Source organism: Mustela putorius, unplaced genomic scaffold (genome assembly GCF_011764305.1).
Source record: "Mustela putorius furo isolate JIRA1106 unplaced genomic scaffold, ASM1176430v1.1 tig00001433_pilon_pilon_pilon, whole genome shotgun sequence".
In the NCBI taxonomy this organism is placed as follows: domain Eukaryota; kingdom Metazoa; phylum Chordata; class Mammalia; order Carnivora; family Mustelidae; genus Mustela; species Mustela putorius.
Window position 1 is genome coordinate 2,054,056 of NW_025421741.1, and position 69,447 is coordinate 2,123,502.

The 69,447-nt window shown below is 49.1% G+C and overlaps 3 protein-coding genes across 9 annotated transcripts; 2 read left to right on the forward strand and 1 right to left on the reverse strand.

Annotated features, from left to right (window-relative positions):
- Nucleotides 1-19,226: 19,226 nt before the first annotated feature.
- Nucleotides 19,227-27,200, reverse strand: LOC106004401 (serine/arginine repetitive matrix protein 3-like). Its single transcript, XM_045087624.1, is given in 4 exon segments — nucleotides 19,227-19,661; nucleotides 19,664-19,682; nucleotides 19,685-20,256; nucleotides 26,678-27,200. Coding segments are annotated over 4 exon segments (1,545 nt in total). The 3' UTR covers nucleotides 19,227-19,230.
- ZNF84 (zinc finger protein 84) lies at nucleotides 21,685-44,625 on the forward strand. 5 transcript variants are annotated; one of them, XM_004779587.3, is made up of 4 exons: nucleotides 21,685-21,794; nucleotides 31,766-31,892; nucleotides 32,525-32,620; nucleotides 38,752-44,625. In XM_004779587.3, exons 2-4 carry the CDS (start codon nucleotides 31,859-31,861, stop codon nucleotides 40,734-40,736), a joined length of 2,115 nt encoding a protein of 704 aa, XP_004779644.2. In that variant the 5' UTR covers nucleotides 21,685-21,794; nucleotides 31,766-31,858; the 3' UTR covers nucleotides 40,737-44,625. The 5 variants fall into 5 exon arrangements, with proteins under 5 accessions (XP_004779644.2, XP_044943627.1, XP_044943628.1 ...); XM_045087692.1 differs by lacking the exon at nucleotides 21,685-21,794 and adding an exon at nucleotides 26,638-27,207; XM_045087693.1 differs by lacking the exon at nucleotides 21,685-21,794 and adding an exon at nucleotides 27,216-27,553.
- Nucleotides 44,626-52,035: 7,410 nt separating this feature from the next.
- ZNF140 (zinc finger protein 140) lies at nucleotides 52,036-63,513 on the forward strand. 3 transcript variants are annotated; one of them, XM_045087725.1, is made up of 4 exons: nucleotides 52,036-52,571; nucleotides 53,359-53,485; nucleotides 54,040-54,135; nucleotides 61,303-63,513. In XM_045087725.1, the coding sequence occupies exons 2-4, from the start codon at nucleotides 53,452-53,454 to the stop codon at nucleotides 62,454-62,456; spliced, it is 1,284 nt and encodes a 427-aa protein (XP_044943660.1). In that variant the 5' UTR covers nucleotides 52,036-52,571; nucleotides 53,359-53,451; the 3' UTR covers nucleotides 62,457-63,513. The 3 variants fall into 3 exon arrangements, with proteins under 3 accessions (XP_044943660.1, XP_012904938.1, XP_044943659.1); XM_045087724.1 differs by lacking the exon at nucleotides 52,036-52,571 and adding an exon at nucleotides 55,387-55,489; XM_013049484.2 differs by lacking the exon at nucleotides 52,036-52,571 and having other exon boundaries at nucleotides 52,704-53,485.
- The last annotated feature ends 5,934 nt before the right edge of the window (nucleotides 63,514-69,447 follow it).

Here is a 69,447-nt window from a genome sequence, read left to right on the forward strand (position 1 = left end):
CTTTTTAAAATATCGAGGTCATGAAAGACTGGTCCAGTTTAAAGGTAACTAAAGAGGGGAGCCCTGTGTGGGGACTAGAGTTTGCCTAAAATTAAAATAAAGTTTTTTAATTTAAGGTTAAGTAAAGATACATGAAATTGGATATTCAATCCAAATTTTTTTTTAAGATTTTATTTATTTATTTGACAGAGAGAGATTACAGGTAGGCAGAGAGGCAGGCAGGCAGAGAGAGAGAGAGAGGGAAGCAGGCTCCCCGCTGAGCAGAGAGCCCGATGCGGGACTCGATCCCAGGACCCTGAGATCATGACCTGAGCCGAAGGCAGCGGCTCAACCCACTGAGCCACCCAGGCATCTCCAGAAGTATGTTCTTTTCTAGGGAAAGCAGACATGGTAAAAATGTTAACATCTGGGGAACATAGGTAAAGTTTATTTAGGAATCTTCCCTCTTCTGTAAATTCTTCAATTCTGTGATTCTGTGATTTTTTTTGACTTTTCATCAGTATCAAAACATTTCTAAATACTTAAATGAAAAAAATGAATTTAGCAAGGTCATCAGATACCAGGTCTATGTATATAAATCAATTCTATTTCTACGTGCCAGCAGAACTTTGCAAAATGGGATTTAATAAAATGAATCAATTTCCAAAAGTATCAAAGTACAAAATGTACCAAAAAAAAAAAAGCCTTGTGCTGTGGGAAAGGGTCAATGTCATGACTGTGGCTGTTGATACATGAACTCACACAGGTGATAACTCTGACTAGAACGTCACACACAAACATGAGTGTAAGTGAAACCAGAGAAATCCGCAGAAGTAGCGTGGACTGTGTTAAGGTCAATATTCTGGCTGTGATGTGCTGTAGTTTTGCAAAATGTTAACACTGGGGCAAAGTATAAGGATCTATTATTTTTTACACTACAGCTGAATTTACAGTTGGCTCAATAGATTAAGTTTCATTTAGAACAGATCTAGGAAAGTTGTAAAAGGATGAATAAACTTATGTAGAGCCAATGGAATGTTATGTACTACTACATAAAGTACAGCTCATCTATGCTATTCTCATTAAAGGCCCAAAGTAAGTGAAATGGAATTATGTATTATTTAGGCAGGCGTGTTTCTGTGATAAAATGATGGAGCACGAAAAGCAAGAGAATGATAACCCAAATATTCAGGATGTCATCTGCTTCTGTGGAGGAGCAGCAAAGAGAGGCTGTGAATTCTTTGTAATCTGGGTGACAGATGCATGAACATTGATGAGAAAGTCCTTGTCAGTGATGTGAGAAGAAAAGGGGACATAAATACACACAATTTAGATTGTTAAAATTATAGGATAAGTTAAGGATATTAATGTACCACTAAATATGAAAGGTTAGATCAAATCTCTTGATTTTCAGGACACCTGGATGGTTCATACATTAAGCGTCTACTCAGGTCACGATCGCAGGGTCTGTGGGATGGTCCTGGGATCGAGCCCCTGCTCAGCGGCAGCCTGCTTCTCCCTCTGCCTCTGCCTGCTCCTTACCCTGCTTGCGTCTCTCTCTGTCAAATAAAATATTTTTTAAAATTCTCTAAAAAAATTCTCAATTTTCTCACAAATCATACATGACCAAAATGGACCAAGCAGAAAAAGCAAGACTGAATAAATCAGTAAGAAATACGGAATTTGAGGGGTGTCTGGGTGGCACCGTGGGTTAAGCCTGTGTCTTCGGCTCAGGTCGTGATCTCAGGGTCCTGGGATCGAGTCCCGCATCGGGCTCTCTGCTGGGGGCGGGGAGCCTGCTGCCCCCTCTCTGCGCCTGCGTCTCCGCCTACTTGTGATCTGTCAAATAAATACATAAAATCTTAAAACGAAATACGGAAACTGAATGGCAGTGAGAAGTTTCCCTCGATGGAATGTAGCCAGCTTGAAGTACCGAGCAGCCACATTTTACCGAAGGTTGAAGGACTGTTCATCGTGACGTCACACAAGCAGTTTGGGGACATTTTAAAGCCCCAATTCGTTTCCCAGCGCTACCACCTCCACGGAATGCGGAGGCCGGCCCGGTAGACGCAGCTTTTCTGGGAAAAACCGAATCCAGGCTTCTTGGCCCACGCGTGTGCATGCGCCCGTGGGGCTGCGCGGTGCGCAGTTACCGAGCCCGGCCCGGGTGACCTCGGTGGGGGACGTCGGCTGCGGGGGGGGGGGCGCCTCTTCGCCTCCTTCACCTCCGCTCCCCGCGGCCGTCCCGCGGCTGCCGCCGAGAGGCCAGTGACTGGCGGCGGCGGAATGCGGTGGCCCTCCCACGCGCGGACGCACGCACATGCACGGACGCACGCGCACACACTCACGGACACGCGGACGCACGCGCACATGCACGGATGCACGCGCACATGCACGGACGCACGCGCACACACTCGCGGACGCACATGCACGGACACACGCGCACACACTCACCGACTCACGCGGACGCACACGCACATGCACGGACGCACGCGCACGCACTCACGGACGCACGCGCACATGCCCGGACGCACACGCACGCACTCACGGACACACGCGCGGACGCACACGCACATGCACGGACACACGCGCACGCACTCACGGACCCACGCGCACGCACTCACGGACGCACGCGCGCGCACATGCACGGACGCACACACGAAAGAGGCCACGCAGCCCCCGCTGTCGCGGCCGGAGCGCTCGCCCGGGAAGTCCCGGCGGCCGTGCGGGGCGGTGCGGCGGGAGCCTCGAGGGTCCGCGCGGAGAGACTGCGGAGGTTCTGCGGCTTCGCGAAGAGAACCCGAGGCCCGCGCACCCCCGCACGCTGCGCCAGACGGACAGACAGCGTCGCGTGCGCCCTCCGGAGGCGCGACTGTGCTGCCAGACCCGCCCCGCGCCCTCCGTCCCGCGCCCCGCGACCGCAGAAGCCGGAGAGCGTCCGGGCTGCGGCGCAGGCTCCGATTGGGGGCGACGTCCAGGCCGCAGCTGCGGTCAGCACAGACGTCTGGCCTGGAAGTGGGGTCCCCCGGCCTCGGCGCGGGGCGGCGAGAGCCTCCTGAAGACCGCAGGGGAGGCTCGGGAAGACCGCAGGGCCCGGAGGCCGTCGGGGAGGCCGTCGGGGAGGCCGTCGGGGCGGCCGTCGGGGCGCACCCGCAGGCGCGCGGGGATGGGGGCTGGCGGGGAAGGGGCCGGGCCCCGCGGAGGGAGAGGCGACGCCCGCGTGAGGCCTGCGGCGGAGGCGCGGGCTTTCCGGCCGCCGAGTCTGTCCGCGCGCCGCCCGCGCTGGGCCGTGACTCTCGTCCCGCCCGAGGCCGGAGCAGCCGAAGCCAGACCCGTCCCCGGAAGACCTGCGGGGCGGCGCGACGGCTGTGCGGGCGGCCCCGGGTCCCCGACGGAGGACAACCGCGGGGGACGCCGGCCTCGCCTCAGCCGACTCGGCCGCGCTGCCGTCGGGCCCCACGTTGCCTCCGGTCCCGCCCGGACGGATCCGCTCGGGCGTCGCCCCGCACCCCCGCCCCCAACAGACAGACTCGATCTTATAAAGAAAAATACTGAAGCGAGTCAGCAAGGCCTCCGAGCGGTGACCGGGCGTCGGCGCGTGAGCTCCCAGGTCCCGCTGCCGGCCGCGGGGAGTCGTTCGGAGACCACGGGTCGCGAGCGGGGCGAGGGCGGAGCAGGGCGCCCGGCGCGGGGCTGCGTCCGGACACGCGCGTCCAGATCCGGGCCCACGGCGGACGCTTCACGGACGGGCCCGCGGGCGCCCCCGGGGACGATCACTTTGAAGAAAACGTCTCGATCCCAAGCACGTTTTCTTGCACCCGAGGCTGCGCACGTGCTCCGAGGGTTCGGGACAAAGAAGGTGCGAGGTCAGTGGGAGGAGCGCGGCCGCAAGGTTCGGTGCGGGAGCGACGGCGCAGACGAAAGCCGGCGGAGGACGCGCACCCGCCGGGCTCCGAGCCGCGGTAGGAGCTCGGGCCGCGGGGGACGCAGCCCTCTGCAGGCGGAGGAGCCGGGGAGGACCCCTGCGACCTCGAATCCCTCGTGGGGGACCGACGGTGACAGATGGCAGGCCCGGGAGCCGGCGGCTGCCCCCGAAGAGCGGGGAAGAGCTCCGAGAGAACAGGACCGTCGGGGGACGCCGATTCAGTGGATTCGGGATTTTCCGGGGACCAGTGACTGTTGCGTGGGGACTCCCGTCGTCCCGCGTGTTAAACAGAACTATCTGGAGCACTTTTCCCGTGTCTGCGCCACTGATGTATTTTGGGTGTATAAGATGGAAATAAGCTCATTTAACCTTAAGTTCCCTAGGTGCTCATCTCCAACTACAGCCACACTGGGGTCAGGATTTCGACAAGACAATCTGGGGAAGGCCGCCGTTGTTCAGTCCATAGCACATTCAGTAGCCAGTAAACAGAATACACCGGGGGAAAAAAGCTCACGTTCCTCATATCAATAGGAATGACAAGCTTCTTAGGAATATATCTGATACAATGTTGAATTTTTTTTAAAGATTTTTTAAAATTGATTTATTTGTCAGAGAGAGAGAGACAGCGAGAAGGCACAAGTAGGCAGAGTGGCGGGCAGAGGGAGAGAGAAAAGCAGGCTTCCTTATGAGCAAGGAGCCCCATGTGGGACTCTATCCCAGGACCCTGGGATCATGACCCCAGCTGAAGGCGGCAGCTCAACTGACTGAGCCACCCAGGCATCCCTCACTGTTGAATTTTTTTAAAAAAAGACTTTATTTATTCGACAGAGCACAAGAAGCAGGGAGGGGCAGAGGGAGAAAGAGAATTTTTTAAAAAATCTTTTATTTATTTGGGGCCCCTGGGTGCTCAGTGGGTTAATCCTCTGCTTTCAGGTCAGATCATGATCTCAGGGTCCTGGGATTGAGTCCTACCTCAGACTCTTTGCTCAGCGGGGAGACTGCTTCCCCTCCCTGCCTCTCTGCCTACTTGTGATCTCTGTCTGACAAATAAATAAATAAATAAAATCTTTCTTAAAATTTTTTAATTTCTTTGTCAGAGAAAAAGCACAAGCAGGGAGAGGCAGAGAGAAGCAGGCTCCCCGCTGAATGAGAAGCCCGATGTGGGACTCAGTCTGAAGACCCTGACATCATGACCTGAGCTAAAGGCAGCAGCTTCCTCCTCTCTGCCTGCTTGTGATCTGTAAAAATAAAATATATTTTTAAAAGATTTTATTTATTTATTTGACAGACAGAGATCACAAGTAGGCAGAGAGGCAAACAGAGAGAGAGAGAGAGGAGGAAGCATGCTTCCTGCGGAGCAGAGAGCCCGATGCGGGGCTCGATCCCAGGACCCTGAGATCATGACCCGACCGAAGGCAGCAGCCCAAACCACTGAGCCACCCAGGCGCCCCAAAAATAAAATATTTTTATTTTTATTTTTATTTTTTTAAGATTTTTATTTATTTATTTGACAGAGGTCACAAGTAGGCAGAGAGGCAGGCAGAGAGAGAGAGAGAGGAGGAAGCAGGCTCCCCGCTGAGCAGAGAGCCCGATGCGGGACTCGATCCCAGGACCCTGAGATCACGACCCGAGCTGAAGGCAGAGGCTTAACCCACTGAGCCACCCAGGCGCCCCAAAAATAAAATATTTTTAAAAAAGATTTTATTTATTTGACAGAGATCACAAGCAGCCAGAGAGGCAGGCAGAGAGAGAGAGAGAGAGGAGGAAGCAGGCTCCCTGCTGAGCGGAGAGCCCAATGCAGGACTCGATCCCAGGACCCTGAGGTCATGACCTGAGTCAAAGGTGGAGGCTTAATCCACTGAGCCACCCAGGTGCCCGAATAATGTGACTCTTGATCTTGGGGTTGTAAGTTCAAGCCTTATGTTGGCTGTAGAGAGAAGTTAAAAATAAAATCTTAGGGGTGCCTGCATGGCTTAGTTGGTTGAGATCTGTTTTCTGCTCAGGTCATGATCTGGGGATCCTGGGATCCAGTCCCACATTGGGCTCCCTGCTTGTGCCCATTCTCTCTCTTTCTCAAAATAAATCTTAAGTTTTTATTTAAAAAAATGTTCTAAGGGTTAAACATTTCTTTTTAGATTTTATTTATTTATTTGACAGACAGATTACAAGTAGGCAGAGAGAGAGAAGGGGAAGCAGGCTCCCCGAAGAGCAGAGAGCCCCATGCGGACTCTAGGATCATGACCTGAGCTGAAGGCAGAGGCTTTAACCCACTGAGAGACCCAAGCGCCCCAGGGTTAGACAATTTTTAAAAAGATTTTATTTATTCATTAGACAGCACAAGCAGGGGCAGAAGCAGACTCCCTGCTGAGCAGCCCCCCCAAATGTATTTTTACTTTTATTTTATTGTTTTTATTTATTTATTTATTTATTTATTTTTTAAAAAGATTTATTTATTTATTTATTTGACACAGAGAGATCACAAGTAGGCAGAGAGGCAGGCAGACAGAGAGAGAGAGAGGGAAGCAGGCTCCCTGCCGAGCAGAGAGCCCGATGCGGGACTCGACCCCAGGACCCTGAGATCATGACCTGAGCCGAAGGCAGCGGCTTAACCCACTGAGCCACCCAGGCGCCCTTATTGTTTTTTTTTAAAGATTTTATTTATTTATTTGACAGAGAGAAATCACAAGTAGATGGAGAGGCAGGCAGAGAGAGAGAGGGAAGCAGTCTCTCTGCTGAGCAGAGAGCCTGATGCGGGACTCGATTCCAGGACTCTGAGATCATAACCTGAGCCGAAGGCAGCGGCTTAACCCACTGAGCCACCCAGGTGCCACACCGAATGTATTTTTAAATTTAAAAATTTCATTTCATTTTATTGAGGTGATTATATTTTCCTTTCGACTTATTGATATGGTAATATTAATGAATATATCAATTTTCCTGTATTTCCACTCCGTTATAATATATTTTTCTAAGGTATTGCCAGCTTCTCTCTGTTGATAATTTCTCAGGGTAGTCATAATTTTTGCACTGGTAATCATAATCCCGTTTCGTCTGAGCTCCTTTCTCAAACCATATATTTGTCAATTTTGGTGTCTTTTTGGTGATTAATCAATAGAAAAATTCCTTCTATTTCCTCTGAAAATTGTACCTGTAAGAATTCTCTGATTACTGGATGTTTAAAAGAATTCCCCAGAAACTCAGTGATGCTTTTTGGCACAGGATCTCTGAAACTGTCTTCATCTTTACTCATGAAGTGGTTTCTCCTTTCTTGAGTCAAATCTGACACATTCATTCCTGGAGAATCATTTGTTTCACCAAGAATTCCGAATTTCTTAGTATACATAGCATTCTCATTGGACTTTCTACATGTCTGCGGTTATTCTTGTTTTATCATCCTACCCCTCTGTCTGTGTAAGGTGATAGGTCCCCCAATAATGGGTCTGTGATCAGCGGAGTGACACTAATACAAAGTGAAGGTCAAGCAAAGCTTTATTTTACGCCAAGCATTGAGAATCAAACCGACCAGTTGGGGGGTCTCTTACAAAGAGGCGACCCCTCCCAGCCTCACAGACTAACTTACAGAGGTGGTTGAGCCTGGCCACACAGAGGTGGCCCATGAGATGGCAACACACAGAGAAAATTGCACAGTCTTGCTAGGTCACATACAGGCGGCCAATTGAATTTCAATTTATCCTAGTAGATATTTGAACTGGCCCATCACCTTGGTCAGAATTGGCACAAGGCGGGGTAGCTTGGTCTCCTTGGAGACAGTATGTGCGTCCCATTGGTTGGACGTCTCCACCTGGCCTGACCCGCCCTTGTATCTGGGCTTTGCAACCTGGGACTGGTTTCCCGGACTAGCTTTTAAGTAAGTTCCTCTGGGAGGGCGCAGGGTCAATCTACGTTGACTGCATAAACAACAGAATGGCTCCCTCTGGCTAAGTAGGCTCTTACATTCCCCCTTTTTCTTTGGAGATTTAATCAAATCCTTGACTTTTCAGCCAGTTCTATATTCTCCTGTTGTAAGGGGTTATATTGAGCACGTAAGACTAACATTTTTATCGCTCTAATTTTCTTTTGTACAAACGACATTAGGGCGTTTATAATGCAGGGGCCAAAAAGTAACATTAGTGCACAGTCGGCTGATGAGTTAGCCATTCACCGCTTTGTATAACCTTTTCTATTTTTCCTAATTCCATTCGTCTAATTTCCCACCTGTACTTTTTTGTCTTATGAGGTGACTCAGAAGCTCTTACACAGACAGGTAACAATACGAGCAGCAATGAACTCATAGTCTTTTGAGTCTCAGCTTTAGTCCACGGTCAGCGCGGTCCATCGCCTGCGGCTTCCATCTCTGGGGGACGTCCTCATCCTCGGCTCGTTTGACGTGACCTGCGTGAATCCGGGCCCTGATGCCTTCTACTTTTATTGCCATCAGGATGACAGTAAATGGTCCATTCCAGTGAGGCTCCAAGTTTCCCACTTGATAGCGACATATACAAACTAAGTTCCCGGGTTTGTAGGGATGTGGTTCCACCTCCGTTTCCATCTCAGTGTGGGCAGTTCGGATCCCTGTGTGGGCTCTTTTTAAGACAGACTGTAATCCCTGCAGTAACTCGAGTACAGACTGATCTGTCATTTCTGCTAGGGCAACCTCTTGTAGCCTAGGGCAGAGCGGGGGGGGGGCGTTGATGTCTCCCGAACATTATTTCAAATGGGGTCGCCTTGTTTAAGTAGGGTGTACACCGTGCCCTAAGGAGGGCGAAAGGAAGGAGATCCCCCCATCCGCTGCCCGTCTCCAGAATTAGCTTTGTCAGGGTCTCTTGAAGAGTCCGGTTCATTCTGTCAACTTGCCTGGAACTCTGGGGCCAGTAGGCACAATGTAGTTTCCCATTAGTGCCCACAGCCTTGGCCAATGCCTGTGAGGCTGAGCTCACAAATGCAAGGGCCATTGTCTGACCTGATCGCGAGAGGCAGCCCAAACCTAGGAATTATTTCTTCTCGTAGCTTTTTGGCTACCACTCCTGCTTGTGCCCATATCTCCCGGGTTTCATCTCTGTAGAATCTATTTCCCAATAAGTCCCTGGTTCCTTACCTCTTTCCTTCTCCCTCTTCCCATTCCAGTTCCTCCCGCATTAACTGCCTGGCATTGAGCACATCTGTCAACTACCTCCTGAACCACACGCCCTAATTTAGAGACTAGGAACTGCTAGCCTATAAGCTCCTTGAGTTTCCCTGTCCCCAGATGAGTGCCCTGATGTATCTGGTCTACTAACTTCTTACCTAGTCTTCGAGGAAGAATTAAATTTCCTCTTTTAGTTTTAGCCCAGTCCCCTTCATAGTCCAATTTAGCCCATTTTTGTAAATACTCTTGGCGGTTTTACCTTTGGCCATCTGCAGTGCCTCGGTGAGGGCCATCAGCTCTGCTTTTGGCGCGGAGGTTCCGTGTAGCAGGGCTGCCGTCCAGAGTTCCTGCTCAGGGGAAACCACTGCAGCCCCCTGCACACCTTTCTATCGACCATGTAGCTACTCCCGTCTGTGAACAGAGTTGTCTCTGCATCTGGGAGGGGAATGTCTCTGAGGTCCGGCCTTATTCCTGTGAATTGCTGCCCGTCAAAAAGGCCGAGACTGGGGAGTACCGACCCGTTCAGGACTTGCGGGAAATTAATAAATGGGTTGAAGACATCCACCCAACGGGGCCTAACCCCTATACCTTGCGTTAGGACCTCCCGCAGTCGTGTGGGTGGTCAGCCAGCTCCTCCGGCAGCAGCGTGGCTGGATTTAGCACCGCCGGGGGCCGGAAGGTCACTCTTGGTTCGTTGAGGAGGAGGGCCTGATACCCCATCACTCGGACGTTCATCATGCAGCAGTCTGGTGGAGTCTGGAGAAGGCCCTCGATAGTGTGGGTGGTGGTTAAGGTGAGATTTTGACCCAAAGTCAATTTACTTGCATCCTTGACCAGGAGGGCTGTGGCAGCAATTATGCGGAGGCAAGGGGGGAACCCAGCTGCCACTGGATCTAGCTTCTTGCTAAGATCGGCTACTGGCCTTTGCCAAGGCCCCAGAGTCTGAGTCAAAACTCCTTTGGCCACCCCTGCCTTTTCATCCACATACAAGGAGAAGGGCTTGGTACCATCTGGGGTGGCCAGTGCTGGGGCACTCAGTAAGGCTGTCTGTAATTCCCGAGATGCTCCTTCTGCCTCAGCTGTCCACTCTGTCATAGCGAGCCCTCTTTTGCCAGTTCGTAGAGAGGTCGGGCAACCTCCGCAAATCGCGGTATCCACAGCCTACAGTAGCCCGCCGTCCCAAGAAACTCCCTCACTTGTCGGGACGTGGTGGGGTGGGGGTATCGGCTGATCACCTGTTCCCTGGACTCAGACAGTGAACGCATGCCCTCGTGGAGATCAAAGCCTAGATAACTGACATGGCTCTGACAGAGCTGCGCTTTCTTCACTGACGCCCAATACCCTTTTTCCTGCAGAGTCTGTAAGAGAGCTCTCGTCCCCCGCAAATATGACTCATAGTCCTCAGCGGCTATTAGCAAGTCATCAACACACTGTAACAGAGTGCCTCCAGGTTGGAGGTTCTGTACTCACGCAAATCCTCATGTAGGGCCTCGTCGAAGATAGTGGGTGAATCCTTGAATTCCTGGGGAAGTCTTGTCCAGGTGAGCTGGCCTTGGAATCCTTCCTGTGGGTCGGACCACTCAAAAGCAAAGAGGGGCTGAGACTCCCTTTGCTAAAGACATGTAGAAAAATGCATCCTTGAGATCGAAGACGGTATAGGCCATTCTTCTGGGGCCCAGGAGGGAGAGGAGGGTATAGGGATTAGGTCCCATTGGGTGGATATCTTCAACCTGTTTATTAATTTCCCACAAGTCCTGAACGGGTCGGTACTCCCCAGTCTCGGCTTTTTTGACGGGCAGCAAAGGTGTGTTCCATGGAGACTTGCAAGGCACTAGGATCCCGTCTCCGCGGAGGCGGTTCATGTGTTTTCTGATCCCTTCCTTTGCTTCCCAGGGGAGGGGGTGCTGCCGGACGCGAACAGCCGTGGCCGTTGCTTTTCGTGGCACCACCCCTGGAGGCTGTCCCTTGGCCAAGCCAGGAGGCTTCCCTTCTGCTCAGAAGGGAAACTCGACCTGTAGGGTTTGGAGAAGGCTCCCTTCTCTTGTCTGCTCTGGTTCTGAGACTGGCTGGTAAAGAAGGTATTCATCTACTGCTGCCACAAGCATCTGCACAGTGGGTTGTCTCAAGGTTACGGTCGTGTTTCCTTCCAAGAACTGAATGCCAGCTTGTAAGTTGTGGAGGAGATCTCTTCCCAAGAGGCTATACAGGGCATTAGGGGAGGACCAAGAATCTATGCTTGACTACTCCCAAGGCCAAATTTAAAGTCCTTTCTGTTGAGCATTTATGTCTTTCTGTGCCATTCACCCCTTGTACCCAGACTTCCTCTCCAGCTAGTTTTCCTATAGGCTTAAGTAATGATGAAAATTGGGCTCTAGTGTCCACCAAAAAATCACTTGATTTCCCCTCCGCTTCAGTTTTTACCCGAGGTCCGGGGAGGGCTCCGAACCACGGCCCCTTCGGTCTCTGGGGGCCGGCATTGCCGTCTGCCGTTCGGGGCGCACCCTGGCCCAGCGCCCGTTTCCCTCACAGTGAGCGCACTGGTCTGAATCTGCGTCTTCCCGCCTGTCTTCTCTGTGCTCAGGCTTTTCCTCGCACGGACCACCCCTACCTGCCTTTCCCCTTCCGTTGCGCTCTTTCCCCGTCTCCTCCCCGCCTCACGCAATGCCAAAACCGTAACCAGTTTTTTGGTCTGTTTTTCATCCTCTTGTGCAGTCTTGTTGTTAAACAGCTTTTCTGCTATTCCCACCAACTCAGTCAGATTCTTCCCTTCAAATCCTTCAATTTTCTGAAGTTTCCTCCTTCTAGTTGGGGCTGACTGATTGGCAAAAGCAAGATTCACTGCCCTCTGATTTTCAGGTGCCTCAGGGTCGGTCGGGCTATACATTTTATAGGCTCCAATAAGCCTTTCTGGGAAAGCTCTCGGAGACTCATTCTTACCTTGAGTCACCGCACTAATTTTTTTAGATAGGTTTATGGGTCTCCTTACAGCTGCATGGAGGCCTCCCAGTCGAGCCTGGCGGTAGAAGCGTAGGCTCTCCTCACCTTCATTGGAGTATGGACCCCAGTCGGGGGTTCCCTCGGGCAGGAGTCGGGGATCGAGGTCCCTGCCAGGTCTCTCGCTTATCACCTTATGGGATTCTCACGTGTTGCCATCCCTCTCTTCTGTGTTAAAGAGAGCCATAAGGAGTGGTTGAATATCCACCCAGGAGGACTGGTGGGTAAGAAAGACAGTTTCCAGGAGACCAGTTAAATCCTGAGAGTGGACAGAAAAGCATTTGTGTTGGGCCCTCCAGTTACAGATGTCAGAAGAGGAGAAAGGGATAGAGGTTAGGTGGGGGCGCCCTCTCCCACCGGTAGAGCAACCTCACAGAGAGGCAGCATCGGCGCCGATGTAACCAGTGAGTTAGAGGGAGGCAGAGGGGGATAGAGGACAGGGAAGGATCAAGGCGGTCTTTCTGCTTGGTGGTCCCATAGGTGGACCCTGACCGCGTATGAGGTGAACTGGTAAGGGCGTCTTGGAACCAAGAGTCAGGTTTAGGGGACAGATAAGGGGGGGAATTCCACATCCTTCACATCTGATGGGGGTAGGACGGTCTTCTTTCCTGGTTCCTCCTCATCTCTCTGTTCTGATTATGGTGATCCAAACTGCCTTAGAGGGAGAGAGATGGTTTCGTTAGCAGGGGAAGGTGGGACTTGAGCCATGACGGTGGCTCTTCTATCAGATACCACCAGGCCACGACGTACGGTATTTGGTCTCGATGGAGACTTACTCGGGGTAGAGTAGATCTGAGCCAAGGCAAATGTTCCTTCTGGTGACCACCCTGTGCAGAAAGTGGGCCACTCTAATTGGCAGAGTGTTTTTAGTTTTCCTGGGTAAACCTTGTCACCCGACTGGGTGGCTTTACCTTGAAAATTCTTGAAAGGCTGGAGAACAAGACTTAGGGGTGTCACAGGTCCCTTACTCCCCACTTGCCCCATTTCTCCAAACACAATCAACAACACAACAGACAACAAAAAGGCAAGACAAAGACAACCGCAGACCTAGCGATCCTCATCCAGAGCCTGCTGCTGGTGGGGGCTTTCTTGGTCCCCTGCAAACACAACAAACAACAGAACAGACAACAAAATGACAAGACATAGCCAACCACCGGCCCAGTGGTCCTTACCCAGAACCTGCCACCGATGGGGACTTTCTTGATCTCCTGACTGCCTAGAGGGACTCGAACCCCCTAACGATCTACCAGTGTTGGAATGGGGCGTCCCCGCATGCATCCATTCCACCCCTGGGGAGCATGGCTGTGTCCAGCTTCTCCCCACTGGGCTATACCCTGGAGCTCCACATCCAGACAGACAGACAGGATCCTCAGATCTTACCTCCGGAGGCTTTCCCCAGAAATTTTTTTTTTTTTTAAGATTTTATTTATTTATTTGACACAGAGAGATCACAAGTAGGCAGAGAGGCAGGCAGAGAGAGAGAGAGGAGGAAGCAGGCTTCCTGCTGAGCAGAGAGCCCGATGTGGGACTCGATCCCAGGACCCTGAGATCATGACCCGAGCCGAAGGCAGCAGCTTAACCCACTGAGCCACCCAGGCACCCTTTCCCCAGAAATTCTAATGCTGGCTCAGTTCTTGTGGTTTGATCCCAGATGAGCCCCCAATGATAGGTACCCCTATCAGTCCGCTCCTATCAAAGGAGCGAGACTGATACAAAGCGAAGGTCAAGCAAAGCTTTATTTCGTGCCAAGCATCGAGAATCAAACCTACCCGTCGGGGCCGTCTCTCACAAAGAGGCGACCCCTCCCAGCCTCACTGACCAACTTTTATAGAGCTGGTTGAGCCTGGCCACACAGAGGTGGCCCAGGAGATGGCAACACACAGAGAAAACTGCACAGTCATGCTAGGTCACACACAGGCGGCCAATGGATTTCGATTTACCCAAGTAGATATTTGAACTGGCCTATGACCTTGGTCAGAATTGGCATAAGGCGGGGCCCACTCTCCTTGGTAGCTTGGGAGACAGTATGTGCGCCCCATTGGTTGGACGTCTCCACCTGGCCTGACCCACCCTTGTATCTGGGCTTTGCAAGAAAGTTCCTCTGGGAGGAGCAGAGTCAATCTAAGTTTATTGCATAAACAACAAAACGGATCCCTTTGGCTAAGTAAGCCCTTACAATGAGGTAGTGACTTGTTTATAACTTTCCCCCACAGCTCTCGAATTATGGATCATCTTAACTTTTCTGTTAATTCCTAGCAACTTAGGGTAAATGTACTCATATATCTTTTTATTTCCTCAGTTGAAATCTTAAGCCAGTTGTCTTTTTTTTTTTTCCCCTTTCTTTAACATATTGATGAATTTGTATTCCTGGTCTTTTGAAATCCTAATCCTTGGGGCTCCTGGGTGGCTCAGTGGGTAAAGCCTCTGCCTTCAGCTCAGGTCATGATCTCAGGGTCCCGGGATCGAGTCCCGCATCGGGCTCTCTGCTCCGCAGGGAGCCTGCTTCCTCCTCTCTCTCTCTGCCTACTTGTGATCTCTCTCAGATAAATAAAGAAAAAATCTTTAAAAAAAAAAAAAAAAGAGAGAGAAATCCTAATCCTCCACGTTTCTCCCAGAGCGCGCTCACTCTGCTCGCTCCCGGGAGGGGTCGCGGAGGCGTCTCCAGACGGCCCCGCCCCCCAGACGTAGGGACACCTACGTGCCGCGGAGCCTTCTGGGAAATGTAGTTCAAAGGCGACTTCCTGTCTTTAAGCTGATTTAAAAAAAAAAAAGAAAGAAAAAAGAAAAAAAAAATAAACGCGTCTTCCACTCGCGCACGCGTACTCCCCTCGCACGGCCCCTGACGCTTTCGGGTTGCGCCCCTTCTTTGTCCTTCGGCGCCCAGAGACAGGCGAGTGTGGGCGTCTCTGCGCGCGCCCCCGGCCCCGCAGCCTCCCCGCCCGGATCCCGCGGACCCAGGGACACCGCCCGCGGCCCGTGGGGCAGGGAGGCGTGCGGGCCGGGGGCGCGGGCGGGCCGGGGGCGGGGCGGCCGCGAGTCTGGGGGCGCTGGGGCGGGTCACGTGGTCCCTGGGCCTGCGCGTCCGCCCACGGAGGCCCGGGGTCGGTGCCGGCGTTCGCGGGTGTTCGGGGGCGGATTTCTCCGGGCCGGCGGGTAGGAGGCGTGCGGGGGTCTCGCGGGGACAAGCTGGGGGTCGTGTCTGGCCTGCAGGCTTGGGGGTCTGTGCGCGCCGGCGCGTGGACGGGCGGGGGTTCGTCGCTCGCGGGCGGCGCGGCGGGGCGCGGGCCGGGCGAGGGGGCGTGGGGTCTGCGCCCGCCGCGCCGCCCGCGTTCGTGGGTGAGGCCTGCAAGAGCGGCCGCCGGGCGTCCGCGGCTGTGCGGGGGCCGCGAGCCGCGCACGTGCGCCCCGCGGGGCTGGGGCCGCCCCCGGACCCCGGCCGCGCGGAGGGTCTGGGGTCGCTGGGACCCCCCACCTCCACCCATCGCCTTGGCCGCGCAGACGGTCTGGGGTCGCTGGGACCTCCTGCGCCCCCGTCCCCGCCCCCGGCCGCGCAGAGGGTCTGGGGTCGCTGGGACCTCCTGCGCCCCCGCCCCCGCCCCCGGCCGCGCCGAGGGTCTGGGGTCGCTGGGACCCCTCCGCCTCCACCCATCGCCTTGGCCGCGCAGACGGTCTGGGCTCCTGCTGTCCGGTGACCTCCCGTCCCCCCGGTTCGGCCTCACCAGGCCAGCTCTGCCTCTCATCAGTACAGCTGTTTTTAAAGGCTTCTCGACTAGAACAAAACCCCCAAAACCAGAGGAAAAAATAACCCAGTGGTTTTTGGCAGCAGCTGAGGCTCGACGGTCTGTCTGCGTGTGGCCGCCTGTGCCCTTCGGACCGTCCGCTCCCGGTTTCTGGGGCTCACGGTTCTCTCCTGAAAATGCGGGAGTGCCAGGAAAGGGTCCCTTTTTCCTTCCTTCCTTCCGTCTTTCCCTTCTTTCTCCCAGTTGTGGTGCTTTCCGCGGTCATTAACGCTCTTAGTCATTTTAATGATTTGTTGTTTGTTTCAAATGTGTGGAGGTGAACTGAGCTGTGTTCTCGGGTTAAGCGCTTTACATTTCAAAAGATAAGTTTTGGGGGCGCCTGGGCGGCTCTGCGGGTTAAGCCGCCGCCTGCGGCTCAGGTCATGACCCCTGGGTCCTGGGATCGAGCCCCGCACCGGGCTCCCTGCTCCGTGGAGAGCCTGCTTCCCCGCTCTCTGCCTGCCTCTCTGCCTGCTTGTGGTCTCTGTCAGATAAAATAAATAAGTAAAATAAAATCTTTTAAAAAAAAGATGTTTTTTTAATAAGTAAGGCATTTTTTTATTTTTTAGACAAGGCTTAATTTTTATTTTTTTGGAGATAATGCTATTGCACACTCACAAGACTGCAGTGTCGTGGGATAAACACCTTTTATATGCACTGGGAAACGTGAAAAAAAAGATTTCCAGAAAAATATTAATTATTGAATTACGTGCTTTATGGTGACATTTGCGTTGTTGTGGTGGCCTGGCACTAAATCTGCCTGCCCTGGGCCCTGGCGGCAGCACGTGCCCCTCCTCCCTCCGGGCAGGCCCAAGGGTGCGAACAGCTCCCCCTGTTGTTAGCATCTGGGAGTGTCCCTCTGCTTTCTGCTTCCACAGCTCCGCGGAGCCGAGCATCTGTCTGATACGTGGGGCAGTTCTCCTTCTGTGTATACACGAGCTACGTTTATCTTGCATATCGTACAAATTGTGTGAACATCATTTCTTTCTTTCTCTCTTTAAAATTGTTCTAAAAATTGGCAGCTTCCTTTACTGTTCTATTACTCCATTACCGCCGAACTGACTAAAAGTGCCTTGTAAACCACCTGGGGGAGGTCTGTTTGCTTGCATCACTGAAAAACTTTTATTTTCTCTACATAAAATTGAGAAATGTCTAAACATTTAGCAAACAATATCTTAAACAAAAGGAAAAAAATTTTTAAAGTTAACAAAAGGAGAAAAAATTGTACTTTAAACTCTGCTAAGATAATTTATGAATTTAAGGTTAGTCTAATCAAAATTTTATGAAGTTGGAATAGGGAATTGTTGTTTAGGGTTTTCTTTTCCCTAGTTTTTCAAATCAAAATTTATTCAGATAGATACTAATTTACTTGTGCAGATTTCTAATACAAGCTTTTGCGTATGAAAACAGCACACAAAAATGTTCATGCCATAGAAAAATGTTCTTAAAAAATAATGTTGATTATTTTAAATGTTTGTATCCATGCCAAATTTTGATAATTATTAAAGTAACTGGAGATCTTTAACTTAAATCTTTAAAATTTTCTAGTTCTAGAGGGTCTGGTGAAAATAATCCATCTGTAAGAATTACAGGGAATGACACTTTAATAGAAAAATACTATCTGGAAACTATAATGCTAAATCTACTTGAATAAAAGCAATTGTACTATCAAATAACTATCTAACTATCTATCTAAATAATACCTAAACTAAAAAGAGGTAAGTCCAAATAACTTTTTTTTTTTTTAGATTTTATTTATTTATTTGACAGAGATCACAAGCAGGCAGAGAGGCAGGCAAAGAGAGAGGAGGAAGCAGGCTCCCCACTGAGCAGAGAGCCCGATGCGGGACTCGATCCCAGGACCCTGAGATCATGACCTGAGCCGAAGGCAGAGGCTTCACCCACTGAGCCACCCAGGCGCCCTAAGTCCAAATAACTTTAAAGACAGAAAACACATGCAGATGTTATACTGTGGTTGTGGGAGTTCAGGACGGGCCTGCGGTGAGCTCAGTCAAATCCGCAGGGGTCCCTGGTGGTGTGGCCCAGCTGCCTGGGCCCTCAAGTCCTGGCTCTTCTCCTTCCTGGGGGTGCTGATGATCCAGGGGTTCTCTGACACTTCTGGGCCTCTGTGGGCAGCTGGTGGAGGAGCAGGAGTAAAAGGGCCACTTGGGAAAAGCTGGAACATTTGCCTATTGTGATCACTTTCTTTCTTTAGCTTCTTGAGGCTTCTCTCGGTCAGCACAGCTGCCATCCAGCTTTCCTGAGCTCTCTTTGCATGGAAGAGGATCCCCTTTTGATAGTGCAAGCTATTTTCCTCCAATTCTCTCCTGGTGTCTTCAGCGATCTCCCTGTAGAAGTCTCGAGTCTGAGACATGGCCTTGATATTTCTACGTGTGCAGGAAATATTCCACTTAATGTCTGCGCACTGCTCTTCTGCCTCAGACCATTTTCTCTCAACGGGGCTGATGCATTCTTGATATAATTTAGGCAGAATTTGAAGCTTCTGTTTCAGCTGCTGAATCTCCTCTTCAAGCTGTGAATTTTCACGCTGCAAAGAGGCCTCCTTGGCTTGAAGATCTGTTATTTGTCCCATAAGCTCCTCATTCATTTGCTTTCCTTCCTGCAATTGTCTGGCTAGTTCCTGCTTTTTCCCTTCAGCACTTTGAAGGGACACATTGGAATCAGCATCATCAGTGACACCCTTCAGATCACCCTCTGACCCGTGGATGGGGCCATCATCATTTTCTGTTTCCCTCTTTTCCTCGACCTCACAGTTGACATGACCCAAATGATCTCCAAGGTGAGTGGGCCCGGGGAAGGTCTTCAGCAGGTTTTCACCCACCGGTACTAACTGGCTGACTTTCTCGTTCAGGGCCTGCTGGAATCCTGCGTTTGACTGTTCTAGCCTTTCTTTTTCCTGCTCCATTTCTTGGAGTCTCTGCTTCCATCTCGCAGTTTCTTGGGCGAGCCGTTCTGCACTCTGTAGATCAGGAGGGTTTCCATTCAAATGACCCAGGGTTTTCTTCCAAAGCTCTTCTCCATTCTTCTCTGAGGCTTTGAAGATGGGTCTGTCACCAGTCTCTTGAGACGATTTAGGAGGCTGGCCCTTCAGTAACTTTTTCAGAAAGTCAACAGTATTCTGAAGAGACAGCCTACAGTGGTTTGTATTTATTGCTGATAAGCACGAGGTTTTTAAGGTGGGAAGACTGGCCTCCGCCCCGGGCAGACCTTGGGCATCATCAGCTTGTGTCAGCGGTTCCATATTCTCAGTGCCTTTCCCACAGACTTCAGCGGGGGCGAAACACCTTTCGCCTGACAGCTTCACCCTTCTCAAAATGTGTTGTTTCTTCACTGGCAAAACCAGTATCACAGTTTATACCAGGATCTCCCAGGGAAATCCATGGAGACCTGAAACGTGTCTCCAGCTTTCAGAAATCACCAGCGGAGGACCGCACAGGTGGTCTAGGACCAAGTGGAAATGGATCTATGGCAGGCAGGAGGCCATCCACGGCTCTGGAGAGCTCCCTAGCTCTGCCTCCAAAGGCCTGTGTTCTCTGGGTCTCAACTGAAGGCTCAGAACCTTGGGGACGCTCTACCTCTAAGGTAAACAGTTGCCTGACAACCAGAGCACAGCAGTTGCACTGGGGGATGGGGAGGCCAGCCAGCTTCGAGGACACAGTTGCCCTCTCACTTTGCCCACAGCGGTCCCGGATGACCAGGTTCCGGCCTTCCTTCAGGTGGATGGTGAGGAGGTAGGCAAAAGGACTGGGCAGGTTACTCAAGCCATCACTGGCTTCCCCAAACATAGATTGTTCTTCACATTGTTGGGATGTCAGAGAAGCATTCAGATCGCCACTTCGCACAGCTTCTCTGGCTCTTCCAGGGCCCGTCTCCAGCCGGCGTCTTCTGCAGCAGATCCAGGATGCCATTGCTGGAAGGCCTCCTGTCCTCGGCGGGAGAGGCATAGGCCTCCTCGGGGTCCGTTTCCACCACACGGAGGTAGCCGGCTTCTTCCTGGCTCCAGTCCAATTCCTCCTCAGACTGTTTCAAGGAGCTACTGCTGCTCTTGGGCAAGATCCCCGCCGTTGACAGGCTGCTGGGCACCGAGGTGTACGATGACTGGGGCCCAGAGTACGGCCTGCCCTCTGGGGCCAAGGCCTCAGCCTCCAAGAGGTCGGGGACAGAGAGGCTGAGGCGGCGGGCCAGGGAACGCCGTGCCTGTAGGTCTAGGGGCTTGTTCCGGTTCTTTTTCACCCTCCTCTTGCTCAGGTTGATTAACAAAGGCCTGGTCCGCTGTTTCAAAGAGCCCCAGACAGATGGTTTATCCTCTGTGGCTGCCTGAAGACCCAGGGAGTCACTCCCATGAGAGAGCTCCTCTGTGTGGGACTCAACCGCAGCGGCTCCGGTCCGAGGCCGCGTCCCGGGGGCTGCCCAGGAGCCGGCTCGCCCCTCACCTGCCGGGACCCGCCGCGGCCGCCACTCGCACGCGCAGAAACAGCCCTTTTTATTTTTTAAAGATTTTTATTTATTTATGTGATACAGAGAGAGATCACAGGTAGGCAGAGGCAGGCAGAGAGAAGGGGAAGCAGGCTCCCCAATGAGCAGAGATCATGACCCACGCTGAAGGCAGAGGCTTAACCCACTGAGCCACCCAGACGCCCCTTCTTTTATGAATTTAAAATGTGTTCGTTGTCAGTTTAGAGCGACTAGATAAATAGACTCAAATGAAAATCTTTCGTGATCCCATCAACAGGAGACAGTCACAGTTAATGTTTTGATACATTTCTTGTACTCAGTTGACGTATGTATAATTTTAGTACATCTTATGTATATTTCTTTAACGAAACAAAATTGGGAGTATGCTGTTTGAAGCCATTAGGATATATTACAGATATCTTGTGTTAAGGTCGTCTGTTTTGTTCCGTGGGGGCAGTTTTTTCAGCTGGTCCCTGAGAACTTACCTTCCTTTGGTTTGGTTTGGTTTTGGTTTGTTTTTAGATGGGCTCCACATCCAGTGTGGAGCCCAGTGCGGGGCTTGAATCCATGACCCTGAGATCCAGACCTGAGCCGGGAGCGGGAGTCGGGCACTTACTTAATCAGCTGAGCCATCCGAGTGCCCTCCTTTCTTTTGTGTTTATTCTTAGTTTGCGGTGGTGGCGTTATCTCTGCACAGGGGACTGGGTGGCACCAGTGTTGGAATGGGGCCTTTGCCCACCCTCACCCCCAACTTTTGTTGAAGGGCTGTGACTGCAGGCCTTCGGGGACACCGAGTGGGGCCAGTGGGCTGGATCTGCCACTTCATAGGTATGTCATCTATGTTGGGCAAGTTGCTGAACCTCTGAGCCTTAGGACTTTCTATAATGGGTACTGGATGCATTAAGAAAAAACTCCCAAAGAGGGCGCCTGGGTGGCTCAGTGGGTTAAGCATCTGCCTTCTGCTCATGTCATGATCTCAGGGTCCTGGGACTGAGCCCCCTTTTGGACTCCCTGCTCGTCGGGAAGTCTGCTTCTTCCTTTCCCACTCCCCCTGCTTGTGTTCCTTCTCTCTGTGTCTCTGTCAGATAAATAATCATTAAAAAAACAACAAACAGGGGCGCCTGGGTGGCTCAGTGGGTTAAGCCGCTGCCTTCGGCTCAGGTCATGATCTCAGGGTCCTGGGATCAAGTCCCACATCGGGCTCTCTGCTCAGCAGGGAGCCTGCTTCCTCCTCTCTCTCTGCCTGCCTCTCTGCCTACTTGTGATCTCTGTCTGTCAAATAAATAAATAAAATCTTTAAAAAAAAAAAAAAAACAACAAACAGTATGATGTATAATACATCTGTCATAGTAAATAATAAATGTTATTTTTTATTATTCTCTACTTTCCCCCTGAAATTCCTTCAGAACCTGATGCTAAGTGGAACTACGCGATGGTGACGATTGTCCCTTCATTCTGGAGACACACGTGAGAGCTGTCACAGGGAGAGCTGCGTGGTACACAGGAAGCTGCCAAGGTATACAACACTAGCGGTCTGGTTAAATTGGGCCAGTTGTGCAGAGAAGGGTTTAGGCTTCCGTTTGCCGAGAGGACACATGGGAGCCATATAAAACAGCTCAGGAAAAACTTGTCAAAAACTTTCAATTTTCAGAAATGTATTTGTTTAAATTCAGAGTGAGATTGAGTCTACATTTTTCTGAATAACAAATGTCGTTAGAAATAATACCACCACACTGAGGGCTTGTCACACTTGTTCACTTGAAATTCTCAACTCCACGTGTTTTCTATACCAAGTCTACCCCTGGTTTTTTTCCTTTGAGAGGGAGTGGGGAAGGCACAGGGGGAGAAGGAGAGAGAGACTCAAGCAGACACCCCACTGAGCGTGCCTAACTCAGGGCTCAGTCCCAGGATCCCAAGATCGTGACCTGAGCCGAAGGCGAGTTGGATGCTTAACTCACTGCCCCCGCAGGTGCCCCTTAAGTCCACGTCATTTTGATATGATGAGTTTTCTACTCTTGGTAAGTTTTCGTTGAAACCTAAGTAAACTTCACTGAGTAACTTTTGACAACAATTACAAAGTAAATTTTAAAATGACACCGTGAATTAAACATAGTTTTATTTGTCACAGTGCCAGAATGTTTATTATGTGAAATGAAGTGAAAGTATAATGCAAAGCAAATGACATTTGTTGTCGTATATTTTCCTGGTTTGCAGTGTGTGTATACAGCGGGCGGTTGTGTGGATTTGACTTTTTTTTCCAACCACAAAAAGGTTTTTCCTTTTTTTTTTTAAGATTTTATTTATTTATTTGATAGACAGAGAGAGATCACAAGTAGGCAGAGAGGCAGGCACAGAGAGAGAGAAGCAGGCTCTCCACCTAGCAGAGAGTCCGATGCGGGGCTCGATCCCAGGACCCTGAGATCATGACCTGAGCCGAAGGCAGAGGCTTAACCCACTGAGCCACCCAGGTGCCCCAACCTTTTTTTTTTTTAAGATTTTAAAAAATTTTTATTTATTTGACAGAGATCACAAGCAGGCAGAGAGGCAGGCAGAGAGAGGGGGAGGCAGGCTCCCTGCTGGATCCCAGGACCCTGAGATCATTGTAACCCACTGAGCCACACAGGTGCTCCTACATATTTTAATAGTTTAATTTATTGACTGTTTTTCTTTTAATTATTGTTTTTGACTTTGTATTATGTATAGGGAAATTTTCCCGCAAATTACACAAATACTGTGGTGGTTTTTTTTTTTTTTTTAATTTTATTTATTTGTTAGAGAGAGAGAGATACAGAGCACAAGCACAGGCAGACAGAGTGGCAGGCTAGAGGCAGAGGGAGAAGCAGGCTCCCTGCCGAGCAAGGAGCCGATGTGGGACTCGATCCCAGGACACTGGGATCATGACCTGAGCCCAAGGCAGATGCACAACTGACTGAGCCACCCAGGCGCCCTCCCCCGCCTTTTTAATTAACATATAATGTATTATTTGTTTCAGGGGTACAGGTCAGTGATTCATCAGTCTTTTTTTTTTTTTTTTAAGATTTTATTTATTTATTTGACAGAGATCATAACCAGGCAGAGAGGCAGGCAGAGAGAGAGGGGGAAGCAGGCTCCCTGCTGAGCAGAGAGCCTGATGCAGGGATTGACCCAGGACCCAGAGATCATGACCTGAGCAGAAGGCAGAGGCTTTAACCCACTGAGCCACCCAGGCACCCTTGATTCATCAGTCTTAACATAATACCCAGCGGTCCCCAAAACACATGCCCTCCCCTGTGTCCATCCCCCAGCCCCCCATCTGTCATACCCCTCTCCCCTCCAGCACCCCTCAGTTTGTTTGCTGACAAGGGTCTCTTGTGGTCTGTCTCCCTTTTTGGATTTCGTCCTGTTTCATTTTCTTCTCTCTTCCCCTGTGATTCTCTGTCTTGTTTCTCAGATTCTACATATCATTGAGATCACATGATAATTGTCTTTCTCTGATTGACGTAATTTCACTCAGCATAATATATGTCATTGCAAATGGCAAGATTTCCTGGTTTTTTTTTGAAGGCTGCGTAGTATTCCATTGTGTGTATATCACATCGTCTTTACCCACTCATCTGCTGATGGACATCTAGGTTCTTTCCACAGTTTGGCTATTGTGGACATTGCTGCTATGAACTTCAGGGTGCCTCACCTCTGTTTTCTTAAGGCATTATTGTGGTTTAAATGAAAATCCATATGGAATTAGTTTGTTGTGAGAGCCTTATTTTCTTTTAAATGTTAATCACTTCTGTTCATTAAACAAGCCAGTTTTACTCATGGCTTTGAAATGCCACATTTGGGGTGCCTTGGGGGGCTCTGTCCATTAAGCGTTTGCTTTCAGCTCAGGTCTTCATCCCAGGGTCCCGGGATTGAGTCCCGCATCAGGTTTCCCGCTTGGGGGGAGTCTGCTTCTCCCTCTCCTTCTGCCCCTCCCCCTGCTTGTGTGCACTGTCTCAAATAAATAACATCTTAAAAAAAAAAAAAAAAAAGAAATGCCACATTTATTGTCTGCTAAATTCCAAATTTGAGCTGTAATGCTTCATGCATCTGCATGTCTTATGGAGACAGTGTCAAAAGTTTTTAATTATTTGTACCCGTTAAAATTATGTGGACCTGTTCACATTCATTATTTTGTAATTTTTAAAACAGATTTATGTTATTTGGGAGTGTGCATGTGTGTTGGGGGAGGGGAAGAGGGAGAATCTTCCAGCAGACTCCCTGCTGAGTGCAGAGCAGAGCCTGACTCTTGAGATCACAGCCTGAGCCAACATGAAGAGACAGTCGCTTAACCTGGTAAGCCGCCCAGGTGCCCCAGTTACTGTGTATTTCTAAAAGTGTCCAAGCTCTTCCTGAACATTTTTTCTTCCAGATGAACTTTAGAATTGCTTCTTAAAGAAAACCTTTTTGAGATTATGGTTGGAGTCAACTAAAGATACAAATAATTTGGGGCTGAATTATTTCACTGGGAAGTCTTCCTATCCCAGAGCAAGACCAGATTGTGCGCGTATGAAGCCTCTTTTTACAGTCCCCATTGGTTGTTTCCCTTTCTTTCCAATGGGGCTTACATGTTTCTTGTCCGAAGATAGTCGTACATAATTTGTGTTTTTTTTCTTTTCTTTTTTAAAGACTTTATTTATTTATTTGACAGAGATCACAAGTAGGCAGAGGGAGAAGGGGAAGCAGGCTCCCTGCTCAGCAGAGACCATGACCTGAGCTAAAGGCAGGGGCTTAACCCACTGAACCACCCAGGTACCCCTGTGGTTTTTTTCTTTGAGAGTAGATTTTATTTGTCATATACATTTTTGCTAAAAATATCCAAACAGAGGGTGCCTGGGTGGCTCAGTCGTTAAGCGTCTGCCTTCGGCTCAGGTCATGATCCCTGGGTCCTGGGATCAAGCCCCGCATCGGGCTCCCTGCTTAGTGGGGAGCCTACTTCTCCCCCTCCCACTCCCCCTGCTTGTGTTCTCTCTCTCTCGCTGTGTCTCTCTCTGTCAAATAAATACATAAATAGATGCAAACAGTTTCCCTATCCCTTAAGATTGGTTGTCTGGGTGTGGTAACGGAGGTCATAGTTTCTTATGTGGCCTGTGTATGTTGCTGAATTTTGCCGTCATGTCCACTGCTGCGGTCATCATTATGGCTAATACCTGCATCGTGCTCCCGTGTCAGCTTCTCTTCTAAGATACGTGTATTTTCACTATCTCAAGGCATTGTTTCTCGTGTAACTCGGAGAAACCTCAGTGTTTCTGAGCTGTTGCTGAAGTTTGAATTGCAGAAAGACATGAAAGGGAAGAAGCACTTGTTCCTTTAGGTGATGTCTGTCAGTATGATTCGGGGGCAGCAGGCCGCTCCTGCGTGTTCCTGTGGAAACGCGGGGACCGGACTTGTGCCTGGAGATGAGCGCTGACTCGAGGATGTACGGCGTGTGTCTGTGCAAACACACGTGCCGAGTTCCGAGCAGAGAGCGCCTTGTGCACAGGACGGAGGAGACACGGTGCTGCGGTCCTGCTGCCCGGCCGCGTGTGTCCCCTCAGAGCCCGCACGTGTCCGGTAACCTGTTTAATTCTGTTAAATGCCTCCTCGGCTTGTCTGTGAGGGTCGAATTATAAAGTGCTCAGAGAAAATTCACATGTTGTCCTTTCTTACTACGAGGAATACTCACTTTCCATTTATTATTTCATTTCCTCCTCAGAATCCCAGTGTTTAGTGGACCCAAAGGTCCACTTTATCCTCACAATTTTAGTAAGTAAAAAAATGAGACTTAAAAGCTAAGAAAGGAGCATTTGGCGTAAGGAGGGCCATTACACCATGATTAAAGCATAATCTTCCAGAAATATCCAACCTCCGTATGTCGAACAATATGGCTTTAAACATTGAATGCAAATATTAATATGATTACAAGGTAAAATTCACCAATCTGTAATCTCATTGGGAGATTTTAACACGCTTCCATCAGAAGTTGCTAGAACTGGCTGATGTCAATTGAGGGCGTTGTGGAAGACTTTCTCTGCCTGGTAGAGATGGAAGTTTGTCTGGTTTTGCCCAAAGCCATGTAGCCAGTGGTGGGAACAGTTGGTTGAAATTCAAGTCTTTTTTTTTTTTTTTAAGATTTTATTTATTCATTTATTTGACAGGGAGAGAGAGATTACAAGCAGGCAGAGAGGCAGACAGACAGACAGACAGACGGGGAGGGGGAAGCAGGCTCCCCACGGAGCAGAGAGCCCGATGGGGGCTCGATCCCAGGACCCCGGGACCATGATCCGAGCCGAAGACAGAGGCTGTAACCCGCGGAGCCCCCAGGCGCCCCTCGAGTCTGTTCTAGTAGAAATCGCTGAAGCTCTCCAAGTCCCACCTGTCTGACCTCGAGCTGTGCTCCGTTACAGCGGCGAGCGGCCGATGCCCAGCGTCCGAGCGCGCCGTGCGGAAGGTCTGGATCTGGCTGTCCCCGGTTCCGTCCTTCCGCGCCGGGTCCTGGGCTCCCCCTGGGCCGCCGAGGACCGTGTCCGTCACTCCGAGCCGCAGAGGACCCCGCGCGCCTGGTTCCCGGCAGGCGGGGAGAGATCGAGGTGCGGCCTGAATCCACGCCTCGGGGCGCGCCGCTCCGACGCCCGCGGACCCGACGCCCGCGGACCCGGTGCCCCGCAGACCCGACGCCCGCGGACCCGACGCCCGCGGACCCGACGCCCGCGGACCCGACGCCCGCGGACCCGACGCCCGCGCACCCGACGCCCGCGCACCCGACGCCCGCGCACCCGGTGCCCCGCGGAACGGCCTGTCCGCGCGGCCTGAGCGAGGAGCTCCCGCGGCCGGGACCGCGCTCCCGGCGTGACCTGGCGGCGTCCGGGGCCGAGCCGGAGGCGGAGGGCGCGGCGGGGCCCGGAGCGCCTCGGCGGGACTCGACCATGTCGCAGGTGAGGCGCCGCGGCTCCGGCTTCTCGGGAACGGGTGTGGGTCGGGCGGTCGCGGGGGAAGAGCCGCGGCGCGGACGGCCCGGGTCGGGGCAGGCCTGGAGCCGCGGTGGGGTCAGGCCGCGGGCCTCCTGCGCCGCCGACGCCGCGTGGAACTGGGGCCCCCGAGCGCCGCGCTGACCGGAGCCTTAGCCGTGACGGGCGACCAGTACCGGCTGCGTCAGTCACTGCTTCGTGCTGAGGCCGGAGAAGAGCGGGTCATCGGAACCGACGGGAAGAGCAACGACGGTTCCGGCGGAGGGTCGAGCTGCAGAGACGCGCACGGAGCGGACCCGCCCGGCGCGCTCCGGTGCGCCTCAAAGGCCGACTTTTTTTTTTTTTTAGATTTTCTTTATTTATTTGAGAGCGAACAAGCAGGGGGAGCTGCAGAGGGGGAAGCAGGCTCCCGCGGACAGGGAGCCCAGAGCGGGGCTCGGTCCCGGGACGCTGCGATCGTGACCGGAGCCGGAGGCAGCGGCTCATCTGACCGAGCCAGCAGGCGCCCTTTCAAGGCCCGACTTTATTGATCATTGGAGCGGGAGAAGGTCTTGTGATTTGTATTGTTTGGTTAGGGAGAGAGTGCGGGGGCGGACGAGGAGGCGGAGGACGGACAGGGAGAAGAGGAAACCTTTCTCTCTTTTTTTTTAACGATTTCTTATCTGTTATTACCATATGATGGATTATTAGCCCCAGGGTGCAGGTCTGTCGATCGCCAGGCTTACACCGGAGAGGAGGAAATCTTAAACGGATTCTGCACCCAGTGCAGAGCCCAGCAGGCTCGATGTCACATCCCTGAGATCGTGACCTGAGCCAGAATCAAGGGTCAGATGCGTCATGGACTGAGCCACACAGGCGCCCCCTGAATTTGTAGAAACCATAGTGTCCTACATAATTAATGAATTTGAGCTGCCAACTTGGTTTTCTAATTTTTAGTGTTTGTAATAAAGAAATAAGAATATTTCTGTGGGTTACGTTATCCAAAGGTAAAAGTAAATTAGTTCTTCATAGAAAGTAAATATTTCTTGGTCATGCTTTGATGAAATCTTTGAATAAATGATATAGTTTGGGTAATGTTCTCAGAGAAATGTGGTAAGTCCATGGGTATTACAGTCATTTTTCCTACTTTTCCACAGAATGTGACCCAAGGGGAAAATACCAAAGCACTTAGTAATCATAATTGTGTATTTAAGTGCCTCTTTAATTGTGAAGCAGAATTCACATATGGAAAAGTACCTAAAATGTAAAAGTACAGTTTAATGAGTTATTACCAAGTGCCTATGCATGAAGCCATCATTCAGGTCAAGAAGTAGAACATTCCAGGGCGCCTGGGTGGCTTAGTTGGTTAAGCTGCTGCCTTCCGCTCCGGTCACGATCCCAGGGTCCTGAGATCGAGTCCCGCATCGGGCTCCTTGCTCGGTGGGGAGCCTGCTTCTCTTGCTGCCTCTGCCTGCCACTTTGCCTGCTTGTGTGTGCTCTCTCTCTAACTCTCTTCTGACAAATAAATAAATAAAATTTAAAAAAAAAAAAGAAGAAGAAGAAGAAGTAGAAGACTCCCAGCCCAGATGAGGCCCCTTCTGTGCCAATCACAACCCCTTCCTCCTCACATGGAACTGGGACGCTGACGTCTGTTGTAACCATTTCTGTCCTTCTCTTTCTTGTGTTCCTTTAACACTGCAGTTTGGTGTCGTCTGCTGTATAGTAATTTGTGTTTTGTTTCTTTCACTTCATATTTTGTTCATGAGGTTAATTGAAAGTGCAGCCCGCTGTCCAGTGAGGGCAGCTTCCTAGTATCACCGGAGTCAGTGTTCAAAATTCCAGTTGTCTTATAAAACCGCAAATTGTTTGAAGTTTGTTTGGATCAGAATCTGGATAAAGTTCATACAGTGTAATTGGTTGATCTGCTCTCTTAAGACCCTCTTAACCTATTGGGTCTTTTTTCCTAGCCCGATTTTTTTTTTTTTTTAATTTACTTGACAGACAGAGATCACAAGTAGGCAGAGAGGCAGGCAGAGAGGGAGGAGGAAGCAGGCTCCCTGCCTAGCAGAAAGCCTGATGCGGGGCTCGATTCCAGGACCCTGAGACCATGACCCCAGCTGAAGGCAGAGGCTTTAACCCACTGAGCCACCCAGGTGCCCCCATTTCTTTTTTTTAAGATGTTATTTATTTGAGAGAGAGCATGAGTGCGTGAGCCGGGAAGAGGGGCAGAGGGAGAGGGAGAAGCAGTCTCGCCCCTTAGCAAAGAGCCCGACGTGGGACTCAATCCCGGGACTCCAGGATCATGCCCTGAGCTGAAGGCAGATGCTTCACTGACTAACCCAGGCGTCCCTCCTCACCACATTTTTGGCGGAAGAGGCCAGGTGGTCTATTCTGTGGATTTCCCACTGTCCGGGTTTTGCTAGTGTTGCTGGTGTGTTCTGTAGAGCTGTGCTGTCCAGTACAGAAGCCACTGGCCACATCAGCTGATTCAATTTAAAAGGATTAAATCTAGGGGCGCCTGGGTGGGTCAGTAGGTGAAGTGTCTGCCTCCAGCTCTGGTCATGATCTGAGGGTCCTGGGATCGACCCTCAGATCGGTCCCTGCATCAGCCTCCTTGCTTGGCAGGGTTCCTGCCTCTCCCTCTGCTGCTCCCCCTGCTGTGCTTTCTCTCTCTCTCTGAACAAATAAATAGAATCTAAAGAACTAAAATGAATAAAATAAATAGAATAAAAATAAAATAAAATGATTAGATTCAGCCCCAAGTTCACACTAGCCACATTTCAAGTGCTCAGAAGCCATGAATTAGCACAGATAAAGGATATCTCCATCTTCACAGATCTGATCTGGAGGCTTGATCAGATTTAGGTGTCGCTTTTTTGGCAAGAGTATTTCAGAGGTTTTGGTACATACTTTCAGGAAGCAGCTCCTGTCTGCTAGCATTGTCTGTGGTTGTTGCCTTGATGGATTATTTCCATAGGGGCTATTCAATGATACCCTGCATTGACCTCCTCTTTTTCCTCCACTTTTTTTTTTTAAGATTTTATTTATTTGACAGAGAGATCATAAGTAGGCAGAGAGGCAGGCAGGGGGTGGTGGGGAGCGGGAAGCAGGCTCCCTGCTGAGCAGAAAGCCTGATGTGGGGTTGGATGCCAGGACCCCGAGATCACGACCTGAGCCGAAGGCAGACGCTTAACCCACTGAGCCACCCAGGTGCCCCTTCCTTTTGAAAATTTAATAAGCTTTTTTAACAACTTAGTTCAATTTTTCCTATTGTTTCTTTGTATGTTCTTTTAATTAGTAAATTATCTGCATCTTTCAAGGTGATCACATATCTCTTCTTAACTTGTTAGTGTAGTGAATATCTTTATTTTTTTTATCTTTAATGTTAAACCAACCTTTAATTTCTGAATAAACCAGCTCAGTCTTGATGTATTTTCTTCCGTATATATTGTTCTGCATAGTGTGGTAACGTGTCGGTTAGGATTTTCACAACAAGGTTCATCTGTAATTTGGCCTTTGCTTTTCCTTTCTTGCAATATTCTTACTGAGTTTTGTTATCAAGGTTATGCTTGTATCAGAATGTTTAGTGTTGTGTTTTTGCTTCCATATTTCTGCTTGTGATCTCTCTGTCAAATAAATAAATAAAAAATCTTAAATAAATAAATAAATAATTTGAAGAGAAATAAAAAAAGAAAGGAAAAGTGTCTAGGTTGGTTAACTCCAGTTAGCCCCGCTTCCCACATGGCCTTTACTGGAATCCCTACCTCACACCCTCTGATGCTGTCTAACTGAACCACTTGTGCCTCCCGAATTCCAGCAGTTTTGGGGTCTCATTGGAGCTGTTGGCTCCCAGTGTGTCTTTGCATCCCCATTTTTTTTTTTTTAAGATTTTTTTAATTTGAGAAAGAGCGGGAGCATGAGCAGCGGGGAGGGGCAGAGGGAGTGGGAGAAGCAGGCTCCTCGCTGATCAGGGAGTTGGATGTGGGGCTCGATCCTGGGGATCATGACCTGAGCTGATAGTAGACCCTTAACTGACTGAGCTACTCAGGTGCCCCGCCTCCCTGTTTTGTGGGAAGTACTGCTAATTTCCTAAAACTCATCTCAAGCTTTGCCTCTTGGAAAGAGCCTCAGTTGATGCTCAGACTGATGCTCTTGCTCTGACCCATGTTGTGCCCTCCGTTCATTTCTGTCTCTGCTATTACGATGGCCTGTTGTTGGAGCAGGTGTGTAGGTTTGCAGCCCTCTGCAAGGCTGTGCAGCTTTTTAAGCTGTTTTACTCTCTTTCTTTTGGTGCCGCTTCTCCGGTGCCCCAGCTACGGTGCGGTACACGTTTTGTTGGTGGTTCAGAAGATGCAAAGTTGCGAGCTCCAGTTGTCAGGTATCCTGTGAACAGAGGGATGGAAGGGTGCATCGTGGCATTTTTCTCCCGGAGACGTGATGCGAAGGAGTCACGGTCGTCCCTCTCCGTGGCTTGCTGTGATGGAATTGCATGCACTCGTCACGCAGCGGCCCTTGCTGCAGGCTCACCGGGGTTGTGCTCTTACAGGAGGCGTTCTCGTTTGAAGATCTATCTGTGGACTTCACCCAGAAGGAATGGCAGCTCCTGGATCCCAGTCAGAAGGACCTGTACAGGGATGTCATGTTGGAGAACTACAGCAGCCTTGTTTCCCTGGGTAAGGCAGCTCCCCGACGACCTGCTGGCGGGCCCAGCACCTCACTTTCTGAGTTGGCAAGAGCTCTGCAGCTTCTGAAATCTTTAGTGGTTTGGGACCTGAGTTTAGGAGATTGAAAGTTCCCTGCGCTGTGACACTAGGGAAGGCATCTGTACCTCACCTTGGGATAACGAAGACTTACTTTCCATGTGCAGCTCTGAAACTGATCAGGACGGTGGTGGCGTTACCATTAGTAGTCGGCACCAATGCGAGGAACGTACGGTATTTCGCATACAGTTCACATGTGGCCTTATTTACAGAGCAGTTTTGTGTGGCTGGTACGATGATTATCCTTTTAAGTAACTTTCCCAAGGACTGGAAGCTGGGAAGTGCAAGTGTCTGGATTTGCACCCAGGCAGACTGGCCCAGAGCCTCTGAAGTGAGTAATGGTTTTGGGTTTGGATTATAGAAGTCAGAGAGTCTTAGACCCTAGTATCCACCAGTGAAGACTGTTGCCTTTGAGAACTCCTTACTCTGTTGATAGACCAGTGGGTAGCTTCACTGTGTCCCCCTGATGCCAGACCTTGCTCGTTCTTCAGAGGCCCTAAAGCCCAAGCACTGGGGGCCACAGCTTTTGTGTTTTCCCCAAACAGGGTACGAAGTCGTGAAACCTGAGGTCATCTTCAAGTTGGAGCAAGGGGAAGAGCCATGGACCGGAGACGGGGAGGCCCCGAGTACAGGCGGCCCAGGTGGGTGTGAGAAGCAGACAGGTGCGGGCCGCAGAGACTCCGTCCCCGCTGTCCGTGGGCGTGGGTGACGTGTGCCCTGGAGAGGGCTCTTCCCGACCCCTGCAGCTTTCATGCTGATTCAGGATGGCTGACCTGAGCCACTCACGTAAGTCACGCTTAGATGTGGCTGCTCTGCGTGTCACGTAAAGCAGAATATTCTCGGCTTGTCCAAGCCGTGAAATATTCCGGCTGTCAGGTCTGGGATGTCGACTTCTTGTTTGGTTTTCTGACATATTTAGTGTCCTTCTGTCCTCTGTTCACCTGCTCGTACCTTCAGGAGGTTTCCTCTGCTCTCATTCAGGCATCCGATGCCCAGAGAAGTGCCTGGGGAGCAAGGATGTCCTCCTCATCCCTCCCGAACAGCGGTCCTTTCCCTCCTTTTGTGATACTGGTCTCTGCTCTACTTCTCCTGTAGATTAGACACCATGGAGCACCTCAAGTGTTCTCTCTTCACGTTCTTATTTCAGACTCTTGCCTTTGGAAACTATCTTTTTAACTTCTCAAGTGACACTTGAAACTAGGCGCATGATGTCTCATTCCTGGATTTTCCAAATTGCTTGATGGGTCTAGAGTCTTACCTTTTGTAAGTGTTCTCAAATGATACCATGAATTTCAGTTCCTAAATCAGCCAGCTGTCTCTGACCCGTTTTCCGGCCCTACTCATCTGCTAAGTGACGTTGTTTCAGGCTCCCTCGAAAGTAGACCCTGAGATTACATGTCTGAGTGCCGTGAGTTTACCGTGATAGGAGAAAGAGCAGTGAGATGGAGGAGAAGGAATGGCAGTGTGTGTGGTGGAAGGGGTGTGACCCATGGTGGTTGTTGGGAGCCCCATGGGGCCAGGAAGCTGGTCACCCTCTAACTCCCACCTCTCCGGGCTTGAGCATTGCCTTGGGGGTGTTAACTCCCCAGAACGTCCAGAATCCCTGCATATAGACCCAGCAGAGGGGGTCAGAGGGATGTGGGTCCCTGGGGTAGGCCCCACAGTCTGCCCGAGGTGCTGGTCCCTTTGAATGTAGCTGAGGCGGCAGGAGCTTCTGCTACAACCTGTGGCCTCTTCCTCCAGGATCTCTGCAGTCTGAGTCTGTGCAGGCTGTCAGCTGGTTATTCCTTCCCCCAGTTCATGGCCAACTCCATTCAAACGTTTCTGTTTTCAGGTGTAATATTTCTGCTCTGCATCTGAATGTTTGGTTGTGCTTTATCTTAGTCCTTTCTGCATTAGCTCTGTTTCTGCTGCATTCATACTCACAGAATGTTCCTTGACTGTTCCAGCTAAATTTCTCTCTTTTTTTTTCGGAAGTCGCATCCCAGACCTGATCACAGTGCATGTGATGTTCTTGAGCTGGGTGGTGCCGGGGCTGTGTGCGTGCATACAAGGCTTACAGTTTATATCCACTTACTTGTCAGACAATATTTATGCAATAAGCCCATTGTTTTAATTCAGGTGCTTTTAGCCAGGTGTGCATTGGATTACCTGGGCATTTTTTTCCAACAGTAAATGTTATGGATCCATTACTGGTAAAATTGGTGCAGTACAGTGGTGTAAGTGTAGTTTTAAAATGGAGTAGTCTAGAGCTGGAGGTGGTAGTTTAAGGAAACTCTTGTGATTCTTATGTGCCCCTCATTCATTGATAGCCTCCATTTGAATGACGACTAAAGATGATTGGAAATAAAAGACCTAGAGAACACCTTAGGGGAGCATAGAAATTAGTTAAGAAGTTAAGATATTTACATTTATTTTATTATTATTTGTAAAGATTTTATTTATTTATTTGTCAGAGAGCGAGCGAGCACAGGCAGACAGAGTAGCGGGCAGAGGCAGAGGGAGAAGCAGGCTCCCTGCTGAGCAAGGAGCCCGATGCGGGACTCGATCCCAGGACGCTGGGATCATGACCTGAGCCGAAGGCAGCTCCCTAGTTTTTTGTTTCTAATTCAGCGTTTAAACGTTGACCATTTATGCTTCATTTCAGTGCCTTGCACTTGTAGTCTAAGTTAACTATACAAGGCCTGTGTATCGGGGTCCTCAAGACCACTGCCACGTTCAGAGAGCTGCGAGGAGGACTCAGGATATCGTCCATGTGGCGAGGACTTCTTTTTTTTTTTTTTTTTAATTTTTAATTTTTTATAAACATACTTTTATCCCCAGGGGTACAGGTCTCTGAATCGCCAGGTTTACACACTTCACAGCACTCACCAAAGCACATACCCTCCCCAATGTCCCTAACCCCACCCCCCTTCTCCCAGGCGCCCCCCCCAGCAGCCCTCAGTTTGTTTTGTGAGATTAAGAGTCACTTATGGTTTGTCTCCCTCCCAATCCCATCTTGTTTCATTGATTCTTCTACTACCCCCTTAAGCCCCCACATTGTGTCTCCACTTCCTCATATCAGGGAGATCATATGATAGTTATCTTTCTCCGCTTGACTTATTTCGCTAAGCATGATAGGCTCTAGTTCCATCCACGTTGTCGCAAATGGCAAGATTTCATTTCTTTTTGATGGCTGCATAGTATTCCATTGTATATACAGACCACATCTTCATTATCCATTCATCTGTTGATGGACATCTAGGTTCTTTCCATAGTTTGGCTATTGTGGACATTGCTGCTATAAACATTCGGGTGCACGTGCCCCTTCGGATCACTACGTTTGTATCTTTAGGGTAAATACCCAGTAGTGCAATTGCTGGGTCATAGGGCAGTTCTATTTTCAACATTTTGAGGAACCTCCATGTTGTTTTCCAGAGTGGCTGCACCAGCTTGCATTCCTACCAACAGTGTAGGAGGGTTCCCCTTTCTCCGCATCCTGGCGAGGACTTCTTAACAGCAACATAATGACAGTTTCCTCGTCAGTGAAAGGGCACAAACAGAGGCTGGAGGAATCCGGGGGCAGGTGTCCTGTGCTGCTCCCTCATTGAGGGTCACCCCAACAATGAAAGTGCAGTAATGTGTGTAGAGTTTCTGCACAGGGAAGCGCACTAAGGACCCAGCGCCCGGGGGCCTCTGCCTGGCACACAGCAGCATTGCGGACTCCCAGTACAGCAGGTGCTGAGCACAGGGAGCCCCTGCTGTATCAGCTGGGAGTGGTGGGCGCATTCCAGAACCCAGGCTCCAGATGGCAGCCAAGGGCTACCCTGCAATAGCCATGTACCATAGAACGTCGAAGAGAGAGTGATGTCTCTCACTCTTCGGGTATTGTGCTGGGTGGTGTGGTTCCTTGGTGAGCACTGGAGATCAGTTCCCTGCCCGTGCGGGGCTTATTTTCTCCTAGGAGGACAAAGGAAATCAAGCTGGAATAACCAGGATAAAGCCCAGACCCTGAAAGTTCGATCATAGACGTAGATTAGGTAGATGATAATAGCTTAGAGGATTTATTGCTCTCTTTAGGCTGCCGTAACAAAATGCCACAGGCAGATAAATAGCAGAAGGCTGTTGGCACAATTCTGGAGGCCAGGGTCAAGGCACAATTCTGGAGGTCAAGGTCAAGGGCGCCTGTGTGATTGGGTTCTGATGAATGTGGTTGGGCTGGCTTGCACAGAGCTGCCTTGTGGCCTTGTGGCTTTGGCCTTCTGTGGCCTTGCTTCTTCATTTGTGCAAGGGGTGAGGTCTGCTCTGGTGTTTCTGATAAGGATACATCCTTTTGGATCAGGGCCCCACCCCTTGTTCTCATTTAGCCTTAATTCCTTTGAGATCCCATTTCCAAATACAGCTACACTGTTGGTTAGGGCTTCAACATAGAGGTTTGGGGGTGGGGGTGGTAAGGGGACTGCACAAATGTTCAGTGCACAACACAGTCACGTGGAGAGGCCAGTTCTAGACACAAAGACCAAAATGAGTGAGCTGTGTGAATTGGGGGAAAGTGTTCCCTGAAGGAATGACAAATATGAATGTATTAGGTTATGAAGGGACTTGGTGACTTCAGGATAACAGAAAGGAAGCCTTTCTGTCTGGGGGTCTGTGTGCCAGGGAGATAGTGTGCTGTGTGTGAGACCTAGGTCATACATTGACTTGTAAGCAGTAGGAAGGTGGTTAGATTGATTGAAGTAATTTTTTTTTTAAGATTTTATTTATTTATTTGACAGAGATCACAGATAGGCAGAGAGGCAGGCAGAGAGAGAGGAGGAAGCAGGCTCCCCGCTGAGCAGAGAGCCTGATGTGGGGCTCGATCCCAGGACCCCGGGACCATGACCTGAGCCGAAGGCAGAGGTGTTAACCCACTGAGCCACCCAGGCGCCCCTGATTGAAGTAATTTTAAATTTAAAAAAGTAATTTAAAAAATAAATAAAAATTTTACATTTTCTAAAAAGATTTTATTTATTTGAGAGAGAGAGCATGCGCACGTGCGCACAAGCAAGGGGACAGGTACAGGGAGAGAGAGAAGCAGACTCTCCACTGAATGGGGAGCCTGATGCACAGGAACCTGGGATCATGACCTGAGCTGATGACGCTTAACCAACTGAGCCACCCTGGTGCCCTGATTTACACGTTGTTGTTTTAAAGATTTGTTTATTTAAGAGAGCATGCGTGCAAATGGAGGGAAGGGCAGAGGGAGTTGGGGAGGGAGACAAGCAGAACCTTACTGAGCACAGAGCCCCCCGGTCCCACAACCCTGAGATCATGACTTGAGCTGTAAACAAGAGTTGGGCACTTAGCCAACTCAACCACCCATGCTCAGATTACATTTTTAAAAGTCTGACCTGACTCTTAACAATGTACTGACCTGAGTACATTGTTGAAAATGTAATGGGAAGCAGGGAAACCAGGTGGAAGGATATTTCACTGAGAAAAGTGGAGAGAGTTGGGGTATCTGGGATATACCACAAATGACCAACCATAAAGCAGTCCCATTTTTCTAGTGAGAAAAAAGTAAAAATTTCCAAATGTGTACTTAGTCTAACAATGTAATATTTAAAGTAATGCAAAGTTGCAAGTTTAATTTACAAAGACTTCATTTTCTGCTCTCACGTTTCCTATGACCACTTTATTCGGACTCTTAACCTCCATCTCAAAACTAATATTTCTATACTAGACTCTGATTTTAACCACCACACCTCTTTTTCCCTCATCCCCTATCTTAGGGTATTTTCAGTGAAAGAACACATAGGTCTTAAAGTTTTGTGCCTGAACAGATTAAATGAAGGACGATGCGTTCCATGAAATGGCTGTCTTGGTAATAATACTGAAAACGTGCTTAGAAAGTTTTTCAAAATTCCAGAGAATTTAAAAATGGGAAAAAGTTTCACAAATGATTTCTTATTCTTCAATCTTGTAATGGCTTCAGTAGTTCCTCTATCAATCCTGTTGATTTTCTTTTTTTTTTTTTTTTTAAAGATTTTATTTATTTATTTGACAGAGAGAAATCACAAGTAGATGGAGAGGCAGGCAGAGAGAGAGAGGGAAGCAGGTTCTCCACTGAGCAGAGAGCCCGATGCGGGACTCGATCCCAGGACTCTGAGATCATGACCTGAGCCGAAGGCAGCGGCTTTACCCACTGAGCCACCCAGGCGCCCCACAATCCTGTTGATTTTCTGTCTTCTCTATTAGAATGTAAACTTCACAAGGTCAGGGGCTGACTGTTTTCCGTCCCTAGGGCCTCACGCACTCAGGGTGGAGGAAATCCTCAGAATATTGGATCAGTCTTTCTACCCTCCTTTCTTGGTTCCTCCTTGCTCTTGATGAATTTTTTACATTTTCTCTCCATTTTATAAACTTATATTTGGCAAAACCAGAGGTGACTTACTATATTGCCTGTATCTTATTCCTTTTTGTAGAATTTTCTTTTCTTTTTTTCCCCCTTACCTGGGTAGATCCTATGCTAGGGACTGAGAGACAATCTTCGGAAGCATTCATGCCTTCAAACAGTGTTGCTAGTTTTGTATTCTGTAAACACAGCCATAGAAGAGGCACTGGGGGAGCTTAGTCCATGGAGTGTCTGCCTTTTGGTTTTGGCCCAGGTCATGATCGCAGGGTCAGTGGGAAGTCTGCTTGAGATTCTCTCCCTCTGCCTCTCCCCCACTTTCATGCCCATTCTCTGAAATTGATGAATAACCCAAGAAAAACCCAACTATGGAAGCATTCACAGGCTTTTCTTTCTTTATAGAACAAGTTTTGCAAGTAAATGGTCACATGGCATGGCAGCAGGATAACCAAGAGAAGCTTAGAAATATGAAGCAAGATCATGAATGTGATGCATTTGGGAAAAAATTCAATCTGAGCATGAACTTTGTTCCGTTAAGGAAATCAAACAGTGAAGATGATGCAGATGGATTACTTTTAAAACATCACTTAGATTTACTTATTCCAAAAGCAGATTATGGAAAAACGGAAGCAGGTGGCTTAAGTGTATTTGATAAGTTGTTTCTCCATCCCAAACCTGAGGAAACTGATAATTGGTTAAAATACTATGAGTATGATAAATATGATAAAATTAACTCTAAGAAGTCACAGATTATCATATATCATAGAAACCGTTTAGGGGAGAAACTCTATGAATGCAGTGAATGTAGGAAACGCTTCAATAAGAAATCAAGTCTCATTAAACATCAGAGCAGACATATAAGAGAGATCGCCTATGGCTGTGGTAACTGTGGCAAAACCTTTCCCCAGAAGTCACAGTTTATTACGCATCACAGAACTCATACAGGAGAGAAACCTTATGATTGTGGCCAGTGTGGGAAGGCCTTCTCCCAGAAGTCGCAGCTCACATCCCATCAGAGAACACACACAGGAGAGAAACCATATGAATGTGGTGAATGTGGGAAAGCCTTCTCCCGGAAGTCACATCTCATCTCACACTGGAGGACACACACAGGTGAAAAACCCTATGGGTGCAACGAGTGTGGGAGGGCCTTTAGTGAGAAGTCAAATCTTATTAATCATCAGAGAATTCATACAGGAGAGAAACCTTTTGAATGCAGAGAATGTGGGAGAGCTTTCAGCAGGAAGTCACAGCTCGTTACACATCACAGGACTCACACAGGAACAAAACCCTATGGATGTAGTGATTGCAGAAAAGCCTTCTTTGAGAAATCAGAGCTCGTTAGACATCAGACAATCCATACTGGAGAGAAGCCCTACGAATGCAATGAATGTCAGAAAGCCTTCAGAGAGCGGTCGAGTCTCATTAACCACCAGAGAACTCACACAGGAGAGAAGCCTCATGTGTGCATTCAGTGTGGGAAAGCCTTCTCCCAGAAGTCACATCTCATATCCCATCAAATGACACACACAGGAGAGAAACCCTTTGTATGCAGTAAATGTGGGAAAGCCTTCAGCAGGAAATCTCAGCTTGTTAGACATCAGAGAACTCACACAGGAGAAAAGCCCTATGAATGCAGTGAATGTGGGAAGGCTTTCAGTGAAAAATTAAGCCTTACTAATCATCAGAGAATTCATACAGGAGAGAAGCCCTATGTGTGCAGCGAGTGTGGGAAAGCCTTTTGTCAGAAGTCACATCTCATATCCCATCAGAGGACTCACACAGGAGAGAAACCCTATGAATGCACTGAATGTGGGAAAGCCTTTGGTGAGAAGTCAAGTCTTGCAACTCACCAGAGAACTCATACAGGAGAAAAACCGTATGGGTGCAGGGATTGTGAAAAAGCCTTCTCCCAGAAGTCACAGCTGAATACTCACCAGAGAATCCACACAGGAGAGAAACCCTACGAATGCAGTCTTTGTAGGAAAGCTTTCTTTGAGAAATCGGAACTAATTAGACATCAAAGAACTCATACAGGAGAAAAACCATACAAATGCAGCGAGTGTGGGAAAGCCTTCAGGGAGAAGTCAAGCCTCATCAATCATCAGAGAACACACACAGGTGAGAAACCCTTTGAGTGCGGCGCATGTGGCAAAGCCTTTTCTCGGAAATCACACCTAATACCACATCAGAGGACACACACCGGAGAGAAGCCCTACGGCTGCAGCGAATGTAGGAAAGCCTTCTCTCAGAAATCACAGCTTGTTAATCACCAGAGAATACACACAGGAGAGAAGCCCTACCAGTGCCATGAATGTGCGAAAGCCTTCTCCCAAAAGTCACAGCTCATTAATCACCAGAGGACTCATACAGCGAAGAAATCCTAGGACTGGGGTTACTGCTACTCTCTGACAGAGCTCTCAGCTCTTCGTTCATCAGAAAATGTAGTTAGGGTAAACCTTTGAGATAAATAGTCGCATCACATTTTACGTCTGTCTGGGTAATCTTTTAGGGTAGGAACTCTGAGGTTATGTAGGGAGAGCTTTCAGCAGGTTAACCTGTTCGTGTAAGAACCCTGAGAGTAGAATGAACCTGTGAAATGCAATGACTTTGAAAACCCTGTCAGACATACAGTGGGAAATGAAAAGCAATGAGAAGTACTGTGAACGTCAGAAAGCCTTGCAGAGGTGACACCTCATTTGCTGTTGGGAAGTATCCTCACTGGGGTAAACCCTAGTCCAGTAAATGAAGAAAAACCCCATGAATGCAGCAAGTAATGTCCTATTTTCATCAAGAATCACAGGTCATTGTACATTAAGAAAATACTCTCAGGAATGAAGCTCAGTGGAAATGCTAAATGTGGGACAGTCTTCATCAGGTAATCCAACCATATTGTATTTGGGGGGATTTCATAATGTGGGTCAGACTAACAGTTTAAAGACCTTGGAAACGTGCCCCTAGAAATAAGGCTATAAAGGGAAGCCATGCATTTTTTAATAGGTGGGGTTATCAGAAATGCCCAATTCTAATGGTTGATGTGTTCACTCTGAAGAATGAAGTTTTTAAAAATGTGTGAATAAATGAAGTCATTGAAGCATATGAATAAGACACTTCTCAGTGGTACGGCTTATTTTCCTGTGTTACACAGTGTGTGTCATATTTTGGAATCACATGTGTAAACGTAATTGCGAGCATGAAACGCACATACCATACCTGGTAGTGCCTCTGATGTCAGGACATACTGCGTGCTGCTGGTATTTCTGTTTCACTGATACAGTAAAAAGAGCAATCGATACACCTCTTACTGCTAATACGCAGCTTAAGTGATAGCACCACATCCTTTTTCCTTATGGCTTGTTGGCATATAAAAGGGGTCTGTTGTTGCTGACCTTTCTCTTCAGTTCTGAAAGGCAACATTATATAAATATGTTTGCAACCTGAGAGAATTTATATAAAATCTGGTTAATAAGTATTCAAAGGCAGGAACCACAACCTAGCAATAGTGACTCATGAATGAACAGAAGAAAGCAGGTGTGTGAACTCTATCACTCAGCTCTTACTCAGGCTAAATGGCAGTCATGCTCTGCAGTCTTGTTCCTATTCATCTTGGCACCTCCGTGCATCAAGTAGATGTACTTAAATACAGCGTGTATGTTACTTCACTGATGAAATATCATGATGCTGTGTGCTGTTACATTTCTGGTGTTTCTTAAAGTATCTTGTAAAAAACACTAGCTGGAGAAGCCAATTTAAGAGTCACTGTCCAGAAAATGTAAAATCCAGATTCTTGTGGTGAGAAAAATATTTTTGGTGTATTCAAGGAAGCCTGTTTTGCCTTCCTATGAATTTCTGTAACTACTGGATTGGTATTAAGAAATAGGATTTTCACTGTTGCATCATTTGAAATATCTGTGTTTCTCCTTTTGTCACCAGTTGTACCCTCTAATGGAGACTCCTGCTGTGAACCTTTCATGTCCAGTAGGGTTCGCTTTGGCAGTGCATGACCCACCCCTTAGCTTAGGTAGAACTTTGCAGTGATCTTTACAATATTCCTTGACAAAGTCAACAGTATTCTTTGTATGATAGTGAAATTCAGAGAAATCCAGCCCTGACCTTGTTACCAGGCTTGGAAAAAAATCAAGACTTCTCTCATACACAAGTTGCTTTATCAGTATGGTGTCTTGCACTTTTGATTCTAGCAGTATTTTTTTCCTTTAGTTGCCAATTTTAACATCATTGTTGAAAATTGGGACTTAAAGAGTAATTCTCTAAACCACTGTACCAAGTTAAAAGTATCTATGTTCTCAAGTTTGTATTCATTCTCAAATATATGGACTTCCTACTTTTCTGCATAATACCTGAAAGTGATTTTTTAAAAGATTTTATTTGTTTATTTGACAGACAGAGATCACAATTAAGCAGAGAGGCAGGCAGAGAGAGGAGGAAACAGGCTCCCTGCTGAGCAGAGAGCCTGATGTGGGGCTTGATCCCAGGACCCTGGGATCATGACCTGAGCCGAAGACAGAGGCTTTAACCCACTGAGCCACCCAGGCACCCCCCTGAAAGTGATTTTTATCAACTTCATTTGTAAGACAGTAGTGACAGAGTGATGTCTTATTTTGTAGATTTTCCCATTTTTAAATTTCTATCCATCATGATTCTCTTTACTAGTCCCAGAGGTTGATTCATTAGTTCTTGGATTGAGCTTGGAGTCTGTTGTCTAAAAGTGACCTAATTTTGCTCTCTTTAACTCTAGATGATTCCATTTACTCTTAAGCAGTTAAACCCAGTACTTTCCTCACTAAATAATAGAGTTTTGGCACTAGCCCATTGATCTAATACCCAAAAGCAGGTTTTTCCCTTAGTACCAGTTAGCAGTCATCCGAAGGGCTAATGCTGGCAGCAGAAGTCTCGTTTATCAGAATGCCTTCTGTGGAGGTCCAGCTATGTTGTGCAGAACTCACTAGGGACTCTTTCTGAAGTCACAAGGGTTTTGATTCTGAAATTAGATATTTTTAGTGTCTATTTTTTAAATTACCTTGGTAAACCATAAAAAAAATATGACCCCATATTTCCGCTCATTGGTTCCTACCACAGATCCCACCCGAAGAAGAAAACCGATTTTATAGAGGGATTTATGTGTAGCTTCCTGGTGTGCAATAGGTTATGTTGGTTGAATGTGTAAGGAGACCAGGGGGAAGGAGCATCCCCACTCAGGTTCCCCCACTGGCCTGGAGACAGTCCTGCAGAGGACAATTCCTACTGCATTCCTTTTGCTAAATAAAGTCTGAGTTTTGGAACCTGGCCTAGGAGGGCCTTCTGTTTAGCGTTTCTCTGTGGGCTTTGGTAATCAGACGCAGTTACCTCTGTGTGGATATGTGTGCTGGACATTTTGATTTCAATATCAACCCTTGTAGAGCCCAAGGAGAAGGAAACCCAAAGAATATCCAGTTTATCCAGCAATACCTGTATCCAAAAGCAAAATGCAGATCAGTGGGGATTTGGAATCTCCACTGGAGGTACTCATTGGCCGCTTATTCCAGCAATATGCTCGGGTGGTCGATTTCGCCGAACTCCTGAGTCTGTAAATACTGTACGCACAAGCTGGTCTGGCCCAAGTGCAGACACGCTCACCCCCACCGTGACCCTTGTCCATTTCCCACACTTAGTAGTTAATTTAAGATGCAATTCTGATTATGCACTCCTCTGTTGAAATACCATGTGGCTAATTGTGGACTTAAAGTATACTGGCCTCATGGTAGATGAGGACTTCTACAGAAACCCAGCCTGTTATTTCTGAATGTCTGTCCTCCTACACAGTACTTTTTTGGCCTCCTCAAACTACTTGCAGTTCCTTGAGGTTTCGCAAAGCTTTTCGCCAGTCTTCTGTCCCTGAAATGCCTGTGTTCCTTGTTAATGCCTGTCCACACTTTATGAACCCGCACACGTGTCTTCTCACTGTGATAATATAACTATCACATGTCTCTTCCATTAGAAAGCTTCTGGAAAGCTGGGACTACCTTCTTTGTATAGTTTTAACAACTGAAGCTGTGACATACAAGCGTGGGTGCTCTCGGTGGCTTCCCCGCCCCCATGTGGGGAAGCACTGTTTACAGAGAGACAAGAATGAAGCCATGGAAACTTGTGCTCCAAGAGCTGCTGCTTCTGGTCTTGATGTCCAGGTTCACCTCTCCTGCCCTTTTCATGCCTTGATTGTTGCATTCTTCTGTGAGATACTCCAAATATCCTTGTAATAAATTATGATGTTAGCTTCGACTGGCTCAGGTTGTGTTTGTTCTTACGGCCCAGCTGTTCCTCACACAGGAGGTTGGGCTGTGTCACGAGTCGGACTCTCTGGGAGCGGATCTGGACATGAGGTTTGGAATGCAAGTGCTCGTTGAGGACCAGCTGCTGTGAGGCGAAGGAAGGGTAGTGGGTCAGGGCAAGTGGGGAGGTGCCACAGAGGTGGTAGAGATGCTTGCCATGTTGGTAGGGGGCTCTGAAGCTAGTGCAGCTCAGGAGTGTCTCATGTTGGGCCCAGATGGGCAGGTCTCTGGCGCTCTGTCCCTGGAGGCCTGCTGCCCTGGGAAGGGGAGCGCCCCATGTTAGGCAGTTCTTTTTAGCTGGGGCCAGCTCCACAGAAGCCGGCAATGGGAGGCAGCCTGCGGGCCACTCTCCCTGCCACTGGGCAGCAAGTCCTTCCTTGAGGAGGGCTGGGCAGCCCACCTCTGTCACCACAGTCGGACCCTTCCACTGCTGAGCACCATTTTTCCAGCGTTGGGTCTGTCTGGGGAGATCCTGAGGCAGGTCATTAGGACCAACTGGCCCATACTGGTGCTGTCCTCTCTCACCTGGGAGCCTTTCTGGGACCTCTGCTGGCTCGGTGGCTCACCTCCTTCCTGAGGGGTCTGAGCCATGGTTACCGTGGCCTGCCCTGACCAGAGGTGATGGTAAATTCAAGCAGCACCTGTGCGGATCTCCAGAATCCATTCTTTCCTCCTCATCCTGTTGTGTAAGTAGCCCTGCGCCCTCTTCCTTGTCATGCCTTGGGAGGCTCTACAGAAAGAGGGACTTCTGGCCCGCTGGCTCCTGGACACAAGGAGCACAATGCCCACGTGGCACCTGTAGCTGGCAATTAACTAGAAAATTTGTTGTCTCTTGGTGAAAAGTTCTTATCTTTGGGGATCAAGACCTGGAACACTGCAGAGCCCAGAGCTGTGGGTATGGGAAGCACGAAGTCCCTGGAGCTAATCATTGGTAATGGTGGTGGTACACAGACCCATGTCCTCCGCTCTGGGGACACAGCTCCGCAGGTCTTACCTGGCTCACAAGCTGCGTTTGGAAGGACAACACGCTGACCCTACAGAGTACCCCTTTTGAACTGGGCATGTGCTATACCCTCGCAAGGCCATTCCAGCACGCTGCGGAAGGTGAGCTATGTAACATAGCCGGTGTGGCCTTTCATGGTGGGTGTGTTCCCTCCCCCCCCCCCCCCACTTTGCAGCAGAGTTGTTCTTCTGGCCTGAGACAGTGTACGAGGTCCTATCCTGTTCAATCATTTTGTAAGTGACCTCCCCCACCCCCTGCGCTTTTTAAAAGATTTTTATTTAAGGGAGAGAGAGCACACAAGCAGGGGGAGCAGCAGAAGGACAAGCAGGCTCCCTGCTGAGCCAAGAGCCCGACATGGGGCTCCATCCCAGGACCCTGAGATCATGACCTGAGCCGAAGGTGGATGCTTCAGCTGAGCCACCCAGGCGCCCCTGTTTTGTCATCTTTGGATAGGGGTGCTGGCCTAGGTACTGTGGTCAGGAAAGAAAACCCCTACCTGGGTTATGCTTTCTATTGTGAGAATGGTGGCCTTTTGGCAAAATGGTCAACTTGACACCAAGTCCCAGGGAACAGTGCTGTACTGGGGGGCTCAGCTCTGGTTCCCTTGTTTTGGACATTCACTAACGGCAGTAGCGAAATCAGCCCTGTAAGAAAGGTTCTGTACTGTTGGACAGATTGGCATTCTTGGCGATTGGATTAACCCCTGCTCTGGATCCCTGGTCTTCGGCTGAGGGTCACTGCAGTGGGGAAGGCAAGAGAGGGAGGCCTCTGACATGTACTTCCAGAGAGGATAGTACATCAAAAACAGCACTGCGCTTGGACGGGAGGGAGTGGCAGAGAGTAGTGCTCCTCTAGATCTTTGGGATACGTTGGCAGAGTGCCTCTCACACCGCTATCTAGTTCAGTAGTTCAGGCTGTTTAGGAGCTCGGGAAACCCTACAGACCACACGGACTATAGACTACAGACAAGTTCAACCAAGTAATGGTCCTGCTTGCAGACCTGGCACTGTCTTCTAAAGCAGATTTATATGCCCTCAGGTACACAGGTTCCACTCAGGAAGAGATCAGACATCAGACAGCACAGATTTGATTCGACAAATGCATTCTTTTTATCCCACTCAGGAAGAGATCAGATGTCTGTATCAGCATTGAGCAGACCACATCACACATCACGGTTTGCCCCAGGGCTGCCATCACAGTCCGCAGAGGTCGGTCCAGGCTATCTGCACATGGTCCGGTACCAGTGAAATCAAGCCCATCCAGTGAGATGGTGGAGAAGGGGCTGGCATGTTGGAGGTCCCGATACCCCAAGTACATTCCAGGAACAAGGTTATAAGCCCTGAGAAGGTGAGCAGCTTACTGTGGAAGATAGCATGTGACTTGCTTTGCTCTATACATACGATTCAGGGAGTTTTGGTAAGCTGTTGTCTGCGGCAATTTACGTTTACGGAATTATAATTATATAAAATATAATATAAAATATAAATATATAAAAATATAATATAAAATATTCTAAATATATTTAATATATAAATAAAAACATAATATACAAATATAAAATATAATTTTAATTATAATTAAAATGATAAATGCTGACTTTGGATCTCCTCTGTAGTCACACTGAACTTTTCATTTATATTTGTGAATTCTCTTTTATTCTCATTCCATCTTGGCAGAAATTTGCCCATTTGTCAGCTTTTATGAAATAAGGTCTTGGGCGCCTGGGTGGCTCAGTGGGTTGGGCCGCTGCCTTCGGCTCAGGTCATGATCTCGGAGTCCTGAGATCGAGTCCCGCATCGGGCTCCCTGCTCAGTGGGGAGCCTGCTTCCCTCTCTCTCTCTCTCTGCCTGCCTCTCCATCTACTTGTGATTTCTCTCTGTCAAATAAATAAATAAAATCTTTAAAAAAAAAAAAAAAAAAAAAAAGAAATAAGGTCTTGATTTTGTTGAGCCATCAGTATTTGTGTTCAGTTGATTTTCTGAAATCCTGGACTTAACAGAGGCCAACACAAAGGCAGGAGGTCAGGAACTCCTTGGCATAGTATAGGGATTTAAGGAAATAAGATGCTGTAGGTCTGTTATGGGTAATGCACTCACCAGTTTCCCCAATCTTGACCTTCAAGAGGGGCACTGAGAAATTAGTGGGTAAGAGAAGCACCAGCATCCTGTAAAAATGTGCTAATTGCTATGCTTGGGGCCAAGGGTGCCCCAAAGTCAGGTTCCTGATATGAAAGGAGACTCCAGGGTTCTGTGGTAGAACAGGCCTAGTAGCAGAATTTAATTTAGGGAGACAAGATGGCAGGGTTACTGTGGTAGGCTTAAGGTCAGCATGGTAACTGAAACTGCTGTCCATGCAGGCAACTCTGGAAGCGGCTAATTGATCCTGGGGTCTACAGGGCCAAAATAGCTTAGAAAATCTTATCTCTATAATCAAAAACGTAGAAGCTGGAAATCCTTAAGTATCGACCCAATAATTGGGTCAGAAGTCCATGCTGTAAACTGAGGAATCATCAATAGACCATCTTACCATCTGTCAGGCTGACTGCTTCTGGGTAACCGAATAACACTCAAGGGTTTCGCCATGACCAGGAGCCCATTATTATACTTACTGTGCCTTCAAGTGGCCCACTGGACCTGAGGCTAGCCAGTATGTGCAAGAGTCACACTGCTCCCGTCTGCTTTCTCTGACCGTCCTAGGCATTCATGCGAGATCTAAAATTCCACCTGCTTCGTGCCCACTGCCCGAGCGCAGAGTTCAGCCACGTTCCCCTTCCCTGACTTCCTCGGCCCGTCCCTGTTGGCTTTGTTCCCGTCCGGATCCTACCAACCAGCCAAGTGAGTCACCTCTGCCGGGATATCTGTGCGTCTCGGGGCTTCCAACCGTCCCTCCATCTGCGATGTGCATGCCTCAGGGCACTGCTCATAGCTTGGACCACTGGCCAGGGTCCTCTCGGGGGCTCCACCAACGGAGGGGCTCCCGTGAGCCCGCAGTCCTTCCAGACCACACATGATGCATCGGTGAGTTACTTCCTCTTGCGCTGGGCTTTGGGCGCTCCCCGGGGCCTGGCACCAGATGAACGTTCCACAGTACAATGAATTCAGCAGCCAACCGCGACCCTGACCGGGCCCCTCGGACCAGGTACAAAATCACATGCTGGGACGGGTGCAGGCTCCGTGAGGGCCCTGTGGTGTGGGAGACTCTGCTTTTCTATGCCCGAAACCGGGCTTTGCTACAGAACCGGAGAGCTCTTCGGAGCTGCGAGACTCCCGAGGGCATCCGCTCGGCCTTGGGTGCTTCCCACAGCTAGGCCTCTGCTGCTCGGGAGCTCAGCCGAGGAAGCCTCACACCCACCCCGTGCTGGCCGCGGAGCGCTGGTGCTCCCGGTGCCGTCCACATCGGACGCTTTACCAACGACGGCCGTGGGGAGCCCTGCCCGGTGCCTTCCAACTTCAGAGAGGCCCACGAGGCACTGTCCCTCGGTGTGGGGTGCCGTGTGGACTTGACTAACTTGCCCTTTACTTAAAGGGGTGTCCTGGCTTTCTTCCGGTCGCTGGCACAGCCGGCGGGCCTCGTGTCCGCAGACGCCGCTCCCTCCTCCGGCCACGCGCTCCCCGTCCCCGAGGGCCGCCTCCCGCGAACCTGCACGTGGAGCTGGACAGGTCGTCCTCCCGCCGCACCGGGGCTCCGAGCCCGTCTGGGCGGGCCGGGCCGGCCAGCACCGCACCCCGCGGCGCACGGAGGCAAGGAGCTCCCAGGTCGGTCTGGCGGGGCCGCCAACCAGCTCCGCTTTCCGGAGGCGTCCGGGCGGCTCGGAGCCGCGAGAACGAGGAGCGGGGCCCGCCCCGGGGCTGCAGCGCCTGGGCGCGCCCACGGGGGCCTTCGCCGGCCGGACGCGCCGGTCTGTCGCGACCGCGGTCCCTCACGCGGGGACTCGGGCTGCCACAGCCGCGCGCCGCGGGTCTCTCCGCTCCTGCTTAGGCTCTAGGTCTCGGCTGCGGGCATGGGGCTTTCTGGGAGTCGTAACAGGCCAAGGGCACTTGTCTCGAGGCGCCATTCAGTCCCCCGCGGGGCGCTCCAGGAGTCCCCGAGTGTGAGGGACCTCACAGCCCGGCCGCGGCGGGTCCTGGGACCGCGGCGCACACCGGCGCCCGCGCTGAATGCGCGGGCGCGGGGCGTTCCGGCAGGCGTCGCGGGTGAGGGCGGCCCTCCCACCCCCCGGGGGCCGCGGTGGCTCCTGGGACGTGTAGTCGTCCGAAGCCCGCCGGCTCTGTTGCTGTGTGCGCAGGCGCGGGTCGTTCCGGCCGTCGTCGTGCGTCAGGGCGGCTCTCCGCCCCCGCCCGGGTGCCGCGGTGGGTCCTGGGACGTGTAGTCGTCCGAGGCCCGCCGGCTCCGTTGCTGTGTGCGCAGGCGCGGGTCGTTCCGGCCGTCGTCGTGCGTCAGGGCGGCTCTCCGCCCCCGCCCGGCGGCCGCGGTGGCTCCTGGGACGTGTAGTCGTCCGAGGCCCGCCGGCTCTGTCGCTGTGTGCGCAGGCGCGGGTCGTTCCGGCCGTCGTCGTGCGTCAGGGCGGCTCTCCGCCCCCGCCCGGGGGCCGCGGTGGCTCCTGGGACGTGTAGTCGTCCGAGGCCCGCGGCCTGGTCCGGGGTCCGGTCGCCGAGGCTCGGGCCGGCGGGGTTGGCGCGAGCCTGGCGGCGGGCTGCCCGCACGCACGGTCGGAAGTCGGGCTCGCGGCGGCCCCGGGTACGTAGAGCGGCCCTCCCTGTCCGCGCCGCGCTCGCCTCCGGGGGGCCCGCGCCCGAGGCTCCGTCCGGGGCTCCGGACCGCCTCGCCCACCGAGCCCGAGGCGCCGAGGAAGCGCGCCGTCCTGTGACCCCGCAGAAGGCGGAGGGGCGGCGGGGCTGGGGGTCAGCTCCGGGCGGCCCGGACGCGCGCCGTGGCTGGGGGCGGAGGGGCCCGCGCTCGGGGCTTCGTTTTCTCCGCGCCAGCTCTGCGGTGCCCGGCCCCGCCGTCCGCGCCGGCCGCGACATGCCTCAGGTAAGCCGCCCCGTCCCCTTGCCCGGACGCGGCCGCGCGCTGAGGCCGGCCGCCGCTGTCCGGGAGCCCCGCGCCGCGCGGACGGGGGCGTGAGCGGCGCGCGGAGCCCTCCCGGCGCCGGGGGTTCTGGGCCGCGGGAGCCGCGGAGGCGATGTGCCTCCTTTCCCGGAGCTGGGGCCGCGGCGGCCCGCCTACCCCGTGCTGTGGTCGGGCGCCTGCTTCCGGCGCCGCTGTCCGCGGGGTCCCCGGACCAGCAGCGTCCGCGCCACCGGGGAGCTTCCTGCGGGTCACTGTCCCCCGGCTCCGGCCCGGCCCGTCGGAACCGGAGACCCTGGCCGTGCGGCTGCGGGCCGCGCTGCGGTCGTCTGTTCCCAGCGATCCCGACGCGCGGCCCGTCCCGGAGCCGGGGCCGGGGCCGGGGCCGGCGCGGGAGCAGAGCTGCGGCCGCTTCCCCGCCGCGGGGAGGAAGGGCGACCGTCCCGACTCGGGCCATCGGTTCCGCTTCTCGGCTTGGCGTCCCGTTTGTCTCCAGGCCCAGATGCTCCCGCGTCGGGCCGGGCCGTGCGGTTTCCGTCCGCGCCGCGGAGTCCGCCGTTTGGGCAATAGCGTTACTTGTCGACCGTCTTTGAACACGTTCTTGTGGTGGGGGAGGGAGGACGGGCAGAGGGGCTCTTTCTGGAGGGCGCGGGCTGGGGGCCGCGCAGGGAGCGGCGGAAGCCGCCTGGCCGCCGAGCAGGGCCCGATGCGGGGCTCCATCCCAGGACCCTGGGATCGGGACCTGAGCCGCAGGCAGCGGCTTTACCCACGGAGCCCCCCAGGCGCCGCGGAACAACTTTTTTAAACTGTAAAATAACTACCCTACACCTGCGGCTCTTCTTAGTTTGGTGCCTTTTAAAGTTTCTGTCCATGCTTAATGAGCATGCGGATTATTTAAGCCGGGCAAACCCGGACTGCCAAGTGGGGCGCACTGTTACCCCAGCCCTGAGCGGAAAGGTTTCAGGTTCCGTCCGGGGAGGTGTTGCGTTTCTTCTTGGGCAGTCGTGACAGCCCGGCTGCGCACCCTGCCTGTCTGGGACACCGCTCGGTTACCCCTCGGTTTCACAGCTGCGCCTCGGGACTGGGACCGCTGCGGGCACTTGAGTGCATGCCCCTTTTCAGGGGTGCTGCTGCTGTCTGCTCTAGTCAGTTCTTTTTTTTTTTTTTTAATATTTTATTTATTTATTTGACAGAGAGAGAGAGAGAACACAAGCAGGCAGAGAGGCAGGCAGAGAGGCAGAGAGAGAGGAGGAAGCAGGCTCCTGCTGAGCAGAGAGCCCGATGCGGGGCTCTATCGCAGGACCCTGAGATCATGACCTGAGCCGAAGGCGGCGGCTCAACCCACGGAGCCACCCAGGCGCCCCACTGAAGTTTTTAATGTAGGTGGGGGCCGGAGCTGACGGCTAAGAAAGAATTCTTGAGGCGTCTTTGGTGCAAAAAAGATGACTTTATTAAAACCCAGGGGCAGGACCCAAGGGCAGAAAGAAGCTGTGAGGACCGACGGGGCAGTTGGGGGAGGTAAGGAAAAGGGAGGGTTTTGATTTTGTTTTTGTTGTTGTAAGATTTTATTTATTTATTTGACAGAGAGACAGCCAGAGGGTGAGGGAGAAATACGCTTCCCTTGGAGCCGGGAGCCCAGTGTGGGATCACGACCTAAGCATAAGGCAGACGGGTTAACCACTGAATGACCCAGGTGCCCCAAAAGGGAGGATTTCAAAAGAACTTTGGTATGCTAAAGAGGACCTACAAGATATTGGAGGCCTTGCCATTGTCAAGGTGATTGTCCTTGAGGCAGTTGGAGTTTCCTTCCAGAAGTTAGGTTATTGGTAAGAATACATTTCTCTTGGGGCTCCTGGGTGCACGTTGGTGAAGCATCTGCCTTCTCCCCAGGTCCTGGGATCCAGCCCCACATCAGGCTCCCTGCTTGGTGGGAAGCTTGCTTCTCCCTCTTCCGTTCCCCCTGCTTGTGTTTCCTCTCTCACTGTGTGTCTCTGTCAAATAAATAAATCTTGAAAAAAAGAAGAAGAAGAAGAAGAAGAAGACTTTTTTCCTGTAAATCACTAAGATGTTTGTGAACTGAGGGAGACTCACGTCTCACAGAACTTTAATCGCTGTAAACGAACCACTTGTTTTCCCTTCAGGAGTGCCTGAGGAATGTTCCAGAGAACCCACCTGGGGGTGTCAGCTTGAGCTTTGTCCCCAGCTTGCCTTCTGCTGCCTTGTCAGTTAGCAGGGCTGCCACTACGGAAAGTGAACATCGTTACACACAAAGGGCTTGTCCTCACTATTCAGTGTTGTAAGATTCTAGGAACTTGACAACAAAAAGCCAGGAATCGATGTTGTTCACGTGGATACTCCCTTTATCTTTCACAAAGTTGTAAATGATCTCAGGACAAATTGGGTTTATTTTTTCTGTTTTTCTTCAGTTATACAATAAAATGAAACAGCCAGGCTCTTACTTACAGTCTTAACAATCACTTAGAATTCTGGAAGCTCCCATTACTGCTGCTTGTGTCCACTGTCTGCTCTGCGCCGTGGGACTCCCTTTACTCCTTGGCGAGCATCTTTGGGAGCCTGGGCGTCGGTGGTGCAGGTAACTGTATGTCCTTTCAGGGGTCAGTGACTTTCAGAGATGTGGCCATTGACTTCTCCCAGGAGGAGTGGGAGTGGCTCCAGCCTGCTCAGAGGGATCTGTACAGACATGTGATGTTGGAGAACTACGGCCACCTGGTCTCACTGGGTAAGCATGTTCCTCCTCTCAGAATTTGAACTTTGGGATGGCTCCGTGAATCTTGGTTTTCAGATTGAATATTCCCACAGGGAATGTGTAAGTTTTCTTTTTGATTGTTTTTTAACTTTTTTTTTTTAAGATTTTATTTATTTATTTGACAGATCACAAGCAGGCAGAGAAGCAGGCAGAGAGAGAGGGAGAAGCAGGCTCCCCGCTGAGCAGAGAGCCTGACATGGCGCTTGATCCCAGGACCCTGGGATCATGACCTGAGCCGAAGACAGAGGCTTAACCCACTGAGCCACCCAGATGCCCCCCCCCTTTTTTTTTTTAGCAATTTTTATTTATAAGTAATTTATACACCCAGTGTGGGGCTCGAACTTAAAACCCGGGATGCATGCTCTACTGTCTGAGACACCCAGTCACCGGTTTTTTATTTTTCAAGATGGATTATAGCCACTTAATCCTTAGATATCTCTCATATTTACAGCTGATGTTTCTTTTAATGTCCTTTTTCTAGGGACTCAAGGACTGATAATTGAATTTATTTCATTTTCCGCAAATAGGTCTTAACATTTCTAAGCCACATGTGGTTTCCTTACTGGAGCAAGGGAGGGACCCCTGGCCGGATAACGGAGCTGTGGGAGGAGGTCTGTTTTCAGGTGAGTGAGTTAATAACGACCCAGCTAGTCCGGGCGGAAGCGGTACTTTCATATGTTGGTTGTACAGTTTTCCCTTAACGATACAAGACATATGGGGACTATGAAATCTTGTCCATAGCCCCATAAGGAACCACGTTGCGTCCTCTTACCAGTCTGTCTTCAATTCTCTTATCCTTTCCTTACTTTCTCACAGACGGATGTGTTCTTTCTTTCCATTGTGAGCTCTGTCTGGGCTCTAAGTTTCATTTCTTTTTGACTATTTCTCCCTTTCTTTTTTGAAACTGACCTATGTTTCTGTTGCCTAAATTAAAAGGTATATATTTTTTCTGTAAACTTTGTTCTGTTTAACCATCTTGGAAAGACTAATTCGTTACTTTTTGGTCAGTTGATGGGCTTATTCATTCACTCACACATTCTCCTAATATTTATTTATTTACTTTTAAAAGATTTTATTTATTTATTTATTTGTCAGAGAGACAGAGAGCACAAGCAGGCAGAGTGGGAGGCAGAGGCAGAGGGAGACGCAGGCTCCCCACTGAGCAAGGAGCCCGATGCAGGACTCGATCCCAGGACCCTGGGATCATGACCCAAGCCGAAGGCAGGGGCTTAACTGACTGAGCCACCCAGGCGTCCTTGTCTGAATATTTATTTAAAAGACTTTCTCTTAGGTGCTACAAGGAGGAGAAAGTATAAAAGAGTGTAATAACTATCAAAGAAGTTATAGCCTAGTGAGATAAAATAGGTCTGGAAGTAACTTACGTGTCCTCAAATTTGCAATTCAGCAGTAAGGAGAAAGGAACTCCAGTTGGTGTTTTAGGCCTGTGTGATAATGCACAGGTGTAGTAGTAATAGAAACGTAAAAGACAGGAAAAGGATCCGTTTTGGAGAAAAAGTGATGAATTCATTTGAGATAAGCTTGGTGTAGGTAGAGGATGGTATTTCCAAGTGAGGATTTGCACCGAGCTGTTGGAATCTATGGTAGGAAAAAGTTCCAGTTAGAGATGTACATGTGGGAATTTTAGTATTAAGCAAAAATTGAAGCCATGAGACTGAGTTATCACCTTGGGTTAATAACAAAATTGCTGGTGAAGCTCTTTAAAAATAAATGGCCATGCCCCCCCCCACCCCCCCCGGAAGATTCTGACACGGAAGATCTACGGAGCTTAAATTCTTCATCGATGAAAAGTTGTGCAAGTTCTTCAGTTGATTCTGAAGCTTCTAATGGCAGTACGTGATCTGTCCCTGAGAAAGCAGGAGGAGTGCTTACCCGGACAGAGAAGCAGTGGCTCGGAGACCCAGATGAGGGACAGGAGCAGGTGCCATGGAAACAGCTGCAGCTGTGAGAGCCGTGGTGGTAATGACTCTCCTGGGCCGCAGACTTTCAGGAGGGCAGGAGAGAACGGGGGTGGGCGGAAGTCGTGGACTGGAGCAGGTGCCGGGTGACTTCCCTTTTCCAGTAGGAGTTGAAGAACAGTGTCCTCTCCTTACTCTTGTAAGAGCAACAAAACTGTTCGAAGTATGTACAAGGGAAGTGAGGTAAAGGACAAAGGTAGAAAAGTTGTCTAACCAAAGGCAGCCATTTAACTGACAGAGCCACCCAGGCGCCCTTCATTTTAATTTAGAATTTTCTCATGGCGGGGCGCCTGGGTGGCTTAGTGGGTTAAAGCCTCTGCCTTTGGCTCAGGTCATGATTCCAGGGTCCTGGGATCGAGCCTTGCATCGGGCTCTCTGCTCAGCGGGAGCTCTGTTTCTCTCCCTCTCTCTGCCTACTTGTGATCTCTCTCTTTGTCAAATAAATAAATAAATAAAATCTTTAAAAAAAAAAAAAGAATTTTCTCATGGCATGTGATGTTGAATATCTTCCCATATTCTTGCCATCTATATATATTCCTTGGTCATGTTGCTGTTCAGGTCTTTTGCCCTTTTTTTTTTTTTTTAAGATTTTATTTATTTATTTGACAGAGAGAGATCACAAGTAGGCAAAGAGGATGGCAGAGAGAGAGAACAGGAAGCAGGCTCCCCGCCGGAGCAGAGAGCCTGATGCGGGACTCGATCCCAGGACCCTGAGATCATGACCCGAGCCGAAGGCAGTGGCTTAACCCACTGAGCCACCAGGTGCCCCTCTTTTGCCCATTTTTAAAGTATATTGTTCTTTTTCTTATTGTTGAGTTTTAAGAGTTCTTTGTATATTTTGGATACAAGGTCTTTTTTTTTTTTTTTAAACAGATTTTTATTTATTTATTTGACAGAGAGATCACAAGTAGGCAGAGAGGCAGGCAGAGAGAGAGGAGGAAGCAGGCTCCCTGTGGAGTAGGGAGCCTGATATGGGACTTGATCCCAGGACCCTGAGATTATGACCTGAGCCGAAGGCAGAGGCTTAACCTACTGAACCACCCAGGTGCCCTGGATACTGTCTTATTAGATATGTCTTTTGCACATATTTTCTCCGTTTGTGACCTGTCTTCTCATTCTCTTGATGTTGGCTTTTGCAGAGCAGAGCTTTTCTATTTTAATGATGCCCAGTTTGTCAATTGTTTTCCTGGATCATGACTCTGGTTGCTGTATCTAAAAAGTCATTGTCATACCTAAGGTCATCTAGGTTCCCCCTATGTTATCTTCTAGGAGTTTTATATTTTTGTGTTTTAGGCTTAGGTCTATGATCTATTTTAAGTTAATTTTAGTCAAGAGTGTAAGGTCTGTATCTAAATTCATTTTTGCATGTGGGTACATGGTTGTTCTAGGAGCGTTTGTTGAGAAGCCGTCCTTGCTCCTTAGTGTTTTCTGTGTCGCCTTGTGAGAGATCAGTTGAGTGTAATTAGGCAGCTCCATTCCTGAGCTCTCTGTTCTGCTCTATTGATCTGATCGTCTCATCTTTCACTGGTACCGCACCGTCTTCATTACTGTCCGTTTACAGGAAGTCTTGAAGTCAGGTAGTGCCAGGTTTATGGCTGTGTTCTTTTCCTTTGGTATCCCATTAGGTATTGTAGGTCTTTTGCTTCTTCTTCTTCTTTTTTTTTTTAAAGATCTTATTTATTTATTCATTCGACAGAGAGAGATCACAAGTAGGCAGAGAGGCAGGCAGGGAGAGAGAGGAGGAAGCAGGCTCCCTGCTGAGCAGAGAGCCCGATGCGGGGCTTGATCCCAGGCCTCTGGGATCATGACCCGAGCCAAAGGAGAGGCTCCAACCCACTGAGCCACCCAGGGGCCCCAAAAAACTGACTTTTATACATTAACTTTACATCCTGCAATTTTGTTATAATTACTCCACTTTTTTGGTAACATTTTTCAGATTCTTTGCATAGATAATAGTGTCATCTACCAAAAAAAAGTTTTATTTCTTCTCTGCCAATCTGTATACCTTTTACTTACTTTTCTTGTCTTGTTGCATTCGCTAAGAACCGTTATAGCATTGAAAAGTAGTGCTGAGCTGCACCTGGGTGCCGCAGTTGGTTAAGCATCTCCCTCTTGGTTTCAGCTTAAATCTGACCTCAGGGTTGTGAGATTGAGCTGTATGTCAGGCTCTGCACTCAGTGTGGGAGTCCGCTGGGGTTTCTCTCCCTCTCCCTCTGCCCCTTCCCCCCGCACTTCCTTTCTCTCACTGAAATAAATAGGTCTTTTTAAAAAAAAAAAAAAACAACAGTGCTGTGAAGGACCCTCCATGCAGTGTTCTTGGTTTTAGCAGGAAAGCTTCAAATTTCTCACCATTAATAGGGTGTTAGCTATACGGTTTTTGGTGTTCTTTGCAACTTGAGGAAATTCCACGCTATTCCCAGTTTGTTGAGTTTCTTCATGAGTGGATGTTGGATCTTGCAAGCCATATCTACTGGTAATGATGAAGTCCCAGAACCTAAGTCAAGTTCGGTGGGGTGAGGAGGTTCGGAGCTGACGACTAAAGAAAGAATTCTTGAGATGTCGTTGGTGCAAAAGGTGATTTATTAGAGCACGGGGACAGGGCCCGTGGGCAGGCAGAGATGCGGCCGCCCCGGGTTGTGAAGGTGGGCATGTTATATACCCCACGGTTGGGGGGAGGTGGTGAAGGAATGGGAGATTTCGACAGAGTTCTCACATGCTAGGGAGGGCCTACAAGGTGCCGGGGGGAGTCTTTGCCCTTATGGCTTGATCAATGTCGTCTTTAGGTCAGGCACTAACATCAAGATAATTGGGGGATTCTTGGTGGGGCATTATGATCCGGCTATCATTTACATTCCCTTCTACCCCAATCTCTTCCAGTTTATGGTGGGAGGGGGACATTAGGGCTTCAGGAACCAAGAGTTATTTGCCTCTGGAAATTTGTGCTATTGATAAGGTAACCTCCCTGTTTAGGTCTCTAGGACATCTGTAGAGCAAGGGAGATTCCTGTCCTGCAGGATTGCGATCCCTGCAAGTTAACTATTTATTGTTTTATGGCGATCAGGGGTGCCTGAGGAATGCTACACATATGGAGGGGAGCAGGTGAAGAGGGGGTGCAAGGCGCCAGCTTTTACTTTGTCCTCAGCCAGCCTCCTGCTCCCTCATCAGTAACACGTTGCCTTAGTTTTTGTCATAGAATATCTTTATTTCTTCTTCACCTTGAGGTATAGTTTTTCAGGGTAAACAATTCTAGGTTGGTGGGGTTTTTCTCTCTATACTACATTAAGTGCTATCTCAATGGTCTTAAGTAACATTGGTGGTAGAGAATTTTCTTTTCCATAAGAAGAAAGTGAGTGCATCTGAGTTTTGCTTTGAGTATGTTAGCTGCGGGTTTCTCACAGGAACCCTTCCTTACATTAAGGCCGGATCCTTGTGGGTGCCTCGGTAGCTCAGTTGGTTAAGTGTGTGACTCTTGGTTTTGGCTCAGGTTGTGCTATCAGGGTCGTGAGATTGAGCCCCGCGTCAGGCTCTGTGCTGGGTGTGGAGCCTGCTTGAGATTTGCTCCGCCCTCCCTCCACTCGCTCACACCCTCTCTAAAACAAATAAACCATTAAAAATAAAGGGGGTGTCTAGGTGGGTTAGTTTTTAATCGTCTGCCTTCAGCTCAGGTCATGATCCCATGTGCTCGTGTGCACCCCACATCGGGTTCCTGCTCAGCGGGGAGCCTGCTTCCCCCTCCCCCACTCCCGCCACCTGCGTTCCGTCTCTCGCTGTGTCTCTCTCTGTCAAATAAATAAATTAAATCTTAAAAAAAAAAATCCTTGTATTCCTCTAGGCTTTTAATCAGTATAAAAACTAAGTTATATCAGATCTATTTGACCTTTACCAAAGAGTACGGGCATGTACGTGATAGGAGGGGGAGGTGACTTTGAGGCAACGAAGCGGGATGAGAAATATATAATTAGCGTTCTATTCGTATTTGGAACCTGGTTTTCTTGGTTGTGCTTTTTACTCGGATTGGTCTGTGAAACCGTATGGTTGGTAGTATATGAAATCTCTGCAGTTAACCCACCCAGGTGCCCCTATCTTGCTGTATTTCTGTTCCCAACTAATTTCTGCAGTGAAACCTTTCTAGATGAGCTTATCTTGTTTTTTAATACCAATTTTTTCTTCTGTGCCCTCTTTATATTCTCTGCTTATGAAAAGAACTCATCCGTATATATCTCCAGGGCTCTTACTGATTTGCTCAGTAGGTAAGGAATTGGTTTATAGAAGAGTCAGGAAAATAATTTAAGATTTACCTCTGTTGAGCCATTTTCTTCATTATTGTTTTACTGCCTCCCCATCTTTATCTTTCATGTTAATGTATCTACCATGGAGGTATAGTTCTTGGTTCTTTGTTCAGATACCTATTAAAGAAATAGGTCGGGGCACCTATTTCTCTCTGTCAAATAAATAAAATCTTTTTTTAAAAAATCCACCTATTGCTAATGTTTTGCCCCATTCATTTTATTATTTGGTATATGATTTTTTTCCCTGAAAGATCGGACAATAAATTGCATACATCATGGCCTTTTACCTCCACGAATTCCTAGGAATTAGGATATGAGTGAATATATTTTTAAAATATTTTTCGGGCGCCTGGGTGGCTCAGTGGTTAAGCCGCTGCCTTCGGCTCAGGTCGTGATCTCAGGGTCCTGGGATCGAGTCCCGTGTTGGGCCCTCTGCTCAGCAGGGAGCCTGCTTCCCTTCCTCTCTCTCTACCTGCCTCTCTGACTACTTGTGATCCCTCTCTGTCAAATAAATAAATAAAATCTTGAAAAATAAATAAATAAATAAAGTATTTTTCATATTTGTTGTACTATTTTTTTCCTCTGGAGAAGATTAGGGCTGATGTTTGACTGTTAAAGACATCTGATAGGGCACCTGGGTAGCTCAGTGTACAACTCTTGGTTTTGGCTCAGTCATGGTCTCAGGATCATGAGATCAAGCCCTGCGTCCAGCTCCACACTCAGCAGTGAGTTTGCTTCAGAGTCTCTCCCTCTCCCTCTGCCCTTCCTGCTTGTAGACTCACTCTTTCTAATAAATACACCTTAAAAAAAAAAAAGCATTTAATGGAAAGACACTGTTACACCAAGGTTGAGCTTGAGTTACCACTTCGCAAAGTAGAGTACGCGTGAGGATCATAGACAGTCATTTCCTTTTACTTATTATTTAAAGTAAGTCACTGTCAGATGTTCCAAAGGCATTAAGTGACCAGTCTGATGTCTTTATGGGACCTGAGGAATATGTGTAGTTTATTAGCCGCATTATGAAATTGTCTCTTTCAAGTCCTTTTTGCCTCAAATAAATTTTAAGAAGAGCTGAGAAAGAAGAAAACGTATCCTTCCCAAGTACTTATCTTCCTGATAGTACTTTGGTTATGTTTTATTTATTTATTTGTCCGAGAGAGAGGACAAGCAAGAGTCAGCAAGCACAATCGGGGGGTGGGGGTCAGAGGGAGAGGCAGACTCCCCACTGAGCAGGGAGCCCGCCATGGGGCTCGATCCCAGGAGGCTGGGATCATGACCTGAGCTGAAGGCAGACGCTTCACTGACTGAGCCGCCCAGATGTTCCCTGTCCTGTTTTGTCTCTCTTCTGATGTCTTCTGAATTTCCGGGCATACTGCTCAGATTTCAGTCTATATGAGAACTTTGAAAGCCGTAGAGTGTTGAGGGGTGTGTGTGTGTGTGTGTGTGTGTGTGTTTTAATCCCTCATTGAAAAAGTGGAGTGGCTTTACTCAGTATGGAAAAAATAAATTGTTGTTTTATTTTCAGAGTCAAAGGGTGAGATCAAAGAGTTTTCTCCAAATGTCATATATGAAGATGGCTCGTCCCAGTATTTGGTAGTGGAAAGAATCCTAAACCAAGACCCTGAACATTCCAGTTTTAAAGGAGGCTGGAAATGTGAGGACACTCAGATGCAAGGAAATCAGGGGTGTATCCGGCATGTGTCAGCCTCTCATCAAGGAGCACTGTCGCAGCGCATGAGTGTCAGTACCGGTGAGAGGCCCTATGGATGTCATGAATGTGGAAAAACCTTCAGTCGGCGCTTTTCCCTTGTGTTACACCAGAGGACTCATACTGGAGAGAAACCGTACATATGTTCAGAATGTGGCAAAACCTTTAGCCAGATCTCCAACCTTGTGAAACATCAGATGATACATACTGGAAAGAAACCCCACGAGTGTAAGGACTGTAACAAAACATTCAGTTACCTCTCATTCCTTATTGAACACCGGAGAACCCATACTGGGGAGAAACCTTACGAATGTACGGAATGTGGAAAGGCCTTTAGCCGTGCCTCAAACCTCACACGGCATCAGAGAATTCATATAGGAAAGAAACAGTATATTTGTAGGAAATGTGGGAAAGCCTTTAGCAGTGGCTCAGAACTTATTCGCCACCAGATCACACATACGGGAGAGAAGCCTTACGAATGCATTGAATGTGGGAAGGCGTTTCGCCGTTCCTCACACCTTACGCGGCATCAGAGTACCCATACCTCCAAAACCCCCTATGAGTGTAATGAGTGTAGGAAAGCCTTCCGCTGCCACTCGTTCCTTATCAAACACCAGAGGATTCACGCTGGAGAGAAGCTCTATGAGTGTGATGAATGTGGTAAGGTTTTCACGTGGCATGCATCCCTTATGCAACATATGAAAATTCATACTGGAGAAAAGCCGTATGCATGTACTGAGTGCGATAAAACCTTCAGTCGGAGCTTCTCCCTCATTCTGCATCAGATAACTCACACTGGGGAGAAACCCTATGTATGTAAGGTATGCAATAAGTCCTTCAGCTGGAGCTCAAACCTGGCCAAACATCAGAGAACACACAGCCTAGAGAACCCCTATGAGTTTGAGAATTCGTTCAGTTATCACTCGTTCCTTACTGAGCGCAACGGGATTCGCACTACAGAGAAAACCTAACAATGTACGGATTCAAAACAAAACCAGAAACAGTTAATGCCTTACTTTGACTTCAGAGGATTCCTGGAAAGAAGCCTTAAGTGAATATGTTGAATGTTATACTTGATTCAACTTCCTGGAACATAGGAGCCCAGGGATGTGTTGGAAAGCCATGAGCACGTTCTTTTTGTAACATCAGAAGATGAAATCAGAACTGAGAGGACTTACCTGGTACCATTCCCTCATTGGACATTTGTAAATTCCTACCAGGGAAGGACACGTGGCCAATAAATGTGAGGAAGCTTTTACTGAGAAATTGGCCCCAACTCTGCATCTGTCAGCCCAAACAGGACAGAGCGTGTGGGCAAGAGTTGTTTTCCTTTTTCCTGGACATCAGAAAATTCATAATGAAGCAAAGTCATGCAAATGCAGTGATTTGGCAATGTTTTTGTGTACCATGCAATATTTATTAAGTTTGAAAATACTCTCAAGAGAAAAAGCAACCCTATAAATGAACTGAATAGAGGGTGACTGTCTGCTTTATTTCAGAACTGCAGAATTATACTGGGAGAAACCCATCATAGGGAGTGTGGCAAGATCTTGAGTTCTGAGAAGTCCTACTGGAGGGAGTTGGGGAGGTTTTTTTGGGGGGGGTATTTTTGTTTTAAAGCAAACTCAGAAAAGAAAGCTATGAATAAATGTTTGGTTTTTAGTTAATTAATCTGTACTTGCAGAGTTTTTTTCCATGGCATGTATCCTTCTGAAAGTGCAAACACCCCAGTGTCGACATCAGCAGTGAAGACTCGTGTGCCTTGGTAGAAACGTACATGGTCACAGAAACATTTTTCGTATCTTCATGGCTTTAACTTGGAGATAGAGTTTAGATTTAAGGTTATGCTCATTCATGTTTATCCTTGAATGTAACTAGACCTGTCTTAGCTTGAAGTGAATGTACATAAGGTGTGTTGCAGGAAAACACCAAGGTGGTTTTCCTCTTTTGATCCACTTACAGTGGGAACATTACTTTTGTAAGCACATATTTGTCAGAATAAACCAGACGATGTTTTTACTCCATGTACATCCTGCCCATTTTTTAATGTCCCAGTTAAAGGTGTATCTTATCTTGGGATCATCTGCCTCCTTTTAAGGACTGAGCTTGCATTTAGGTTAGGTTATATGCAGTTTGGTACTTGAATAAATGCCTCACTTAAGTATATTTTAAGTGTGGGTGAATCTTTCACCAGGTGAGAGGCTGGCAGCTGTCTTTCATGCTGACTGTGATGTAACACAAAGCCGTCGCCTGCTAGTGTTCTCACCGCCTCAGTCTCTGCCAGGGCAGCTCCATTGTACACATGCTTCCTTTCCTGGGGTGCAGCGGGTGTTACTCTTCCTAGCTGCATGTGGGGGTCTTTTTTGGATAAAAATGTGTGTATCATTTCGGAGGTTTGTAGCATTTGGGGATATGGCCATAGACTTGTCTCACGAGAAATGGGGCCGATTGGACCCTGACCCGAAGAATTCATAAAGGAATATAATGATTTGGAACTATGGGATCCTCACCTGAGGTTACCCTTCCTCCATTCAGAACATGAATTTAGGCATCTTTGCTTTCTCTTTTAGGAAAAGGGCGTGGCTTTCACCTTCCTGCCTGAATTCCTACTCCGGTTCTTGAGGAAATGAAGTTAAATTGGTAGAAGTGGGAAGTGGCTCGCATTCTTCCTTGAAGGCTCTGCCCCTCCTGCCACTCATGCTCTTTTGAGGGACGGAGAGTGGGAGAGAGAGAGCAGGAGCAGGAGGGGCAGAGGGGGAGCAGGCTCCTGCCGAGCAGAGAGCCCGATGCGGGGCTCCATCCCCGGACCCGAGATCCTGACCTGAGCGAAGGCAGAGGCCTGCCCCACGCAGCCGCCCCGGCCCCCAGCTTCTCTCCCTCTATATTAAAAAGTTGGGTCTGGACCTAGGAAGAACCATAATCTTTTGAGCATCTATTTCCTCCCTTTTGCAAGCAGGGCTCTGTGTTTCTCAACGCAATGTGCCCTTCCTGGAGCAAGGAGCAGTCCACGGACGGCGGCGAGAGGGTGACCCGAGGCCCGCGACCAGGTCGGTGGCGCTGGTCCGGCGGGGGTGCCTGCGCATGGGGTGGTCCGGCTCGCCCAATCGCTTGAACCATTTCCTCAAAAACAGTGACTTTCCTTTAAAACCCCCTCACGAAACCTCATTCTCAACTGTGCACCTCATCCTAAAGCTGATTCGTGGTAAAGACACATCAGAAAATAACGATGCTTTTGTGTATTTATTTGAGCGTCGTTTGAGAGAGAGAAAGCGTGTGCCCATGAGCGGGGGCAGGGCAGAGGCCGAGAGGGTCTCGGGCAGGCGCTCGTGCGGGGACGGAGCCCGTGACCCGAGTGGGAATCAGGGTTGGGCCACTTACCTGATCCCCCAAGGGCCCGTGCTATTATTTTTAATGAAAGGAAATCTTTATTTTTATACTTTAATTGATGTAGACTCCACATACATTTAATTTACACTTGAATTAAAATTTACTTTATTTTTTAAAAAGATTTTATTTATATGAGAGAGAGACAGTGAGAAACAGCATGAGAGGATGTCAGAGGGAGACGCAGACCCCCATGGAGCTGGGCGCCCGATGCGGGACTCGATCCGGGACTCTGGGATCATGACCTGAGCCGAAGGCTGTTGCTTAACCAACTGAGCCACCCAGATGCCCCTAAGACTTAACTTAATTAAAGTAAATTAAAGATCATTTCTAGGGGCGCCTGGGTGGCTCAGTGGGTTAAGCCTCTGCCTTCAGCTCACGTCGTGATCTCAGGGTCCTGGGATCGAGTCCCGCGTCGGGCTCTCTGCTCAGCGGGGAGCCGGCTTCCTCCTCTCTCTCTGCCTGCCTCTCTGTCTGCTTGTGATCTCTGTCTGTCAAATAAATAAATAAAATCTTTAAAAAAAAAAGAGACTTGCTACTGAAAAAAGAAAATGAATAGCTTGTGGCCGTTTTCATTATACGATGTATTTGTCATATCAAGAAGGTGCTGCAGGGTTCACATTTGCTTGCTTTCACTGAATTTTAGCACGCAAATATGTTTCATCTTTCCGTGTTTAACAATGATTTTTAAAAATAAGCGATTTTTAAAATAAATTTTAAAGATTAATTAAATTTTAATTTTAAATTAAATTTTAATTTTAAATTATTTATTTATTTATTTATTTATTAAAAGATTTTATTTATTTATTTGACAGACAGAGATCACAAGTAGGCAGAGAGGCAGGCAGAGAGAGAGAGGGAAGCAGGCTCCCTGCTGAGCAGAGAGCCCGACGCGGTGCTCCATCCCAGGACCCTGAGATCATGACCCGATCCGAAGGTAGTGGCTTAACCCACTGAGCCACCCAGGCGCCCCAAAATTAAATAATTTTTTAAATAAATAAAAAATAAAATTATTTTTTAAAATAGTGCTTTACAGGGGCGCCTGGGTGGCTCAGTGGTTAAGCTGCTGCCTTCGGCTCAGGTCGTGATCTCAGGGTCCTGGGATCGAGTCCCACATCGGGCTCTCTGCTCAGCGGGGAGCTTGCTTCCTCCTCTCTCTCTCTCTCTGCCTGCCTCTCTGCCTACTTGTGATTTCTGTCAAATAAATAAATAAAATCTAAAAAAAAAAAAAAAAAAAAAAATAGTGCTTTACAGAGGTAGCAGAAAAGTTAAAAAAGTTGCCCGTTTTTTAAGATGAATTCTCTTTTTTTTTAAAAGATTTTTATTTATTTATTTATTTCACAGATCACAAGTAGGCAGAGAGGCAGCAGAGAGAGAGGGGGAAGCAGGCTGCCCGCCGAGCAGGGAGCCTGATGCGGCCAGATCCCAGGATCCTGAGATCATGACCTGAGCCAAAGGCAGAGGCTTTAACCCACTGAACCACCCAGGCGCCCCGAAGATGAAATTCCGTAACAATAGCCAGATACACTAAGATATAAAAGCAAACAGTAGTAGAAACGCATGATGTTCCATTTTAGAAGGTGATATTTTAGTTCCTATTTGTGTTGCTGAGACAAGAAACAGGCGATACATGGTGTGACTGTCTCTGTACATGTGAAGGGGTAGGCATCCTTCTCGAACAGTTTGAACTTCGTAGTCTAAGCTGTTTCTATCTCAGGGCACCTGGGAGGCTCAGTCAGTTAAAAGTCTGCCTTGTGCTCAGGTCGTGATTCCGGGGTCCCGGGATCTAGCCCGGCATTGGGCTCCCTGCTCAGTGGGGAGTCTGCTTCTCCCTCTACCCTCTGCTCATGCTCTCTCTCGCTTGCTGTCTCTCTCTCAATAAAATCTTAAAAAAAAAAAAAGATGTTTGTGTTTCAGACACAATTCTATTATGTTTGCATACTCAAGATGTGTAAAATTCGGTGAAATAAGCTCAGGCATGGATGCAACCATTATTTCAATCAAGGCTGTTACCAGACTTTCATTCTTCTGTCATTTTTTTAGTTATCTGTACGTTGTAAAAGCATCATTCTCCCAACGAAGAGGTCTTTCCTCAGTGGACCACATAACACATGGTGTCTTTTCTGGAATATGACTCCATATATTATTTCTGTGGGAAGCCTTGCTTAATTGAGTTGACCTTCAGGATAATTATCTTGCACACAGTCCATCCGAGTGTACAGCTGAGTGGCTCTCCACATCTGGCACACCTGCGTGCAGCTGGCATGTGGATGTGCCTGTTTCAGGGTTGCAGCAGCTTTTACTGGTCTCTCCTCAAGAGAGTGCAAGTTGTTAGTATGAGGTTGCGCTTAACTGCACTTACAATGTCTTCAAAAAGTCTACTTCCAAATAGGATGCAGAATTGTGGCAGCAACCACACAAATACAAAAATCCTGTTTTTAAAGGCATTGTTGAGCTGTGGAAACAATGACTGGATGGGCCAAAATTCCAGAGAAAATCACAAGAGTTTTTGTGGTCAGTTGAAGCTGAAATGGCAGGACAGCAACTTGAGAATCTTCAGATACGTCGCTGGTTCCCTCGCCTGGGACAGTTGCTGAATTTAGGGCTGTGCAGGAGGGCTGCGGAGCCAGAATAAAAGTTTCCAGAAGAGTGAAGTATCCGCAGTGTCTTTGGAGCTTAGGAGTGAAAAGCCCACTAGAGAGGGTGGCCGCCCAAGATATATGGCCAGTCCCCCCCACAATCAGAATTTGAAGCCGCATGGACTGGGAGGTTAGGGAGGTTGGGACCTACCACGCCCTCCAACTTAAAAGCCTCAGCAGAGTCCTACCCAAAACACAGAGGATAAACAAGGGTAAACTGAGGCTTATTAAAAATTCAATGGAGCAGCTCAGGTCATGATCTCAGGGTCCTGGGATCGAGTCCCGCATCAGGCTCTGTGCACGGCAGGGAGCCTGCTTCCCTCTCTCTCTCTCTGGCTGCCTCTCCATCTACTTGTGATTTCTCTCTGTCAAATAAATAAATAAAATCTTTAAAAAAAAAAATTCAATGGAGGGATGCCTGGGTGGCTCAGTTGGTTAAGCAGCTGCCTTCAGCTCGGGTCCTGATCCCAACGTCCTGGGATCGAGTCCCACATCGGGCTCCTTGCTCGGCGGGGAGCCTGCTTCTCCCTCTGCCTCTGCCTGCCTCTCTGTCTGCCTGTGCTCGCTCTCACTCCTCTCTCTCTCTGACAAATAAATAAATAAAATCTTAAAAAAAAAAACCACCTTAAAAAATATTCAATGGAGATCTGACCCAGCTCAATCTTACTGGACTGAGGTGATTAGCCTCTCAAATGAGCAGAGGAAAGAAGAAACTCTGGTAGAAGGTAACAGAACCTGGAGCCCCTGTGGTTCTTCTTCTTTTTTTTTTTTTAAAGGTTTATTTTATTTATTTATTTGACACAGAGAGATCACAAGTAGGCAGAGAGGCAGGCAGAGAGAGGGGGAAGCAGGCTCCCCGCTGAGCAGAGAGCCCGATGCGGGGCTCGATCCCAGGACCCCAGGACCATGACCTGAGCTGAAGGCAGAGGCTTTAACCCACGGAGCCACCCCAGCGCCCCCCAGTCTTCCTTCTTGAGACACGAGTCCGTCTTGGTCGGGCAAAACTCATCTTCCTTGTCCTCCTCTCATCTACTAAGATTCCTTTTTTAAGTCAAACTTTAAATACAGCAGGTCTTCGTGGTCAGTGGTAGACACTGTCTTGTTCCAACATCCATTTTCTCTCTGCAGTCTCAGCCACCTCAAGACCTACCGCGGTCTGTGGACTGATGTTGCTGAAGGAGCATGTCCGTCCTAGACGCCTCCTCAGGTGCACAGCTGCGGCGTGTCAGCCAGTCATCTGGGTGCGTCACAACTCTGGAAAGGTATCATGGCTAAAACTGCACCTGCTGCCTCTTTTTTCCATCATAAGTTCCTCCTTCTATGTTTTGTTTCTTAATAAATTAGAGCTGAGCTGGTCAGGATCTGTAAGACCAAGCAGCAGAATCCTAAGGGCAGCTTTCAGCAACAAAAACTGGTAACTTCCTCTCTCTGAAAACTCTGGATTTCCAGTACTCAAATATTGGGATTTCCCCGCTTCTCTGATCACTCAGCTTTGGTAACCTTGGATCCATCATTATTTCTAGACTAAGCACAAGTGTTCTGTCAACATGTTTCATTCCTCCCTTTTCTATGTTCCTATCCAAATACATGCATCCAACCTAAAATATTTACTCTGCATACCTCTTCCGTCTTTAAAAACAACACCATCAACAACAACAACAACAAGGTTACTGTGTGGACTATAAGCATGTGCTTTTAACGTCAATGAGCTGATTTTTCCTCACACAAAAATATCCAGGTAGAGGGCACCTGGGTGGCTCAGTTGGTTAAGCAACTGTCTTTGGCTCAGGTCATGATCCTGGAGTCCCGGGATCAAGTCCCATATCAGGCTCCCTGCTCAGCAGGGAGTCTGCTTCTCCCTCTGACCCTCCTCCTTCTCAAGCTCTCTCTCTCATTCTCTCTCTCTCAAATAAATAAAATCTAAAAAAAAAAAAATTAA

What these genes read in the sequence shown, in the direction of transcription:
- ZNF140 (XM_013049484.2), top strand. Translation starts at nt 53,347, where the DNA reads ATGTCCTTTCAGGGGTCAGTGACTTTCAGAGATGTGGCCATTGACTTC. An exon ending in CGGCCACCTGGTCTCACTGG is followed by an intron (nt 53,486 to 54,039) that starts GTAAGCATGTTC and finishes TTCCGCAAATAG; the next exon opens with GTCTTAACATTTCTAAGCCA. An exon ending in GGGAGGAGGTCTGTTTTCAG is followed by an intron (nt 54,136 to 61,302) that starts GTGAGTGAGTTA and finishes TTTTATTTTCAG; the next exon opens with AGTCAAAGGGTGAGATCAAA.
- ZNF84 (XM_045087691.1), top strand. Translation starts at nt 31,709, where the DNA reads ATGCACTCGTCACGCAGCGGCCCTTGCTGCAGGCTCACCGGGGTTGTG. An exon ending in CAGCAGCCTTGTTTCCCTGG is followed by an intron (nt 31,893 to 32,524) that starts GTAAGGCAGCTC and finishes TTCCCCAAACAG; the next exon opens with GGTACGAAGTCGTGAAACCT. An exon ending in CCCGAGTACAGGCGGCCCAG is followed by an intron (nt 32,621 to 38,751) that starts GTGGGTGTGAGA and finishes CTTTCTTTATAG; the next exon opens with AACAAGTTTTGCAAGTAAAT.